Here is a 72,089-nt window from a genome sequence, read left to right as displayed (position 1 = left end):
ATGACAACAATCAAGAGAATTTTCATATACTTAAGAGGCATTGAAGATTATGGTTTACTATATAAAGAGAGGAATGATTTTGACTTAAAAGTCTATACTGATGCTGATTGGGTAGGAAATATTGATGACAGGAAAAGCACAAGCAGTGGAGCTTTCTTTTTGGGAGAAAGACTAGTGAGTTGGCTTAGCAAGAAACAAGGATGCATTTCACAATCAACAGCTGAAGCTGAATATGTCGCTGCAGCATTGAATTGTACCAATATAGCATGGATCAAACAATTGTTGGAAGGTATGAATGAGATAGTTACTGAGCTAGCAACTATATTTTTTGATAATACAAGTGCTATTAACATTTCAAAGAATCTAGTAATGCACTCTAATAAAAAGCATATCTCTATAAAGTATCATTATCTAAGAGAAGAAGTTCAAGAAAAGAAAGTTGTGCTAGAGTATGTTAGCACAAAGGAGCAAATAGCAGACATGCCAAGGGAAACATTTGAGTATCTCAGAAGTAAGTTAGGGGTCCTACCCCTATCTAGTACTCACTGACAGAGTTTAGTGAAAGCATCAATTCTATGACTCTACAGAATACTATTTACGAGTTGATGTTGATTTACACACTTTAGAACGTCGTCTAAAGTTGTACAGGAAATAATGAATGGAGAAAAGATGCCCTGACTAAGACTAAAAATAATACATTTGTATATGTTTTAACAAGCAAGGAAATTACTTCACAGGAGAAGTAATCATGGATTAGTTTTACTTTTGGCATTGTTGTCAAAGGGGGAGAAGACTAATGACAAGGGAAGAAGATCACAGGAGAAGGATAATAGCAGTCTGAATCAATTGGAATAAATCAAGTTGGTATTGCCATCAATGCCAAAGGGGGAGATTGTTGGCATTACATTAAGTTGTTGGTATGATGATATTAAGAATGTTGTTGGAGATTGATGATATAATTGATAGAGGATGATTACTGTCTTAATAATATTATTTTGTCATTGATGTCAAGCAATTGATTTTCTAATTCAATATGATGCTGCCATATCTTAAAGAGCATGTTTTGATGAGTATAAAGATGTCGGTAAGTGACATAGAAAGAATGTGAAAATGAAGGGGAGTAATAAGTTATTCAATGGGTAACAATTACTGAGTTAGACAATGATGAGATTATGTTATTTTGATTGTTTTGATATCTTATATATGTGTATTCAAAGACTAAATAAGAAGGAGAAAAGATTTCATGTAATAGAATGAGTAAGGGTTTGATGCTATTCTATTTTACCAAGAAAGGAGCTAGTCGGTAAGCACCAAGGTTATCAGTGTCGGTTAAAAAAGAAAGAATGTCTACCGAGTAAAGTTTGGTATTTATCGAGTATCAACTAAGCAGTAATAGAATGCATTGGATGAATAAATACATTATTAAATGAAGGATGCAAATGAGCTAGAGATTTATAGAAGATTGGAATAGTTTGCAAGAAGTTTGTTAAGGGTCAATGGTAATGAAAATTCAAGCATTGGATCTACAACATAGATTGAATGGTCATAACTAAGCACACATACCAAGGAAGGTATAAAAGTTCCAAGGCAGGATAAAAAAAAATTAGTTTGAAGGATTTAATGGACCTAGTCAAGTTTGAAGATTTGATGGCTAAGATTAATCATGGGAAATGTGATTAAGGAGATTAAGTGGTTAGGAATTGCTTATAAATAAGGAAAAGTTGATGAACAAAGTATGCGGGAAAATAGAAGAGAATTGATACTACAAAGGTGATTACCAAGTATAGAGGATTGAATATCTGATTGAATAACAAATTGAGAAGGCCAACAAGGAGGAACATAAGTCTTATGACAAAATTATCTTGAGCACATAGAGTATGCTTTAACATTTCAGATGTGAAGTTGCAAAAATATTTTATTATTGTTATTTTATTTTGTAAGTGACATGAAATCTCTTAACTGAGTGGACCTAACAGTCTTATTTGTAAATCCTCTAGCAAGGTAACATTTTGAATGAGTTTTTGAAATCCTTTGACAAGGTCACTTCTAACAATGTGCAAGACTCTGATAGATTTGAGGGAAATCCCTTGACCGAGTCACATCTAGCAATGTGTTTATGTAATCTATAACAGGATTGGCTTTTAACCAAGCATACTCTAGAAGAGTATATTTTATTTGTGGGTTTGAAATACCACAGTGGCACTAGTACATTTGGGCCTAATTTCTGATGGCTAATTGTCAGATTTGCTATGACCAAACGTTGGTCTTCCGACAAACTTTACCGTTGAAAACTCATTGTCAAGATTTTCGACGATGCCATTTTCGTTGGATTTCCGACGGATGTTATGATTGCTCCTCGATGAAAATCTTACATGGCAGTGACATTGTATATATAGAATCCTCATCGGATGTTCCATTAGTTGTCATCAGAATTGCGATGACGAGAGATGACATGGGTCAAACGGATTTGCTGTCGGTGAATGAAAGCATTGAACGAGTTCTATTTTTAAAAATTGCATTCAACATTTTAATTTATTTGATTCAGTGTTATTTGCAAAAAATGATTATCAATGATGTTTCCTTTCTCCAAGAATTGTCTAGGATCTTTCCATTAGATAATATGTAACATCAAATGGCTAAATTTTTTCTTTACAAATGCTTATTTAATTTAATTATTATCTGAGCGTGAATTAAAATTTATATCTGTATGGAAGCAGAACATACAAGTTGAAGAGTCATGTGCAAGCAAATTTCCTAAAAGAAAGCAAGTAGGTATTATCTTGAATGACATGGAAACAAGCTCATCAACTACCTAGAAGAGAGCAATTGGAGAATGGTAGAGGAAAGTGTTTAAGGGTGATAAATAGATAGAGAGTATGCAATACAAACAAACAATGTCTAGAGTGTCTGATGTGATGTCTCTAATTTAAATCTAGAGGAACTAACTAGTTTTGGAGTTCCTACGAAACTTATTGGGCCACGCTTTGGAGGAAATCAATGTGTTCATGCAAGGAGAACCTTTTTTCTATTATGAGAATGATGGTTTTGCACCGAAGGATATTTGGAAGTCAATATCCAAAAATTTCTATAGTGTGGAACAAGAGTTGGCGGACTCGAAGTATAATTGTCAACTTTCAGAAGACCAAGAGGTTATGTACACAATCTCCCAATAGAAGAGTGATTTCAAGAATTACCTCTCCCCGCCATGACTATTCAGGAAGAACTTCCTCAAACAAAGGACTATTGGTCTCCATGGGATCAAAGAAAAAAATTAAAGCATAGACTCTAGACGATGTGGTGGTGTCCTTCATGAAGAACTCTACACTATAATTGAAAATTCACAAGGGAAACTGCAAGATAGTGAAGAGAAATACAATCTTGAAAAGTGGGAAGAATGGATCTTGGTTTGGGTGGGGCCAAGTTAGGTGGCTCCTCTAGAGGTTGACAAGATAGAAATCATATTAGGATTTGAAAAAGATCACACTCATGGAACTTCATGCGCGAGTGATCGATTGTAGTGTTTGGGTAATGCATTCCAAATAGATACAGCTGCATGCCATCAGGATATAAGTCTTTAATCAAGACATTACCCATTTGGAATGCAACTGTATCTTTTTGGAATGCATTACCCAAACACCACAATTGATCACTCGCACATGAAGTTGCACCAGTGTGATCTTTTTCAAATCCTAATATGATTTCTATCTCGTCAACCTCTAGAGGAGCCACCTGACTTGGCCCCACCCAAGCCAAGATCCATTCTTCCCACTTTTCAAGATTGTATTTCTCTTCACTATCTTGCAGTTTCTCTCATGAATTTTCAATTATAGTGTAGAGTTCTTCACGAAGGACACCACCACATCGTCTAGAATCTATGCTTCAATTTTTTTCTTTGATCCCATGGAGGCCAATAGTCCTTTGTCTAAGGAAGTGCTTCTTGAATAGTCATGGGGGGGGAGAGGTAATGCTTGAAATTTCCCTTCTATTGGGAGATTGTGTACATAACCTCTTGGTCTTCTGAAAGCTGAAAACTACTTCGAGTCTACCAACTCTGGTTCCACACTATAGAAATTTTTGGATATTGAATTCCAAATATCCCTCGGTGCAAAAGTATCATTCTCATAATAGAAAAAGGGTGCTCCTTGCATGAACACATTGATTTCCTCCAAGCATTGCCCAATAGGTTTCGCAGGAACTCCAAAACTAGTTAGTCCCTCTAGACATAAATTAGAGATGTCACATCAGACACTCGGGATATTGTTTGTTGTATTGCATACTATATATCTATTTATCACCCTTAAACACTTTCCTCTACCATTCTCCAATTGCTCTCTTCTAGGCAGCTGATGAGCTTGTTTCCATGTCAGTCAAGATAATGCCTGCTTGCTTTCTTTTAGTAAATTTGCTTGCACATGACTCTTCAACTTGTATGTTCTGCTTTCGTACATATATAAATTTTAATTCACGCTCAGATAATAATTAAATAAAATAAGCATTTGTAATGAAAATATTTAGTCATTTGATGTTACATATTATCTGATGGAAAGATCCTAGACAATTCTTGGAGAAAGGAAACATCATTGATAATCATTTTTTGCAAATAACACTGAATCAAATAAATTAAAAAATTTTCATGTAATTTATAAAAGTAGAACTCGTTCAATGCTTTCATGCACTGACGGCAAAGTCGTCTAACCCACACCATTATGCATAATAGAAAAAATCAATATAATAGGCTATTATAAAGAATATATACAAAAATATGAAAGAACATTAAATTACCATTACAAACCCATAAACCATTAAATAGTGAAAATAGATATAAATTTGTAAATGTCTCCCTATAAACACCACAACCATAACCAAAACAAAAAAAATTCTTACCCGAAAAAACTTAGCTGGTGAGTTGCAAGTCTACAACATCTCTCAGATGATCAAACTATTTCTTAATTTTGTTCTTCTGGTTAGTTAATGGATTTAGTTGCATGTTCAAGTTTTCTATTTGAAGCCTTCTGATTCCCTATATTTGAGACATAACAAAAATTTTGTGAGTAGGAAATTGATTCAGGAGTTATGTGTGAAGAATTTGGCAAAGTAAATGATGGCAATCAAACTCAAATTTTATCTGTCTTGATAAATAATTTTATCCTGATGGCATTAGATTAAAGTTCTTTCTCTATTTTTTGGTGATCTCTAGAGTAGAGGTTGCTTTGCATCGACCTGGGATACATTTAACTTGTGTTGTATCTGCAGAAATATGTATCCTAGGATGATGCAATGCAACCTTTGCTCCACCAATACCAGATAGAAGAGAAAGTACTTTAATTTAAAGTCATCACAATAAAATGCTTTCAAGACATAGATTAGATATAAAAGGAAGCCTACCCTGTCATTTGAAGGGGTTTACCTACAATTCAAGTGATCTCTTAATTATAAAATCAATTCAATTCCAAGTGAACATGCAATCAAGCATTCATCAAGAATTGAAAGAGAAATCAACTTAATAAAGATATCATCTTTTAAATTAAGAAATGGGCAAGAGATTAAGAATACAAACCTTCCATATTGCACACTTCAAGGTATATTAAAATTAGTTTAAAGTGTATTCATTTAGGGACCTTTCATAAAATATTCTCAACTTACATATCATAAAAGGATCTTAAAATATTCATTGTTTATAATGATCAAAATTTGGTTGTTTCATACACCTTCCTTTACTAGTTTAAAAATATCATCGACCAAAATATTACGCAGCAGTAGTATGGAGTCCATTTCATCTATTTTATGTCTAAATATTTCATCATACCACTTTCTTTTCAAAGGTAACTGATCGATTGCAGTGTTTGGGTAATGCATTCCAAATAGATCCAGTTGCATACCATTTATCTATCTTGATTAAAGACTTTTATCCTGATGGCATTAAATTAAAGTTCTTTCTCTATTTTTTGGTGATCTCTGGAGTAGAAGTTGCTTTACATCAACCTGGGATACATTTAACTTGTGTTGTATCTACAAAAATATGTATCCTAGGATGATGCAATGCAACCTCTGCTCCACCAATACCAGATAGAAGAGAAAGTACTTTAATTTAAAACCATAAGGATAAAATGCTTCAAGACATATATAAGGTATAAAAGGAAGCCTATCATTTCATTTGAAGGGGTCTACCTACAATTCAAGTGATCTCTTAGTTATAAAATCAATTCAATTCCAAGTGAACAGGCAATCAAGCATTGAAGGAGAATTCAAGTTGGTGCAAGTGCATTTGGAAGACAAAAGGACTCAATGAAGCCATTAAAGAATTTTGAAGGTCTTAGGAGTGAAGAGCCAATCAATTATGATGTCTTAAGGGGGCAGCCTTAAACAACACACACTAAGCTTTGACTACTTAGGTGTTTTGTGGGCCTATTCCTTCGCTTGACGTCCCTTCCCGTCTATTTCTGTTAAAAAGACAATCATCATTAGCATTTGAATTCAAACAGTGTTATCGCATTTGACTACATAAAACAAAGAAAATGGCATAAGAAACTCTCATCTACCTCGCAGCTATCATAGAATACCTCCCCGAGGAGATATTCTCATGTCCTTTCTAGCTTTATGCTGTCGATGAAATACATAAGTGTCCTCACAATGCAGTCAATGCAACAAATAGATTTCCATTTCGATCATTTTTATTGGCCAACGTACTCTCTACCTATGCCAAAATGGGAGCTTTGGAATAGAGTATGGGCTTCCATCAAAGTAGAAGGTAAGGGCAATTAATATCAGATGCTTACGATTGGAAATGCTTTGTTTGATATGTTTGGAAAATGTGGAAGTATAGACATGAAAGCGCATGAATTGCTTAGTGAGATGCATCAAAGAAACATGATCTAATGGAATGCTATGATTGCATGATATGCACAAGATGTGTTTGAAATGGATTTAGAAACTTCCAACCAAATGTGATTAGTGAGTATAGATGTTGTAGTGCAACAGCCTAGGTACACATGCATGGAAAATATGTAAGCTTAGATAAGGCACATGAACTATTTTACATAATGCCTCAAAGATCACCCAATATCCAATGACGTTTGGGAGAAAGAAAACATCAATTTTTTGATAATCTTAAATATTTCTTTATTCATCACTATAAATCTATTATGAATTTAGTCTCAATATTGGAGAAATTTATTCTATTATGAATGCAATATTTAGGGATGTTATCTTTATATATTTTTTTAATTAGGAAAAGGTCCTAATAAAATCCCCAACTAATTAATCTAGAGAAAGATACCACTAAAGAAATAAATTCAATCCTCACCACTATGGTCTTGAAGGCTTTTAAGACACTTGGATTCCTATTTTGGCCTGCTTTTCCTTGACCCTATGTTAAGATAGTAAACTAGTTTTAGAGAATCTACTGGGTGGGAAATTGTGTATGGTTGCAATTATTTTCATGCATTGAAAGTGATTTAAAGTTTGGACCAATAGAGGATAAGTATTTCTTGAACCTTCAAGGACATGTGTAGAGCACTGCATGGATGTTTCTCCATTATTGAACCCTTTGAATATGTAGGTAAATTATTTTTGGTTAATGACACAGTAAGTGTGGTATCTATCTTTTTGATATGTTGTGGATAATATTAATCAAATATGGAATTTTTTTGATGCAATATACACTATGTTTTGGATTGAATTTAGGTAAGCGAAGAGGTAATGGAAGAATAAAAGAGGTACACAAAGGAAGAAGAGTGAAATAGGTGGTTTGGGATGGAGGTTACAAGTATATATGATAATTCATATGGATAATATGTTGTCTATAAAGAGGCAAATAAGCTATCACAACTTCAACATGAATGAATGCCTCATCTACAGAAGCAAAAGGTACCTCTAATGGTTTCAAAATTTGTCAAAATAGTTATGATATACCAAATAATCAAGTGGAATATCCTTTAGGTAACTAATATTATCTTCAAACTATTTATTTTGATTTTCATCATATCCTTTCCATGTGCATTTCCCTTGGTTTTAGTCCCATTTTTTCTTTATTTTATTCAAAACAAAATTTATAGATGCCTCTACTTGTCTCACCACTCATAATTGTTTGGGGTTTTCATTCCATTCACCATGGTTTGCATCTATTCTAAGACTTTGTGTCATGGCCAAGCTAAGTGATTTACCTCTAGTTTCTCTCCAATCTAGTCACCTAGTGGCATGTGAAATCTATCTCTTCCTAATTATTATTCTCTCCATCTTGTTAATGACCATTTCATTAATGAATCCTTCCTCATAATTTTGGATAAGTGAGATAATGTTAGCTCAAGGAATCTTTTCAATCCTCTTTCAAGATTCTTTCCCAAGTAATAATCTTGCATATTGGAAAATAAATTACGCTTCATTTTTCCAAGCTACTCTTCCTTGTAATGTTTAGATTTATTCTAAAGTGCTCATTGTGACTCATGTTTACTAATCTTCCTATTAGTCTCATTCCAATATCTCCTACAAAAATATGGAATGATTACATTTATATTTTATTTGTGTCTCCTAAATATCCACAAAATTTGGAACAATAATACAATTTTTTAATAATATTTAATTGTAAAAGAAAGGATTAAAATGGAACTAAACACTCTAAATAAATTAATCAGGGTTAAAGGGATAAACTAGGATCAATTCATGAAGGCAAGATCTATTATCTCAAAATTAATAGATTCATGCAAGAAAAGAAATATTAAATCTAGAAATAAAATTCTTGAAAAATTTAGCTAGCTAAAAGAAAAAGAATACTGTCAAGCTCTCATTTTTGCATAGACTAGCAAAGGTTGTAGAGGAGAAATCACTATTGAATTTACCGCTATCTCATATAACCCTATGTTGGCTAGGCCCCACAATAATTAGAAGATCCTAATTACTATTGTCCTAAACCTTGCATTGACCATCACAATTTCATAGTGAATTGAGTTAATTAGTCCATTAGCGAGATTGGGAAAGAGTTTGGTATTGAGTTAGGTATTGGTGGAAGGTTTAAGGAGGTACGCTATCATCATAATTAATGTTAGAGAGTGTTGTGTGAAGAATAATGGCCACGAAAGGAGTGACTATCCTAAGTGCTTGATGTTGTCACAAAAAGTGAGTGTTGCAGTAATGAATCTTCCTTTGACCTTTGTGTGTTTGGGAGGGTAAACACCCATGGTGGTATATGTTGAGTGGTTGGGAGGGTAAAGACCCACATATCAACTATCTACTTTGACATCCTAGTATGGTGTCCACCTACTCAAAACCTTGTGGGCACTCTATATCAAATACTAACATATACATAACATATGCCTCTCATATAACCCTATGTTGGCTAGGCCCCACCATAATTAGAAGATCCTACTTACTAAAAACACTAGATTCTCCCCTAAAAGGTTGTTGGATCATAGAAGGCCTAGCTTGATAGCCCTATAGTCTCTCATACCTAAAATATCCTTGTGTTTATGATGGTCAAATGTGACTACCCTATGGCCCCTACTATGCTCTACTAGACCTTTGTCACTAATATTGATACTATTGGGTTTTTCTTTGTAAATCATATAGTAAGTCTAAATTATCCTTTGAAGGATGGGGAGGCCTATGGACACTTTAGTCCCTTAATCAAGGTTAAAAACTTCTCTCATGCCTCTTGTGTCCTCCCATGTACCTCCTTTTCCATAAGAGACTTTTCCATAGCAACCCTAAAGTCATTTGGATTGGCCATGTGTAGGAAAACTAAAATTTTGGGCTTTCCACCCCTAATGAAATAATTGACAAGTAACTTGTCTTGAATGTAATCTACAAACTACAAGAACTCCAAAAACTAACTCTCATGTTGAGCCACTATGAAACCTTATTATGTAAATTGTGAAACTCATCTATGCATCTCTATCAAAAATATTTTGAAATAGAGCACACTTTGAAGCACTCCAAAATGGTATTTGGAGAGGGTTTCCAATGTGAGTTGGTGCATTTTATCCTCCCAATACCACAAGGTGGAAGCAAGTCCTCTCAAAAATTGCATTGAAAATTATGCCTTTAGGTTGCTCACATATAAATGCAACCCAAAGCATAAGTCCCAGCTAATTAGTAAGCAAGGCTTATCCTCAACCCCATTTCTGGATCTTAAAAATGTAGAGGATTAGAGATGAAACAACTCTCGGATATGATCCTTTGGCTCATGATATGTGCTTGCTATAGTCTATACCTCTTGTATTTATGCATGATGAGGCTAGGTAATGTGTATTGATCAATATTCTATCTCCTCTATTTGTATTTCCTAAATTCAAGGCGAACTCCTAATAAGCTCCCAAGATGCAAGTATATACTCCTCTACTACAAGTGGATCCTCATGGCTTGTAAGATTTGAGGTCCATACTCAGGCTACTCATCTTGGTGAAAACTCTCAAAGTGATATGACCCTTCCTTCCATTTTCTACACCCTATTTTCTAACCCACACCTCATAACCTTTACCTCACTTCCTATCATTATTACCTTCCATCTACCTTTCATATCCCCTATCTTAACCTCCTCCACTTTCCTACATCATATCCTACACCTTAACCTCATACACACTTACTTTTACTTCACCTACCTAACCCCATTCCATCCTTCACAACCTTTTATCTCCCCCCATTCACTTTCCTACCTTCCAAACCCCTAACATATCCTAACTTACTCTTTTACCATTACATCCTTCATCACTTACCTCCCTATCTTATCCTAACCCACACCTCATAATCTTATACCTCTCAGCTTCCATTTTATACCACCTTCCTAATGCTACACTTATGCTCCCCTCCAAAACACCGAGAAAAAATAGCACTCGATCACTACACATTGCTCTCACGGTTCTACAACAGGGATTTTCTATCACTACCATATATACCAACATCCATAATTAGGATATATTTTACATAATGGCACTCAATCATGCAGATTTAGGTCATCCATCCCCTTAATTAGGATATATTTTAAATATGGAAAGTAGTGTTAATATGTTTCAGGCTAACTATATTATTCATTATTTAAAATGCAGTGTTTAAATAATACATGATTGTAGGATTGTTCAATGGTTTAGGTCTTGTAAGAAATTCTTCTTTTAAATCAATCATATCATATTATAGAAAACTCTCACCATCTCTGCTATTGCCAATTAATCTGATAAATATATAATAAAATTTGAATCTAAATATTTGAATATGTATAACAATGAATTTGTTGATTATACCCTACCTTTTTCCTGCAGCGATTAAACCATTCCTACATCCTAGAGCGATTAAACCCAGAGGGAACTATGTCCACCTCCCTCCTTCATGTTCATCAGGGGCTGACCCCTACCTGCATGTTCCCTATTGTGATCCCCAATGTGATCCCCTAATATGAAACCAACTAGAAACGAAAGCGATTAAAAGTCGCCTATGATAGATAGGGAGAGCTCAAACCACTATCTGCAGTTGGCATTGGCACTGAGCAGTCGACCTCTTGATTGGCTGGAGTTGAAGTAGTGGCATCAGCATCAAGGGGTAGGGAGGTAGGGCCCTAAAACATCCTTCTTCAATTATTGTGTAGAAAGTGGCCAGCCCTGTGATCATTCTGAACCGAGTCTGATAAGTCCCAAGCATGGGTTGAAAAAGGAGGATCATCATGGTATTTGGCCCTACTATTAGAAGGGTGTCCAGCATCACTTTTCCCATCAAACCTACAGTCCCTAGGCTGCATTGCACTACCCATGCTTAGGGAATTTGCTCAGCCAGATCGCTGTTTCCCATGATCAACCAGCGAAGGGATGCTTATGCGAATAGTTGTGGTTGAAGCCAGTGAAGATGGATAGAGATTCGATAGTGAGTATCCACCTCCACTTCCACCAAATCATACTCCATCGCCACTTCTAGCCTGAGCTGCAGAACTGGCTGGTTTCACACCAATGATCTTCCCTGCCATGATTAAACCCACAGGTTCTCTATAGAGGCGGGATTTATGAAATGACTTAGTCTTTTCTTTTTTTTTAACGTAATGCACACGGTTGTCAGAATTTTGATGAACGTGGGCACTTTTCCTTAAAAAACCCAAATGTCATTGCCAATTCCTTCTCTGTTGAAACCAAATGTTGCATTATCGTTGGAATTCCAACAAAATTGGGCATTCTTTAAAAAAAAAATCAAGTTTGATCACAATATACCTTCTCTGTTGAAAACCTCCGTTGGAATTTTAGGCTAAATGTATTAGTGTGGTTTTTCCCTATTTGGGTTTCCATGTTAAATCTGGTGTTAAATGTGTTTTGATGTTTCAAGTTTATCAGTTTATGAATTTGAATGATTTACAATCATAGTTGCATATCAAGTAAGTTCTACCGAGGTTGAATCTGATGAATATATTGGATTGTGAGTTTATCTGGTTCACCCCACCTTCTCATCTATCTAATAGACATCAATGACAAAACCATGTCAACATATCCAAAATACCAACAATCTCCCTCTTTGGCATTGATGGCAACACAAGATGGAAAAACCATCAAAGTGCCAGAACAAAAATGCCAAATACCAAAAGCTAACAATCTCCCAAAAGAGATCATAACCAGAAATCAAAATTCAGATACAGAGAGTAATCAATCTCTCCCAAAGTAAAAATCTCTCCCCCTGAGAGTAAAATGTGTTTTCCTTGTGTTTTTCAATATCAATCTCTACCCCTTTGACATCAAATGCCAAAGACAATACAAAAAAAAGATTTAGATACAAAATACCAACCAATTCAATATACCAACTGCTCCCCCTGAGAAGTAGCTCTTCTCATCAAAGCCGAAGTAAAAGATTTCTCTGTTAATTCTGTCAGTTGATGACAAACATCAACTGTCAAAGTCTCTATTGGTTGGGGTATGAACCCAAGCTAACCTCTGAGATATTCAAAGGCCCCTTTAGGCAAAGGCTTAGTGAAAATATTTGCAATCTACTCTTTAGTATTCACATAAACCAGTTTTAATTCTTTTGCTTCAACATTCTTTTTTAGAAAATTCAATTTGATAGAAACATGTTTAGTTTTAGAATGTAGTAATGGATTCTTAGATATATCAATTGTTGCAGTGTTATCACAATAGATAGTTATAGGTTCCTTGCATTTCACCTTTATGTCCTTCAACATTTGCTTAAGCCATAATACCTATGTATAGTTAGTTGTTGTTGCAACATATTTTGATTTTGTTGTTGATAAAGATGTGCAACTTTGTTTCTTACTCAACCAAGAAATTAATCTGCTTCCAAGAAAAAATGCTCCGTCGGTGGTGCTTTTTCTGTCATCCACATCTCCTGCCCAATTAGCATCTATGTATGCACATAATTCAAAGTCTTCATCTCTAGGATACCATAAGCCAAGATTTTTAGTGCCTTGTACATACCGAAAAATCTTTTTTACTGTTGATTCATGATTTTCTCTAGGATTACTCTAAAATCTTGAAATAATACATACTACATTCATAATATCAGGTCTTGTTTGTGTCAAAAATAGTAGGCCTCCAATCATAGATTTGTACCTAATCGGATTAATAGGTGTAGATTCATCCCTTAGTGATAATTTTTCATTTATAGTCATAGGTGTGCTTACCAGTTTAGAGTTCTCCATCCCAAATTTCTTTAGTAACTCTTTCAAGTACTTGGATTGACTCAAGAATATACCTTTATTAGTCTATGAAATCTGTAATCCTAAAAAGAATTTTTTCTCTCCAATCACAAACATTTCAAATTCTTGTTGCATTTCAATAGAAAAGTCTTTACATAGTCCATCGTCTCCTCCAAAGATTATATCATCAACAAAAACTTCTATAACCAAGATGTCATCATTAGTCACTTTATAGTATAAGTTGTTGTCAACATTACCTTTAGAAAAACCAATCTTCAAAAGATATTTATCCAATCTAGCATACCAAGCTCTTGGAGCTTGCTTCAACGCATACAAAGCTTTCTTTAACCTGCAAACCATATCTTTGTTATCTGTCAAAGAAAATCCATTAGGCTGCTAAATGTAAACTTCTTCTTCAAGATCTCCATTCAAAAATGCACATTTAATATCCATTTGATACTTGTGTGCTGCAAAAGCCAAAAATAATCCGATTGCTTCAATTCCAGCTACCAGTGCAAAGGTTTCATTATAATCAATTCCTTCTTTCTGAGAATATCCCTTACACACTAGTGTTATTTTTCTCAATTTGTTCTAGTTCCTCTTCCATAGCTTTAATCCTCATTAATTGATGATGGGTCAATTTGAGAAATAAGACATACCTCTTCATTTGCCAGTCTTCCTCTTATCATAACTCCTTGCTACTTATTCCCAATTATCTAATTTTCAAAGTGATTCAGTCTTACATACCAGGGTGTCTTCATTTGTTGTTGTTCCTCAGGTACAGTGGAATTTTAGATGATGTCCGTGTAACTAGATCTTCATTCTATACTGGTGGGTTCAATGTAGGTTCATTTGTCAGTATCTTTGTTGCTAGTTTAGAGTCTATATACCTTGAAGTTCCTCTAAACTATTCATCAATCTTCACATTTGTACTCTAAACAATTTTCTGCAATCTCTTGTTAAAACATCTATATGCTTTGCTCTTAGATGAATAACCAAGAAATATTCCTTCATCACTTCTAGGATCAAATTTGCTAATATACTCATCTCTCCTAATATAGCATTTACTTCCAAATATTCTAAAATATTTAAGAGTAGGAGTAATGACAAACCATAGTTCACGAGGGGTCTTATCGGTTTCACCTTTGATGTAAACTTTGTTGAATGTATAGACTGCTATGCTTACTGTGGTAGATTTTCTTCTGATAACATACTTCTAGCTACATCCAAGATAGTTATGTTTTTCCTTTCTACAACTCCACTTTGTTGTGGTGTCCGGGGGCTGATAACTATCTTCTGATTCCATTTACTTCATAGAATGTATTAAATTCCTTAGATGTGAATTCAACTCCTTGATCTGATCTCAAACATTTGATTTTCTTGTCGGTTTCAGTTTCTACCATAACCTTGAATAGTTTGAACTTCCCAAGTGCTTCTGATTTTTCTCTGAGAAAAGTAACACAACACATTCTAGAATAGTCATCAATGATTAGCATGAAATATCTATCACCTTGTAAGCTTTTAGTTCTAGCTGGACCACATAAATCAGTATGAATTAAGCCAAGAGCATTATTGGATTTTTTTGGAATACTTTTAAAAGATGCTCTAACTTGTTTTCCAAATTGACATTCCTTCCTTACTAGATTTTGAGCTTTAACAATCTTAGGTAAATCTCTAACTTCCTTAGTAATATCAATTTTTACAATGCAATCAAAATTTACATGACAGAGTCTCTTATGCCATAGCCAACTTTCATCAATATGTGCAATCAAGCATGTCTTTTCATTGTTATTCAAATGAAAGATATTACCTTTAGTTTGATTACCAGTTTCAATTTCCAAACCAGTTATGTTCATAATTTTTCATTTTCCATTCTTGAATTGTAACTGAAAACCTTTCTTAACTAATTGACCAACACTCAAAAGATTATGCTTTAAACCTTCAACATAGTAAACATTGTCAGTATTATGCATACCATCAAGAGATATAGTACCTTTTCCTTTGATCAAACAAGCTTTATCATCTCCAAATCTTACAAGACCTCCATTATATTCCTCAAAGTTCAAGAATTTACTTCTGACACCAGTCATATGATGTGAACATCTTGAATCAATGATCCATTCATCCTTAACTTCAACTTTAGCTTCTAGGGCTTGCTCTACCGATTGAACAGTAGGTGTCGATTGATCTTTTGTTATAGCAACAAAGACCCATCCATTGTCTATCGAATCGTCATCAAAATCATTAGTGAATCATTCATCAGCAAGATAACAAGATTTATCTTTATTTTTCTTAAATTTGTATCTCTAATATTCAGGGTTAGGCTTGTATATTCTTCTAGCTTCTTCTCTTAGTCTAGCATGTCTATCAAGGCATCTTGAAGCTATATGACCAATCTTATTACAATTAAAACATTTAAAGGGTGCGTTACCCTCATACTTACTTCCAACTAGACCTTTAGGCATTTTCCTTGCAAATAGTGCTTCAAGTTCTTCAAGTTCTTCATTTTCTCTCCCGTTTTCTTCAATTTCTCTTGCATAAAAGTCTTTCCAATTAGATTTGTCGAATGATGGTGCACATGATGTTGATGCCTTAAAAGCTAAATCTATCTTTATAGTAGCAATAGGACCAAACTCCTCAATTTCAAAAGCTGAAAGTTTTCCAATCAATGTGTCCCTAGTTACTGATGTATTAAGCATTTTTCTTAACTCATTTATAGCAGTTACTTTCATTTTATATGCTGGTGGAAATCCTCTTAAAATTTTTGAAACAATTTCATCTTCACTTAAGGTTCCTCCACAACATTTAATACCCAAAACAATTTCATTTACTCTTTCCATAAAAGCAGAAATCTTTTCATCTTCTTCCATTTTCAGATTTTCATACCTGACCTGGAAGCTTTCAAGTTTTGCAATTTTGACTATGGAATCTCCTTCATTCAATGTTTCCAAATGGTCGCAAATAGCTTTAGCAGTAGATCTATGTGATAATCCCATGATTTGCTAATCTGATAATGCGCTCAAAAGTGCTTCTCTTGCTTTGTAATCATTTTCATCATCTTTTCCTAAGGTAGGTGGATTAGGCTGACTTTGAGTAGGAGCAATATAGCCATTCTTTGTAACATCCTAGATGTCCTTTCCAATGCAATTTAGATATGTCTCCATCCTAATCTTCCATATGACCTAGTTGGTTCTATCAAGTTTAGGACTGTCCTTCCTAAAATACTTAGTAGACATTGGATCTCCTCAAGCTGTTAAACTTCTGCAAAAAGAGGACTAAGCTCTGATAAAAATTGTTAGGTCCCGGAGACAACTGAGAGGGGAGGTGAATCATTTGGCAAATAAATTCAAACCAAATACAACTTAACCAATGTTAATTCTTAATACCAGTAAGCCAAACTTTAGGCAGGTAGACAATTTATCAATTAATTGTAGTACCAGTAAAGATTAATGCATGAAACAAAAAGACAATAACATCCACAACACATCACACCACGATGGAAACCTTGTAAGGGAAAAACTACAATTGGAAACCTTATGCACATTCAGATGATACTACTGCAGATAGTATGTGTATACAAATGGGGTCTGCACATGTAGAAAGGCCAAGCGGCTAGAGCTCACTGGTCAAACACAAATAGGAGTCACACTAACTACAATTGGATGGTTAAATCCAATAATGATGTACTACTCAAAATAGCGTCTTCATATGCTGGATTCAATACTAGTGTAGTTCTGATATGCCTTCACAAAAACCTTGCTTCACCTTCAAATGATGTTTGCGTGTATAGCTCTTCTTACTTTTGCATATACCTTCTTACAATTCCTTTTCCCAATCACATATTGATCTTACAAATAAGATCTTACATATATACCATAACCTAAGACCAATTTTTGTAGGTTGGCTCTAAAAGATATTACAATAAAATAATTTACAAGTAAATCAATAACCGATGCAATATCCTATTCAACATGTCGGCTTAATGCATTTACAATAACCACAAAATCATCTCCAAAGCATGTTGTGCTAATCTAGAATAGATAAGCCTGTCGGTGCTTATTCTGGACCTATTTGCTGGTAACAGCAAATATGCAAACACGAATATACCAATGAACAAATCTCTAAGACAAAGTGTCCAAATGATGTCTTCAACATAACCAACTATTTTCCATATCATTCCAAGTGCCGGTGTACCAGGTACCGGTGAGTATGCATAAAGTCACTTGCTTGCCAGTGAACATTGCCAATCCTCCAAAGTGCCAAAGTTGATAAGAGTTAATAGGTGTTGACATCAATGACAAAACCATATCAAAATATCCAAAATACCAACACTTATGTCAATACAATTGATTACCTCAAGATCTTAAAAATGATATTTCTGATTCTTTGTATTCTATTCTTGTAAATAAGTTGAAAGTGGTGATTGAACAGGATCAAGAAATAATTGATAGTACTTTCATTAAGTATTTTCTTGAATTGTCTAAAGATATATTAGTAGCATTGCTTGATAAATTAAAAGGAAAATTTCATTTTAAGACAAGAAGATTGATGTTAATGAATGGGAAGGTACAATCTATTGAAGTAGGAACTCAACAAATGGCCAAAATTGTTCAACGGATGCATAAGCATACAAAGTCTCATAATGATGACCAAATGGAGATTAGAGGATAACTGGAGTTAGATGGAGAAGAAATTGTTTCACCAGATACTATTAAGCAGAAGAATGACTCTCTACCAGTTCTTTTTTGTTGATGATATTCAGGACACCATTGATCTATTGGGCAATATTATTGAACTAGATAAGTAACCTCAATAGCCACTAGTTATTTCTATTACAAATGAAAAAGCAGTTCAAGTACTGGTAATTCAACCTAGTGTGGATATTCCACCTCCATCGAAAAAGGTCATCAAGTGGAAACTAAATTTCCACTAGTTACAACAGTTACTCAGGATGAACAACCAGAGAAACATGAATAAAAGAAAGATAAACCTAAGAAAAAGGTTGAAGTAGAGGAATTTGAATAGGGAAAGGAACAAGAGAAAGAGAAAATTGAAGAGAAAAATCCTGCTGACAAAGAAACGGCAATAGTCGAGCAGAAAAATGATGATGAAGATGACTCAATAAGCATCAAAGTGCCTATAGATGTATAGAATATAAGTGCATCTAAATTAATGGAGGTTGCAATTGTGATCCAATCTACATCTTAGAAGAAGACACTAAAAGATCAGAGGAAGGAAGCATAAACAATCCACACTGCTCTGGAAATTTTGTCCTGTCTTCTACTGAAGATTGATATTGGGAACTTCTCAACTCCTATTGGAAAGCTTGGCTAGTTGGTTGTGTTGGTAATTGATACTCATTGGATTCATTTTGTTTTCATTGATGGCAACAATATATGATGTAAGTCATAAACCGGCACTAGGAGGCATATACCGATAGATACTCGCTTTGGACCTTTTAGGGCTGCACCAGCACCGACACCGACATCAAATACTTCTTTGGAACCGACATCAAGGAGGATTTACTTAAATAATTTTGTAATTATTATTGTCAAGGTTGACATTTTTGTATTGTAAGCTGACATAAGGCATATCATTTGCAATAGGTCTATAGGTTAGTCTACTAGGTTATTTTTGGAATGAGGTGAGATATATGAAATGTGTGGATATAGGAGAATATAGCATAACTTTATGATGAAAAATATGTATGAAAATAATTTTGTATGCAAGTAGTATATCATGCAATGATCTATAGATAGCTTGGAAAGAATTCTTGGAGGAGAAGATATACCAGTAGCAGTTCAGAGTTTATGAACCGGTATAGAGCAGAACCAGAACTAGAACTCTATTAGGCATCGCAGATGCATTCTTGAGTTCATTTTTGGTAATTTACTTTGGCAAATATCTTGTCGTCAGCGAGGCTCTTTAGTGATGAGACCTATGCTCTAGGCAGTGTGCCTTCCTACAAGTGTAGGCCCCTATTATATGTAATATCTTTTAATATGGCTAGTGAACTGATATCTTGGGTCACAAATCCCATCATGGTTTTTCCTCATTGAGGCTTTCCACATATAAATTATGTGTATTATGGTGTTCATTTATGTGGATGGTTTATTTGCTTCTTGTTATATATTTATTTGTTTACCGGTTTATATATGCATGGTCTAGAAAGTTAAAAACTATTCATTCTCGTAGAACACCGATTCATCCTCCCTTTTAGTGTTCTTGGATCCGAATAATTGGTATCAGAGCTTGGTACCTCAAAAGAAGTTTAACCGCTTGAGGAAGATCCTGAAACTAGAATCTTTGAACATGGCTATGGAGAAGCAACTTGAGATGGGTCTTGAGGATTGTGATGCTGAAAGGATGAAGAACTTGAAATTGCAAGAAGAATTGAATTATATAAATGAATTCATTCTTATCTTGCAAGAAAGGTTATCATCTGCTCAAGCCAATAGAAAAGAACTTTTACAACAACTAGACAATGAGGAGAAAAATGCTCTTAAGGAACAATGTGAGAAACTAAGTCAAGAAAATATGCTCATGAATAATGAAATGCAAGAACTAAATATGAGGTTATCTAAAGATATTGAGGATAGAAAGAAGAATGAAGATAGTCTTGTTATATATCTGAAGAACAAATTTGATGAATGTGGTAGATTGACACATGAGAATAATTTGTTGAGAACTAATTTGGCACACTCCAAGAACAATGAGCAAGAACTTGAAAGACAAGTAACCACTCTGAGAGATGATCTGACTACTACAAGTGAGTATAAAGAAAAGTTTAGGATCCGTGTTGTATAGTTGGATGACTTGCTGAAAAGACAAAGATAGATTGATGATTCGAGAGGTCTTGGATTTGTACAAGGTGAATTCTCTGGTACTGCAAATGAAGATCAGACAACCGGTATGCAGAACTCATCAGAACAGAGGAAACCAGTAAGGCAATCTAATGCTTATAAATTCAATAGTAGATGTTTGGTTTGAAATAATTTTGGGCATATGGCTAAACAATGTATAAATAAGGCAAATAAAAACTTCAATTTTGTTCCCGGTCAATGTACAAACTGCAAGAAATATGGTCATAGATTAGAAGATTGCAGGATGAATGTTAAATGTCATGCATGTGGAAAGTTTGGACATTTTTCTAATCATTGTAGGACAAGAAATGATATTGAATACATCAAATAAATTCAAAAGAACAATGTTACATTTTATGAATGCAACAAAATAGGCCATATTGCTAGGTATTGCAGAAGCAAGACTCAACTGATTAATAATGATAATGAGAAAGGAAAGCAAAAGGTAGATGAAATACAACAAAATCACACAAAGAGATGGGTTAGAAAATATAAAGAACCAAGTGGAGATGGATCTATACCAATAACTCCACTGGTAGAACATAGTATTCCTCCACTGGCAAGAAATTCCACTGGTAACTAAGGCATAAGCCTTGGGGGTTGGCAAAGTCATTGCTAAATTTTGCATATTACCCGGGAAGAGATCTAAGGAGATCTGGAAAGAGATCTAGAGAATTATGTTCATCATCGATGAAGGTTCACCTGACATATAACTGCGAAACAAACATCTGTAGGGTTGTTGGTGAAGCATTTATTACTGGAAATTAGGGTTTTATTCATTGATAATAGAGGGTAAGTGAATTCATTTTCACTCACTGAGCATTCAAGCATTCAGAGAAAAGTAAAGGTGAGTCAAGAGGGAGCAGAAGCATTGTGAAAATCTTTCGAGAAGTTATCAATCTTCCACTGACACTCACTTTTAGGTATTTTTGACATGGCATCTGGATCTTTAGCTCCTACTTTTATTGCAAATCCCACAATTGTCGGAGTTAGGGATAGGTTAAGGCCAATATTTAAGGAGGTTCCCAAAATTGCTAAAAAGGAAGACTCAGCATGAACATTTTTTAGGGTTCCTAATGACATAATGTATGTCAAAGATGTGAGGGCATACATTCACTACACCCTTGAGGATTTGGGCACTAAAGACATCAAAAGCATGTATCAATCTATGATACTAGGAGACTCTAGAACTATCTAACTAAAATTCAAAGCAATTGAGGATCTAGGGTTAACTGATATTCTATATATATCATAATTCAAAGATGAAGTTATCAGATACATTCTGAGCATGGTTCAAAACAAATTTATTTGGCTAGATAGGCCTTACATGATCACAAAGGAGGCAATTCAAGCTGTCATTGGCTTACCCAGAGTCGGACAAGAACCTAGCAAGAAAATTTCCAATACAAAGGTCAAAAAAGTCATTGGTCCTACACCTGATAGCAGATCAATGAGGATAAGCACAATCACCAAAACAAATATAAAGTTTGCAAGCATGATCATAGGTTACAAGGTAACTCAATCCAGCTGATTAATTTTGTTGCTAGTTCATGCATTCATGTTGTATATCAAATGCTGAGGAATAATGTGAAGTATGATTTATGTGAGTGGATTAGGAGTGAGTTGATGTTAAACCTTAGAAAGATCAAAGGAATCAAGAAAGGCACTTTTAGATATGGAAACTTGATTGTTTGTTTAATGCTTTACTTCCTAAATGAGCTACCTAGTCTAGAGAAGAGGCATTAGGCTCATGACATACTAGTAGGTATGAAGATCAAGGATGCAATCATTGGTCTTGGTATCGATAGAGATGAGAAACTTTTGGGGTATTTTAAGAATTTTCAAGAAAACATGAGGCAAAGGGAGAGAATTTCAAAGAAAATTATGGAGAAGTATTCCACTCATATCTATTTCATAGTAAAAAATGATGAAACTCTTATGCAAGTAGTTGAACCTAGGCAAATCTGGATTACTAAGCTTGGATATGAGGTGGATGATAGCATTTTTGAGTTTTATGCAAAGATGTTGTTAGATACCCCATTAGATGATAAGACAAAACATTTTGGTACAATAGGAGAGAAGGCTCTTGAAGTGAAAACCAGTTTTAACAAGAAAAGAAGAGAGAAGAAAATAGAAAATATGTCTGCATATGTACAAGATATGATCTATAAGATAGACACTCAACTGGGTTCCAAATCTAAATAGGTAGTTAAACCGACAGAGGTTGGTACTGCATAAGTGAAGAAGCCACAAGTTCACATTTCCCCTATCACTTCTGAATTTGATTCTGAGGGTAATGAACCTCTCGCTTACAGAAGGGTACAAAGGAAGAATGTAGTAGAACCATCAGTAGGGAAGAAGAAGGTAGAGCCTAGGAGGAGACTTGTTAGAAAGATAACTAAGCCTATTGCACCTCCATCACCCACAAGGAAGCCTATGCAAAAGAGGAAACTAGTCATACCAGCAACCACAAGAAAAAAGAAGAAGGTTGATGATACTAGAACTAGTAAGACCACAATGACCTATGTTGAGCTTATTGATGAAATTACAAAACATGGAATATTAAAAAATATATCAAAGTATTATGAAGATTTAGAAGAGAATGAGCAAAATGAATTAGAAGAGGCTATTTTTTTGTATATAGATATTTATAAAAAATCCTTAATTGAAATTTTGAAGGAGATACCTTTATCCTTGTATAATAAACTTGAGGCTAGGAGACTTGACACTATCATGAGAGATAGGGAGATCAAAGAAGTAGCACTTTTGGAATTGTGTGGTGTTGTAAATAATGAGGAAATGAAAAGATGTTTAGACACTACAAATAGGATAGTCTTCGGTACTAAATCCTGATAGATAAGCCTTATGATGGGGAGAATAAATGAGGTGGTAAATCAGACAAGTGAGGGATGGACCAAATTATTTTAGAAAAACCAAGACTTTCTCACATCTCAAGAAGAATTTGCAAGGGAACAACTTCCACCATTCCTGACAAATCAAAAGGGAAAGTTATTTTTGGCACTTCAACTCTAGTTTTGACACAACCGACAGTAACTATAGATACTCAAACACAACTGGAAACTAAAGAAAGTGTACAGTCTATACCAGCACAAACCATTTTTGAGAAAGGCAATGTATATGACACTGAAAATTCTATGGATAATACTCCACCAATAATAACCAACACTACACCAAGTGGTGAAGCCACTGGGGCAATATAGGTTGAGATGGATAAGGTAAAAGCCATTGATTCCATACTGACAAGTAAAACTGATTCCCTAGAAAAGGTTTTGGCAATTGACATTTTTCAGGTTGAGAAGAAATCAGTCTCTAAGTTTACTGAAACTGAATTAATGATGATGGCTACTCAGAAATTACTGAAGGAAGGTACTGTAGATAATGATTAATTGATCAATGTCTTTGTGTTGCACAGATTATTACCTAACTATCAGATTGAAGATGGAGGAAGCCCTTTTGGTAAGATCAAGACTCTAACAGAACACATATCCAACAATTTTCAATCTCTGTGGCAGATTGCAGACTGACAGGCTTTGGATAATTTCACAGCAGCAAAAAGAACAACCTTTGATCAACCTATAGAAACAAGGAAGAAGAAAATTGAGGAAAAACTTATCCCTATTAAGGTTTGTTTAAAATAATGTACAAATATCTACAGATTGTTTTGTACCATAGAAAGTCTTACAACTAATGTAGATAGTAGATTGAAGGAGTTCTATGATAAGATGGCTAAAATTGCTAACTCTTTTGATGGATTGACTACACTAACAAAATCTATTGATGGACAAATTTTGTCCTTGGAGAGCCAATTTTTTTCTTTTGAGAAGGAGAGAGATAAAATCATGAGAAGAGGAAGAAATCTAAGAGGATTGGTAAGTCCTAGACTAGATTCATTGGGTGTTCACAAGAAAAAGTGCATGGATATGATAGCTAAACCCACATCGACAGATATCCAAGAGAAGGAAATACTTGCCCACTTACTAAGTGGAGTTGCATCCATTTTTGATACTTTCAAATCTGGCTGGGATACATATCTTTTGTTATTACAAAAGGCATACTCGAAAATCTTGAAAATGACTAAGCTCTAGTGAAACTAATAGTATTCTTTTATTCTTTCAATTCTTTCACCAGTCTTTGGAATTAATGTCAAAGGGGGAGTATGTTCATATGTGAAAAATATCAAGGAAACACAGGCTGTATTGCTCAAGGGGAGCATACCAGTAGGGAATCCATTTTACACATGAGTTTTGCCATCAATGCCAAAGGGGGAGATTGTTGGCAATTGACACTTATTGGATTCATTTTTTTGTCATTGATGGCAATGAGATATGATGGAAGTCATAAACCTGCACTAGGAGGCATATACTGGCAGATACCAACTTTGGAGCATTCAGGGCTACACCAACATCGACACCGAAACCGGCACTGACATCAAATACTTCTTTGGAATCTGACATCAAGGAGGATATACTTAAATCATTTTGTAATTATTATTGTCAAGGCAGACATTTTTGTATTGTAAGCCAACATAAGGCATATCATTTGTAATAGGTATGTAGGTCAGTCTGCTAGGTTATTCTTGGAATGAAGTGAGATATATGAAATGTGTGGGGAGAATATAGCAGAACTGTATGATGTGAAATATATGTATGAAGATCATTTTGTATGCGAGTATTATATCATGCAATGATCTATAGATAGATTGGAAAGAATTCTTGGAGGAGAAGAGATATCAGTAGTAGTTCAGAGTTTATCAACTGGTACAGAGTAGAACCAAAACTGTAACTCTATTTGGCATACCAGATACATTCTTGACTTCATTTTGAGTAATTTACTTTGGCAGAAAGATTGTAGTCAGTGAGGCTCTTTAGTGATGAGTAGTATTCTCTAGGTAGTGTGCCTTCCTGCAAGTGCAAGCCCCTATTATATGTAGTATCTTTTCATATGGCTAGTGAACTGATAATGTGGTTCACAAATCCCATGTGGGTTTTCCTCATTGAGGTTTTCCATGTATAAATTACGTGTGTTATGGTGTTCATTAATGTGGATGGTTTATTTGCTTCTTGTTATATGTTTATTTGTTTACCAATTTTTATAATGCATGGTCTAGAAAGTTAAAAAATGTTCATTCCAACAGAACACTGATTCATGCCCCCCTCTCAGTGTTATTGGATCCCAATAGGTTGTTGATGCCTCTGACCAACTAAAGTCCCTAGAAGAAGCTGCTCAGACTTTAGCTGAGAAAAAACACAGGAAGAAAAGAGGAGAACACATCATGAAAGATATTGATATAGGGAAGATTGCTTTATCCTTGAATAAAGATATTTTAAGATAAGTTATTGAAATAGGAGGCATAATTATAGCCTATACATCTAATGTTTCATTTTTCTATATTGATTTAATTCAAAGGCGAACAGAGATAGAACATGAAATAGAAAAGATATATACTGCATACATACCTTTATAGGATTCAGTCTTAGTTTTTGGCAAATCAGTTGATGATTTGCAAAATTGGTTAGATATCTATGATTTTGAACATGCTAAGAGACTCTGATCCCTGAAGGAGAAAAATATCTTATTGAGACTTAAAGTGGACATCCTACAACGGGCATATAAGGATGTAGAAGCGGTTTTGGCTACTCCAGTGCAGTTGATGCAATGGAGGAATTTACTGCACAGGTTATGACCACCATTGAAACCACTGAAACCCTATTGGAAACATGGGAAAATGATTTTTCTCAAATGAAGCTCACTTTCAGTAATATTTTATTGAAAATTGCAGTGAACACGCCTTGATAATGACTATTACATTTTTGTATATGTAAACTTTTGATGCAAATGTTGCTATATATATTTATTTTACTTTTCAATTTCGCATTGTTGTCAAAGGGGGAGTAGAAATATGTATGTGTTGTGAAAATTTTGTATGTATTATTAAGGGGGAGTAGAAATATGTATTGTATAATGTTTGTAAGCACGCTTAGTTGTAAAGTTGTAAAATTTTCTAAGTGTTGCCATCAATGCCAAAGGGGGAGATTGTTGGCTTGATGATGATTGTAATGGATGACTTCATGTATTTTCATTAATGGAACATGTATACACAGACATATGTTCACATTGTCATTGTTATCTTGGTTAAGACAAACTAGTATTACTTCTAAAGTTACTTGTATTGCAACCAGTATTGGATATTTAGTTTAATATGGTTTAGAGGGTGTCAAACTGGTATATGTAGACAATCAGTATATGCAGGAATAGCTTGACACCAGCTTGGAGATTCAGTGAAGACAATCAGAGAAGGAAATAAAGGACAACCGGTTTATGTGTTGAATGTGGTTAACTCTTAACCAGTATCAGTGTTCCAACTGGTATTCATAGATTATGTGATGAGTTATCACCAGTCATGATGAGTTATCCCCAATCGATATATTTGGTAGCAATCTGTGATGAGTTATGTTAGATTGTCTAGATACACTACACCTAGGAAATTATGATATGATTCCTAAGCGGACATGAAATCTAATGTCTATATAATTATATTATGATAAACTATTTTGATATATGATATGATGTGAAAATAGAAGTGTTGAGTTGTTGAAGGCACTATGGAATATGTTGGTGATGCAATTTTGAGTGAGAAGAAGAGGATCTATTCAAGCAAGTTGTGCTACTTCTAGATCACACCACCTACTATTTTCTAATCACTACAGCAGTCAAATCCCCTAACCGGGTAAGGTCTAACAAGATTCAATGTACAAATCCTTTAATAAGGTGATCCATTAGTTTGGATTCTGAAATCCTCTATCGAGGTTACTCCTAATAGGGTACTACCCCTAACAGGGTATAGCTCCTTATAGAGCTTTGGGATCTTTAACAGGATTCACTCCTAGCATAGAATTTTTGTAGACCTTAACTGGTCCCATCTCACCATATTTTTTCCCATTTGGGTTTTCCACGTATACACACTTGTTTTATGGTGGATGTTTTACTTATTGTGGATGCTTTAATATCCTTTTTGATTGCATGCATAGTGTTTGGTAAACTTGTTAAGTATCTCTATCGGTCAGTGTTTAAAGTGGTATTGTTTTTGTTGTCACTAATTAACTACCCCCTCTCAGTGCTTTATAAGTCTATCAACACCAACTACCAAGAAGACTCTTAACTCAAGTATCACACCTAGACAAACACATTGTGCAATCACAAGGCAACTACAAATAGGAACTCCCAGAGGCATAACAGGAGTCAAGACATTAGTACAATAAGGAAGGACACATGTAGGAGTGGATTGTCATCACATGATATCCTCCAAATATAGAAACACAACCCTTCAAGTCTTAACACCGATAGACATGTGAAGCCATCTCAACATATGAGAGAATCAAGGGAGATTGAAATACCACTATAGTGGCCTTCCCTAGCTTATCCTAAAACATCCTCCCTAGCATCAAGTCTTGGGGCTTATCTATTAATTATATTTATTAGGTGAGTCCTAATTACCCAATCCATCTAATTCATTATTAATATTATCACTTGTTTATAATAAGGAAAACTTCCAATGTGTCATGGTAATCTAGATGGGAGGCTTATCAACTCACTGCATATCTCTCATGATCTTGGTCATCACATGGAAGCCCAGTCCCCCTAACATGATCCAAAAAAATATCCAAAGAATCTATAAACAATATACATATGCAACCAATGCCAACAATATCAATAAAGAGCCTCAATGCATAATAAACAAGGGCAATCAAAACCTACCCTAATCATAAAATAGTCTCTCCACAACAAGGCTCATCAACTTGCTGGAGGAGCCATAAGCATATTAACAATGAAGAAGCATGAATCCAATTTGAAATGACATATCAACTTGCCAAATCATAAAACCAAATCAAATAAACAATTACAAATAATACACCATGCTGGAAACATCAAAAGACCTCAACAAAAGCCTTTAGTACAAGATCAAATTCAAAAAGAGAAAATAGAACAAATAAGAAAAACTTGGCAAATAGTAAAAAATCATATATTAGTGCATATGATATTAAGACTAGTGCATTTGACTAATTCTTCAATGTATATGACAATGAATTCAATATATTTGATGAACCTATCAGCGCATATGATCAATTATCTAGTGCATACAAATAATAGAATAGCACATACAATGTACAAATTAGCTCATATGGAAAATAGTCTAGCGCATATGACAAAATAAATAGCACATTTGATCAATTAACTAGTGCATATGAAACAAATAGAAAATTGCACGGAAAAGATCAAATTACTTCAATTTAAAAATTATAGGAAAATAATAAGTCCTGAAATCAATCCTAAAAGTGATGCCCAAATAATAGGAATTTAATGGAATAAACACAACCTCAATCCATAAGCTACAATGAAAGAATTCACAAATCAAAATAATCATGGTTCTGCAAAAACAAGTCTCAAACAGAGACACAAAAGACACTATAATTCCAATAAACTCTCCAAACAAAATCCACATTCACAATTGACTATGGAATATAAAATTATCAACTACAAAGCCATACATAGACTCATTGCAAAACTCAAAAGGATGGCTTCCAGCAATGTCCGACAAAGAAACTACTTAGAGGGAGAAACAATCGCTCCTAGATCTCATAAACACCAAATAAAGATCTCTAGACCACATCAACTAAGATTAAAGGAGATAACAACACACATAGACCCAACATTACCAGTTATAAAATCCACAATGTCAACCATTCACAACAACTCACAACCAATGAAAATAGATTATTTTTCCCCCAACTAAAGTTTAAACTATATAATATAGATCACGTAGAATAAACCAAAACCCAAACTATATAATATAAATGTATTTCCCAAACACCTAGAAAATATTCTTTTTTGGAGACATGATGCAAACAATATTCTAAAAATAAAATACAAAGGTAAGAACCTCCAACCTAAAGATTTGAAGTGATGGAAGAAAAATTTGATGAAGCACAAAACCAATCAGAGCAAGCTAAGTCAAAATTCTTCAAGCTCCAAAATCCAAAATGAAAAGAAATCTCTAGAATGGTAAACCAACACAATGCACAGGCTGCCGAATAAAAATAATTAAATTGAAAAGCCCTAACCTATAAATCAGCCAATGAAAATAATCCAAAATCGAATAAAACTTACCTACCCAACATCATATAGTTTTTTAGTTCCCTAATACATATTGAGCCAATAACAATTAATGGTAGGTAGAAAGTATAATAAAACCAATTACCAAATATCAAGAGGGATATAATAAAATAACACAAAGTATTATTTACCAATGCACAAATAATAATATCCATGCCCTATTAAATATTATGGGCTAGTAATTAAAATAAAGCCAAATAAAATGAATGAACAATTAAATACAAATTGCCAAGGAAAATAAGAAAAAGCCAAATAAATAAATATTAAATGGCCAAGGCTCAATAAATAAATCAAATCCACCAATAAATATTGACCAATGTTAAAATATAAAAGCACTAATAAAATACAAAAGTTCTAATAAATAATAAATAAAAAAATACTAAAACATTAAATATCAAATAAACAACAAACCAATAGATACCAATTAAACAATAAACCGATCAAAAAATATTTAATATGTAATAATAATCCACCTGCTAATTTAATCATGAATAAACTATATAAATCAAATATTAATTAATTAAATAAATAACCACATACTCACAACCCATCAAAAGACCACAGCTCACTAGTCAACATGGTGAATCATGCCAAGACAACTGATGGCTATGGTAGATAGATTAAGCCTTGAGTATATGAAGGGAACTCATGCCATCTCTAACAAATTTCCATTGGGATTTAAAGACATGCTCAGACATGTGACGCCAAGTGGAGTCGATGTCCGGTGCTTGCAAACCTGCATCAATGGTAAACACAACATATACGATACATATATATCATAATGAATAGGCAAGTGGTAGAGAATCACGATGACATATCATGGTTGCACTGAGTGATATGACATTGTCCCTACTCACAGAAAATGTCACACAATAAAAATACACATTATAACACCAACTCATCACATATAATCAGGAAGTAGGGTTAGCGTAATCATAATGATATCAAATCCATAATTCATATAATCCATCTAACATAGCAAGTACATATAGAGACTGTTAATATAAATCCATCATATCATGATCATCAATAACAAGTATCATCATAAGTATTTGAAATATAAATAGAGTCAACACATAGTATAATACCATCAAATATTATAGTAAAGTAAACTAAGCTATGCTAATAGGGTCTATAAATCTACAAGGAGAAGGATGAGTAAGGGTGGGCTACTACACAAAGGCCTTAAACTTTTGCATTTTTAATTCTGAAGGACTGTCTATTTCGTGACTATGAAAGGTTGTTGCAGGGATGGGAGATGTGATAACATTGTGAATTATTTATATATTTTTAGAAGGAATATACATTGTTGGCAATTATTGTTTATAATGGTTCTAAGTTTTGGTATTTCCGTGAAAAGCTTTGGTTTCTTTTCTGTGCAATGTCACATTTGATTTTGTGATCTCTAGAATTGTAATTTGAGTCTGGTTGATCAATCATATCAGTGAGTGGGTTTTTCTCCAGTGGAGTTACTTTTATTATTTCATATTGACAACAGACTCTATACCTATGTATATCTAGTTTCATGATGTTTGTTGAATTAGGGTTGTGCCGTAATTATGCTTGGATTGACTATTGAATTATTTGGTTTCTTAGGCCTTTGGGTCATATCCTTTATTATATTTTTGACTTATTTTTGAAATCATTAATGGACTTATTTATCTTCTGAGCCTAATCACATTTTTTTCTATTTTTGTTTTTTGAGTTTTTGTCTTAAATATGCTAGAATTCTATTTGTATGTGCTAATATTTCATGTGTATGCATTATTGTCTAGGATAAATATGTTGTCCTTTTGTCTATATGTGTCATTTCGGGTAGTGTATGTACTAAAATCAACTTCATATGCGCTAGATCTTGAAAGTGTTGATTCCTCTAGGTGCTATTTATATTTGTGTATGCACCATTTTCTCATGTATATGCACTAAAATACTTGTCAAAAGAACTACAATGTCTGTAGCATGCACTTAAATTATTGGCAGATGTGCTACTCTGATGTGTTTAACTTTTGATTCATTTCTAGTGTTTTTTGAGTCTTTTTTTTTTATAGTTTTGTTTGTCTAGATTCAAGTGTTGGTGTTGTAAATAAGCCACACCTAGACAAAAGCACTCCTACAACATATTGAAGGTCTTAGGTTCAAGTCCTAGTCGGTCCATGTCTCAAGTCCTAGGGGCCTCAAGCACAGGAGAGGTGTGGCTTAAGGGGGGGTGTTGGTGTTGGAAATAAGTCACACCTAGACTGATGATGGACTGGTCCAAGAGAGGCTAGTAGCTTAGTGGTAGAGCACTCCAGCAATGTATGGAAGGTCCAAGGTTTGAGTCCTATTGAGACATGGACTAGCTAGGACTCAAACCTAGGACCTTCCATAAATTGTTGGAGTTCTCTACCACTGAGCTACTAACCCCTCTTGGACTAGTCCATCATCTATCCGGGTGTGGCTTATTTCCAAAACCAACACCATGTTGGCATATGCACACTCCAATGAGACATTGTAGGTGATTGAAGGTTTTGTCATTGATGGCAACCTTACAATCCTATGGCACCGGAAAGGCATCATACCGGCAAGGCATTACACCTACAAGATAGTTCATTGACATCAATGATCACACTCTACGCCGGCACTCAAGACATCAACACCGACACAAAGAAAGAAAGTATATTAGCATAGAGGCTGACAGGATTTTGTTATATTATATTTTTTTTATTATTGTAAAAACTTTGTAAGCCAACTTGGCATGTTGTAAAATGACTCTTATATATAAAAGAGATCATTGTAGACTTTTTAAAAGAGGTTATGTAAGTGATGTAAGTGAAATATTAAGGCAGACCTATTATGTGAAATATAGGTTAAGGGGTTTATGTAAGAAGCAGAGAAGCAACCGGTACAAGATTAGGCATTATAGATGCTATTGTAAAGTAGTACAAGATATTGGATTTGTACAATCCACATTGTAAGTCAGTGAGACTTCCCATTGAGCACTGAGCTCTAGGCAGTTGGCCTTCCTGCATGTGCAGGCCCCTCTTGTAAGTAATATTCTCTTATTGGCTAGTAAGTGGATATTGTGGGTCACAAATCCAATCAAGGTTTTTCCCACATTGGGTTTCCTTGTTAAATCCTTGTGTCATGTTGTGCTTTTCATGTGGATGTTTTTAATTCTGTTTATTGCATTATTTATTGCATACCGATACACTGTTATAATATGTTCTGATGTTTTAAGTTAAGAAATTCTATATACCGGTTAGATACTGATTCACCTCCCCCTCTTAGTATGTATGGGAATCCTAACAATTGGTATCAAATCCTGGTCCTCTATTTTCAAAAGCCTAACAACTTGAGGAAGATCTCGACACTGGTAAAGATGGAAAATCTGATGAAGCAACTTGAATGAGCTCTCTCAGACTATGATACAAGAAAATTGAAAAATATGAAACTAGAAGATGATTTAAAGGTAGCTCAGGATATCATTTAGGCACTTCAAGAGAATCTTACTGTTGCAAGAAATAAGAGAAGAGAACTTTGTGAAAAGATGCAAAATAGGAATGATGAAAGGAATTACTTAATGATTAGATAAGCAAGCTAAAACTGGAGAACATGACAACAAAGAATGAGATACAGGATATGACTATGAGATTTTGTAAAGAAATTAAGGATAGGAAGAAGAATGAAGAAGAATTGACCAAAAGACTAAGTGATTTAGCAAATGAGAACACAAGACTTAGCTATGAAAATGATTTATTGAAGACAGATTTGATGCACACTCAGAATGACTCCAATGAACTGATGAGATAGAAAGAGGTCTTAGAAAGAGAACTAGAAACTGCAAATCAACATAAAGAAAAAGTCAAGAAAAGCTCAAAGGAACTTGGCACCTTGTTGAAGAATCAAAAACCTAAAGGTGACACTTCTAGAATTGGCTTTGAAGTTGGTGAAAGATCCAGTACTGCAAATACTCAAGATCACAGCAAACCGGTAAGACATCCTAATGCTTATAAATTCAATGAAAAATGCTTTAACCGTAATAAGTATGGTCATAGAGAAAATGAATGTAGATCTATAAATTATCAGAATATCAACACATCCACTGGTCAATGTTCAAAATGCAAAAACGTTGGTCACAATTCTGAAAATTGCTGAATAAATGTGAAATGTTATGTTTGTGGATGATTTGGACATTTATCTAATCAATGCAAAACACAAACTGGCATAGGTTATGGAAAATCTATTCAAAAGAATAAGTTAACTTGTTATGCATGTAACAAGATTGGACATATTGCAAAATTTTGTGGAAGTAAAGGATCACTAGTAGACAACAAAAGTTCTAGCTTGAAGGGTAAAGAAAAAGTTGAAGTGGTTAAGAAAGAATTCTCATAACAATGGATTAGAAAAGATGATCTAAATATTGGGAATACTCCTCCACCGGTAGAACTAGACAATGCTTCACTAGTAGGACAGAGTGATGCTTCGTCGGTAGGACAGAGCAATGCTCCATCGACAAGAAGTTCCTCATCTAATTGAAGAAAGTTTCCTTGAGGGTTTGGCCATCTAATGACACATTTGCTATTATTCCCTCGGTTAAAGATGAGAACTTGGAAATTTAATAATACCAGCAGACAATGTTAAGTGAATACTTAATCGGCATGCATTTAATGTGGTAGATGGCAAAAAGACACTATAAATTTGAGGTTTTGGCTCCATTTCATTTTACCGAGATTTCAAACCTACGAAGAGTGCAAAGATTCTGAGCTAAGGCATTTCAAGAAAGAGGAAAGAACACTTCAAGCAATCATCCATCCTAAAGGCAATAAAAGGTATTTTATCATGGCATCCACCTCTACAATTGAATATATAGCAAACCCTACTATTGTCAAAGTTATAAAAATACCTAGGCCTGTATTTCAATTAGTTCCCAAGGTAGCAAAGAAAGATGATACCTTAGGTTCTTTTTCTCAAATTCCTAAGGGAGTTGTTTATGCTGAAGACCACAAAATTTACATTCACTGCAACATTAAGGAACTAGGAGATGAAGAGATTAAAACCATGATTAAAACTGTCATATGTGATGAATCTGGAAATGTAAAAGATGAACATAAGATCATTGAAACCCTAGGATTTATAGAGATCCTTAGCATTCCTGAATTCCCGGATGTGAGTAGGATAGTCTTAAGCAGGGTACATGGTGAATTTTTCTGGTTAGATGCAATTCACGAAATCACCAAGGAAGCTGTGAAAGCTATCACAGGGTTACCGACCACCGGTAAAAGGCTAGACAAGACTAAAAAGGTCTCCAGTGACCTAGTTATAGACCTAACTAGTGCCACATCTAATAGAAGGTCCTTAAGAGTAAATGATGTAACAGATATTAATGTAATATTTATTAGCATGATATTAGGATATAAAGCTACTCATGAAAATAGACTCAATTCAGTTTCAAGTCTGTGCATTAAGAGTGCTTATGATATGGTCATGTATAATACAAAGATTGATGTATGTGAATGGTTGAACAATGGATTAATTGACAACTTAGGAAAGATTAAGAAGGACAAGAAAGGAACTTTTAAATTTGGAAATCTACTAGTATGTTTGATGCTACATATAACCAAATAGGTTCCCGACATAGGCTACAAAGAATTGGGATATGATATACCATTAGAGAAACAACTAATAGAACTATTCAATAACATGGGAGAAGATAAGGAAAACAATATCCATGATTTCTTTCAAGCACTTAAAGCCAAAATGAAGAAAAGAATCAGATTATCACAAAAGATTGTTGACAAATATAAGGATGAGATCTGGAAGCAGTCATCCCTAGGACAGTTTGGGTAACAGAGATGGGCTACAAAATAGATGATCATATAATTGAAACATATGCTAAAGCACTTCTATAAGCCCCTAAAGAACCTAAGGAAGAAGTATTTGGTAGTGCAGAAACTATTAAAAGCCAAATACAATCTAAGAAAAGAGTGAAAAAGGTTGAGGTAGTTGTAAGAAAAGGTTCCAGATAGGCAAAGGATATTAAAGAAAATGTGTTAAAGAAAATTGGTATAACAAAGGATGAGTTAGCAGCTCCACAACTTGAAACTCACCTATCACCGGTAGGTACTTATTCAGAGAATGATATGCCTACAACTTTCAAGAGAGTTGTAAGGAAATGAGATTCCTCACCGGCAACCACACCCTCACCTAGGAGGACAAGACAAAAACAACAAGCAGTGAGATCTCCTGTAAGAAAGGCTACACCAAAGAAGAAGAAGTTGACACCCAAAAAGAAGAAAAGGACAAACAAGGACTTGGCCCCTCTTGACATACTGTTGAATGAAATTACAGAGGAAGGGAAATTAAAGAATATAGAGAAACTATATGACACTCTGATAGTTGATGAAAAAGAACAAGTAGAAAACAGTGTTATATTGCATATGGATATGTATAAGAAATTTTTGATGGAAGTAGTAGATGAAGTACTAGATGAACTATTTAAGAGACTGGAAGCAAGAAGACAAGTAGTAATAGAACTTGACAAGAAAATCAAGATAGAAAAGCTACTTGTTGTATATCTAGTGAATTCACCCAAAGAAATTGATGACTTAATTGCCGAAGCCAACTGATGAGTATTTTCTACTGCACACCAGCACATTGCTTTAATAGTTGGAAGAGTTAATGAGGTGACTAAGGAGACAAAAAATGAATGGGACATTTTCCTAGTGGAAAAAGAAAAACAAGAAGAATACATGAGTCAAAAACCTATAAAGGTATATTAGAAAGAAAGCGACAAGGGTAAAGGTAAAGTTGGTGGACCACCCAGTATCAAGGTTAAAGACAACTTACCCCCACTCCTTTGACTACTCTACTAGTAAAAACAACAACTACAAAAGATCAATCGGTAGTTGAAAGTATGGCTGTAGAGGATGTCAATCCTAATCCTGAAGTCTTATATACAGTGGATGTGGATACTCAAAGATCAGCATTGTGGTAGATAAAGATATTGCTGATAAGACTAACATGGCTATTGAGCCTCCGGTAGCTGAGCAAATTGATAACACACAAGAGAAACCAGCAAATGAAAAAGAGAAACAAGAAGAAACTTATACTCAAAATGAGACAATACAACAAATAGAGAAACAAATAGAGCAAAAGGCTTTGGAATAGGAACAACAATAGAAACAGGAATAGGTTCATAAGGAAACAGTGCCACTAGGAACTGGAGAAGTAGAAAAACCATTGCTTAAGGAAATACAAACACAAATAGACCTACCAGAGTTCAATACAAGCTTGGTTACTTCCACTGGTGGTACTCAGAATGTAGGTTCCTCATCAAGATACAAATCAACTAATGTGACTGAAGTACTATTGGATTCAATTAAAAAGATAACAGATTGCAGCTCACAAGCTTATAAGGCAATAGATGACATAATACCAATTTTGAAGGTAATTGCTCCTAACTGTAATATAGACAATAAAGATTCTTTAGGCCAACTTGATACCTTGTGTAAATATATCACAGAGAACATTGAGAAAATAAAGGAAGAGACATTGAAGGACAAATTGGAAATTGAAAAGCAAATATTCTTTAATGAGAAGATAAAGAAGTGTACTAGAGATTTTGACACACTTCTATCGGAACTGTGTAATTTATTGAAAGAATACAAAACTTTGTACAAAGACACCTATAAGACAAACATTTTGACTATAGATATAGATAAGAAGATGAGCAAGGCAGAGGATGAAATAAATAAACTTGCAGATAATTTTGTTAACTCACCTGATACATTATCAATTTTTTAACAGAAGATAACAAATTTTGAAGAAGAATTACTTAAAATGGAAAGAGAAAAAGAGAGAATAGTGAATTAGGCAAAGCATCTTAGATTAAAACTGAGTCCAAGATTTGACTATCTAGCATCATTACGGAAGGAAATATCAGAGGCACTGATACAGGGACAGAAAACACCGGCAGAGCATTTGTAGCATCTCACTGGTACAGTTAAAAGAACAGAGACAATAAGAGATAGTAAAAAGTTTATGGAGAGTATAAACTTGATTTTGGTAGATCTATTTCAAATTGTAACTACTCAGTTACAAGGTTGAAACTACAAACTCTACTGACATCTTGACAACCTTTGTCATTGATGCCAAACGGGGAGTAGTGGGATGAGAAAATTCAAATATCACAGGAATCGTATGCTTACGGGGAGCACACATTTTGGTAACTTTTTGGACTTCACATTTTTGATACACTTTTGAAATTTCTCATGAGTGTTGCCATCAATGCCAAAGGGGGAGATTGTTGGCATATGCACACTCCAATGAGACATTGTAGGTGATTGATGGTTTTTTCATTGATGGCAACCTTAGAATCCTATGGCACTAGCAAGGCATCATACTGGCAAGGCATCATATCGGCAAGGCATTATGCCTACAAGATAGTTCACCCGCATCAACAAGCACACTCAACACTAGCACTCAGGACATCGACACTGGCACAAAGAAAGAAAGTATACCGACACAGAGGCCGATAGTATTTTGTTATATTATATTTTGTTTGTTATTGTAAAAAAATTTTAGGCCAACTTGGCATGTTGTAAAATGACTCTTATATATAAAAGAGATCATTGTATACAATTTAAAAGAGGTTATGTAAGTGATGTAAGTGAAATATTAAGGCAGACCTATTATGTGAAATATAGGTTAAGGGGTTTATGTAAGAAGCAGAGCAACAACTAGTACTAGATCAGGCATTGTAGATGCTATTGTAAAGCAGTACAAGATATTGGATTTGTACAATCGACATTGTAAGTCAGTGAGACTTCCCATTGAGTAGTGAGCTCTAGGCAGTTGGCCTTCCTACATGTGCAGGCCCCTCTTGTAAGTAATATTCTCTTATTGGCCAGTAAGTGGATATTGTGGGTCACAAATCCCACCAAGGTTTTTCGCACACTGGGTTTCCTAATTAAATCCTTTTTTCATGATGTTCTTTTCATGTGGATGTTTTTAATTATGTTTATTGCATTATTTATTGCATACCGGTACACTGTTATAATATGTTATGCATGTTTTAAGTTAAGAAATTCTATATACCAGTTAGATATTGATTCACCCCCCCTCTCAGAATCTATGGGAATCCTAACACACCCCACCTTAAGCCACATGTCTCGTGTGCTTGGGGCTCCTAGACTATGTTGGGATTCCCAAAGATACTGAGAAGGGGGGGGGGTGAATTAGTATCTAACCGGTATATGAATTTTCTTGAATTATAACTTGAAAAGCATTTCAAAACTATGTATCGGTAAACCAAAAATAATGCAGTAAATGAGAACAATATGAAGGACAAACCATAACACAATATTTTTTATGAGGAAACCCGGTGTGGGAAAAACCTCAGTGGGATTTGTGACCCACAATATTTGCCTACTAGCCAATAAGAGAATATTACTGATACAATAGGGGCCTCCACATGCAGGAAGGCCGAGTGCCTAGAGCTCATTACTTAGTTACAAAAGAAGTCACACTAACTTACAAAATGGATTATACAAATCTAATGTCATGTACAACTTCAGATTAGCATCTATAATGCCAGGTTTAGTACCAATTTAAGCTCTACAATATTCATAAACCTTTACCCAAAATCTGCTTTACAATTCGCATATTAGGTCTGCAATAATCCTTCCATATACACTCCTACTAAAATTATCTATAATATCTCATACTTATATGAGTCATATTACAATCCACCATGTCGGGTTACAAAAATATTTTACAATTAAATACAAAATACAATTAAACAAAATTCTTGTTAGCCATGGTGCTAGTAATATTTCTTTTCGGTGTCGATGAACTGTATGTCGGTGTAGAATATTCCGATGCAGTGCCTACTGATATCATATGATTGTAAGGTTGCTATCAATGTCAATACCTTAAATCACCTACAACTCATTGGAGTGTGCATTTTCCAGCAATCTCTCCCTTTGGCATTGATGGCAACACTCATGAGAAAAATCCAAAAAGTGTCCAAATAGAATTTTCCAAAATTGTCTTGCCAAAACTATGTTATCAAAATGTGTGCTCCCCCTAAGTTGATGATGTCTTTCTTCTGATCATTTTTCTTATCTCCACTACTCCCCCTTTTACATCAATGACAAAGGTTTTCAAAGTGTCAACTAAGTGCAGTTTCAGCTTGATTCTTGTAACTAGTTGGTTACAATCTTGAAAAGGTCTGCCAATATAAGATTCAGGCTCTTAGTGAACCTTTCGTTGTCCTTCAAAGTTGCCTCTATTCTTTGAATTGTACTGGTGAGGTGATGCATTTTCTCTTCCGGTGTCTTCAATCCTTGAACAAGTGCCTCTGAGATCTCTTTTCTCAAAGAGATGAGGTAGTCCAATTTGGGACTAAGTCTGCATTTAAGATCTTTTGCCTTTCCTTTTATTCTTTCCTTCTCTTTTTCCAATTTTTCAAGTTTCTCCTCAAAACCTTCTATCTCCAGCTCTATAACTAATAATGGTTTAGATGAATCAATGAATTTCTCAGCTATATCATTTATTTCTTTTTGTACCTTATTGATCTCCTTGTCTATATCTACTATCAAAATGTTAGTTTTGCATGTGTCTGTATACAATTCCTTAAATTCCTTTATTGTTTCTCTTAGTGCCGGTAAAAGGGTATCAATACATCCCATGCACTTCTTTATTTTCTCATTGAAGAATTTCAATTTTTCTTTATCCATTTTCTCTTTAAATGTCTCCTCATTAATCTGATCAACTATCACAATGTTACTGGTGATATACTTAGACAATGTGTCTAGTTGATTTAAAGAATCTTTATTTTCCACATTGCACTTGGGTGCTATTAATTTTAGAATAGGAATTGTATCATCAGTAGCCTTATATGCTTGTGCACTACACTATTAGTTTCATAATGGAAACAAATAATACCTTTGTCACATTTGTTGGTCTAAGTTTTGTCATGGAAGAACCAGATGATTGTCCAGCTACCTTAACAATCTGCATTCCACTGGTGTGAGTAACCTCTTTTCCTGTATTGACCTTTGGTAGGTCAGTTTGTGTTCACATTTCTACTAGAAAAGGCTTAGGTTTCTTAGTTGTTTCCTGTGGTACTGTCTCTGCATGAACTTGTGCCTCAACCTTTTTTTGTTCCTATTGCTCAACCTGTGCCTCAATGGGTTTCTTTGTGCTCTCTGCTGACGGTTTCTCTGATGAAGTCTCAGTATTCACTATCAGTTTCTCAGTATGCACCTCTGTATCATCCACTACTGATATTTCAACTAGTTTCTCTATGTTGTCAGTTGGTTGCTCTATCTCAGTGGATTTAGTATCAGTCACCATTCCAGTAGATAGGGGATCAACTGATTATTCAGTTTGTGTCTCAACCCCAATCTCAACATCTATAGCTGGTGGCTCAGTAGCCACATCTTTCTTCTTATCTTCAATGGTCTCTTTATCAACAACAATATTTACCTCTTGGGTGTATATGTTCATATTGTACAAAATTTCAAACTCAGAATTTGTATCCTCATGAGGAGTCTCCATACTCTTTGTTGTTGGTTGTGTGTCAAAAGTTTCTACCAGTGGAGTATCAAAAAGAGGTGGCAGCAATTTATTGGTTATCTTTAGGCTTAGAGGTCCACCTACCTTACCTTTCCCCTTATCCTTGTCCTTTTGGTAGACTCTAATAGTCTTCAGTCTTTTAAGTTCTTCTTATTTCTCCTTTTCAATAAAGAATATATCCCATTGATGTGCAGTTTCTTTAGTGATTTCATTCACTCTACCTACCATTAGTGCTACATGTCGGTGAGCGGTTGAAAATATTGTCCGATTGGCCTCACTAATTAATTCATCTCTCTTTAGTGGAGTTCACTAGGTGAACTACACGTAATTTTTCTATCTTTATCTTTTTATCTAACTCAACAATAGCTACCCTTCTAGCTTCTAGTCTTCTATATAAATCATTGGGTATATCATCAATAATCTCCATAAAAAAATTCTTGTAAATGTCCAAGTGTAAAATTACAATATTGTCTATGCTCTCTTTATCATCATCAGAAAGTGTGTTATAGAGCTTGCTAATATTTTTCAATTTTCCATCCTCAGTTATTTCATTTAGAAGTTTGTCCAGTGGAGCAATAGCCTATTTTACCTTCTTTTTCTTTTGAGTTAACTTCTTAGCTGGAGGCCTAACTGCTTGTTGCTTTTGTCTTGTTCTTCTGAGTGTAGGTGAGGGTGCCAGTGAGGGTTTTCTTTTCCTTTATACCATTTTGAAGTTAGTCGATATATCACTTTTAGAAGAAGTTGCAATCGGTGAAAGATGAGCTTCTGGTTGAAGTCCTTCCAACTCACTTTCCTTGATACCAGTTTTGTTAAGTACATCTTCTTTAATTGATTTATCTTGTCTTGTGCCTTTCCTCACTATTTGTTTAGTTTTCTTGACTCTTTTCTAAGATTGGATGCCACTCTCAATTGTTTCTGCATTGCCAAAAACTTTCTCAGATGGTTCCTTTGGTGCTTCAAGGAGGGCTTTTGCATAAGTCTCAATGATGTTATCATTTATTTCATATCCCATCTCAGTTACCCAAAGAGTTCTAGGGACAATTGCCTCCATCCAAATTTCATCTTTCTTAATTACAAAGCATATCTCCTTTTGATATTTGTCAACAATTTCTTGAGATAGTCTTATTCGTGTCTTCATTCGGGCCTTCAGTGCTTGAAAATGTTCATTTATATATTTCTCTTTGTCATCTCCCATGTTGTTCAATATGTCCAATAGTTGCTTTCCTACCGATATATCAAAACCAAAGTCTTTCCTACCAATACTGGGTACTTCCTTGGTAATATATAGCATTAAACATACAAGCAAATTTCCAAATCTGAAATTTCCCTTCTTATCATGTTTGATTTTCTTTAGGTTGTCTATCAATTCATCTTTAAGTCATTCACATACATCAATTCTTTAATTATCGTTCACCATGTCATATGCACTTTTAATACATAGGTTGGATACTGAGTTTAACCTATTTGCATGTGTAGAATTATAACCAAGAATCATACTGACAAATCAGACATTTATGTCCTTCACATTAATGACTCTTAGGGATCTTTTGTCAAATGTTGCATCTGTTAAGTTCATCACAATGTCATTTGAAACTTTCTTAGTTCTGTTAGGCCTGCTACCAGTGGAAGGTAAGCCTGTTACTACCCTAACTACTTCTTTAGTGATCTTATGGATGGAATCCAACCAAAAGAATTCACCATGGGCTCTGCTTAGGACTATTCTTATCACATCTTTAGGGAAATTAGGAATGCTAATAATATCTACAAAACCTAGGGTTTCCACTACCTTGTGTTCTAGTATGATATTACCATTTTCATCACAAATTACAGTCCTATACATGTTCTTGATTTCATCATCTCCTAATTCCTCAATATAAAAATGTATGTATATTCTAGGATCCTCTACATTAAGTACTCCCTTAGGTATTTTTGAAAATGCTCCTAAGGTATCATCCTTCTTCGCAATTTCAGGAATCAGTTTGAACACGGGTCTAAGATGCTTGATAACCTCAAACACAATAGGGTTTGCAATAAATTCAAGTGTACATAAACAAGTCATAGTTATAAATACCTCAATCTGCCTTTAGGATGAGTGCTTGGATGAACTGCTTCACTTTTCACTAAGGATGCCTTCACTCAGAAATTTTTGCACTCTCAAGGACTTGAATGCTTGGTGAATGGAAAAAGGAGCCAAAACACTTACTTTATAATGTTATTTTCTTCAACTATCACATTTACTGCCTGCCGGTTAAGTCAAACTTAACTCATCTCCAAGTAAAGAAGTAATTTAACTTCTCACCATCAACTAAGGGTATATTAGCATGTTTTTCAATTATTTTCCAAACCCCCAAAGGATTTTCCTTTAGTTAGATGAAGAGTCTCCTGCCAGTGGAGTGATACTCTATTCTGCTAGTGGAGGAGTATTCCCATCAACATTCTGATCTGACTTTTTGATCCATTGCTTTGAGAATTCTTGCTTTACCTCTTCAACATTTTCTTTACCTTCCAAGCTAGGTCCTTTGTTATTTGCCGGTGATATCTTAATTTTACATAATTTTGCAATATGTCCAATTTTAATACAAGCATAACAAGTCACATTGTTCTTCTAAATAGCTTTCCCATATCCTATGTTGGTGTGTGTTTGACATTGATTAGATAAGTGTCCAAATCTTCCACAAACATAACATCTTACATTCATTATGCAATTTTCTGAATTATGACCAATTTTGTTGCATTTAGAACATTGGCCGGTGGGTATATTAGTGTTCTGATAATTTCTAGATCTAAAATGATTTTCTCTATGACCATACTTGTTACAGTTAAAGAATTTCCCATTAAATTTGTAAGCATTAGGTTGTCTTACCAGTTTACTGTGATCATGATTGTTTGTAGTGTCGAAGCTTTCACCAAATTCAAAGCCAAGGCCATTTGTATAAGCATTAGGTTTCTGATTCTTTAGCATGTCATCAAGTTCATCTAAACTTTTCTTGAATTTCTCGTTGTGTTGATTTGTAGTAGCCAACTCATTTTCCAAGAAATCTTTGTGTCTCATGAGTTTAGTTTTGTCATGTTCTAAGTAAATTAGATCTCTCTTTAGCATATCATTCTCGTGACTGAGTCTTAGATTTTCATTTGCAGCATGATTTCTTCTTCTAGTCAAGTCATCTTCATTCTTCTTCTGATTTTTAGTCTCTTTGCAAAATCTCATAGTCATATATTGCATCTCATTCTTCATTGTACTATTTTCTTGTCTCAGTTTGTTCACCAGGTCATTAAGAGTTTCCTTTTCATCATCATCATTCTGCATCATTTCACAAAGTTCTCCTCTCTTATTCCTTGCAATAGTGATATTTTCTTGCACTCCTCAAATGATATCCTGTGTAGCCTTCAGATAATCTTCAAGTTTTATATTCTTCACTTTTTCTGCATCAAAGTCTGAAAGAGTTGTTTCCAATTGCTTTCTCAAGTTTTCGATCTCCACTAGTGTTAGAATCTTCCTCAAGTTGTTAGGCTTTTTGAAAATAGAGAACCACACTCGGATACGAATTGTTAGGATTCCCAAAGATACTAAGACGGGGGGGGTTAATCAGTATCTGACCAGTATATGAATTTTCTTGAATTATAACTTGAAAAGCATTTCAAAACTATGTACCGATAAACCAAAAATAATGTAGTAAATAAGAACAACAAGCACAACATGAAGGATGCACCATAACTTAATATTTTTAATGAGGAAACCTGGTCTGGGAAAAACCTTGGTGGGATTTGTGACCCACAATATTCTCTTACTGGCCAATAAGAGAATATTACTCATATAATAGGGGCCTGCACATGCAAGAAGGCCAAGTGCCTAGATCTCACTCCTCAGTTACAAAAGAAGTCAAACTGACTTACAAAATGGAATATACAAATCCAATGTCATGTACTGCTTCAGATCAACATCTACTATTCGAGGTTCAGTACCAGTTTAAGCTTTGTAATATTCATAAACCTTTACCCAAAATCTACTTTACAATTCGCATATTAGGTCTGCAATAATCCTTCCATATTCACTCCTACTAAAATGATCTACAAGATCTCATACTTATATGATTCATATTACAATCTGCTTTGTCAGCTTACAAAAATATTTTACAATTAAATAAAAAATACAATTAAACAAAATTCATGTCGGCCATGGTGCCAGTAATCTTTCTTTTCAGTGTCGGTGAACTGTATGCTAGTGTAGAGTCTGCCGGTGTCGGTGCCTGCTGGTATCATATGATTGTAAGGTTGCCATCAATGAAAATATCTTAAATCACCTACAATTTCTCATTGGAGTGTGCATTTTCCAATAGCTTGGACCTAGCTTTGATACCATGTTGAGACATGGACTAGCTAGGACTCGAACCTAGGACCTTCCATCATTGCTGGAGTGCTCCACCACTGAACTACTAGCCCCACTTGGACTAGTCATCATTGGTCCAAATGTGGCTTATTTCAAATACCAAAACCCCCCCTTAAGCCACACCTCTCATGTGCTTGGGGCTCCTAGCCAAGACCTAGCTCTAATATCATGTTGAGACATGGACTAGCTAGGACTCAAACCTAGCACCTTCCATATAATGCTGGAGTGCTCTACCACTGAGCTACTGGCCCCTCTTGGACCAGTCCATCAATTTGAGTGTCCTAACATGATCTAGGACCATGTTATTGATTTTATTAAACTTTGGTATTAAGAAAGATGTGCTATGGCTTGTTATAAGATTGGGGGCTCATTGGATTACATTTGGTAAGATGGATAAAGGCTCTTATATATCTGCATGATGTGGCAATGGTATTGATTTATATTAATTATTGATTATCTTGTTTTGGGGACCTTGAGTAGTTGGGTAATGCTTTGAGAGCCATTTTTCCTATTATTAATGTTTACCCTATGGCCTAGGTGCATGGTTAGGGAGAGTGGGTTTCCATGAGTCTACCAAGGTCACGAGGAATAGACTGCTATGATTCTTGGGTTATGGATTGAGAGTCTAGACCATTTTGATAGCTCATTAGAAGTTTATTGTATTAATCAAGTGATAACATAATAATGAATCTTAGGTGTGCTGGATAGTAGTAACTCATCTAAGTAAGATAATAAATGTGTTTTGGTATCCCATATCATGGCCTAGAGGCCAGAGTGACATGGTAGATCAAGTGACTAGAAAGACTAAATTCCCTTGATTTCCTCAAAGGTTCAGATTGTTTTACATGTGTATCATGGATGTCAGGATGAGTTCTAGGATATCCTTATTGGTGATAATATGTCATGACACTCTTCCCTACATGTTGGTCCTAGTTTCTTATACTTTGTATGGCGGTGCCTCTATATGTCCTGTATGGTGGACTATGTCATGGTTTGTGGTCTTGGAGTTATTTATCTCTTTGGTAGTTAGGTGTCAGCCTAAATCTAGAGTGTGATGGAGATATTGTGTTATCTCCTATCACGAGGAGTGGTTCCTTATGGTTCCACATGATCAGGTGGTTTTATGCCTTCTTCCTTTGGGATGTTCTTTGTTGGATGATCTTGCATGGATATGGATCTCTTATCTCTTCATCTATGGATGGTTCTTGTAGAAAATTCTTGTAATATGATTCATTTGGCATTTAGTTTACTAGGACTTAGGAGATGGTTGTAATCAAGGAAGGATAAGTATGTAAATGATGTTATGAGAATGTGTATTCATCATTATATTTCCTATGTATCCTGAATAGAAATTCATTAATGGAAATAATTAAATTGGCTTTATGGCTATGCATTTAGTGTTGTATATATTTCTAATGTGAGTTAATTAATGGAGTATAACATGGTAGATAATCATTTAATAGAAAATAGATAGTGTCAATGAATGGTATATGGGTACTAGGAACATCTGGTATTGGTGTATTAAAATGAATCTTAGTGGGTTTATGGGATTTTCATTATTACTAATAGGATTCATGAAAAATTAGATGTTCTAGTAAGATACTGTGTTGAAATATGAGAGTAATTATTATATCATGTCTATAATGAGATGTTCTTGGTAAGGTTATGTTATATGCTTGAACTAGGTAATGGCATTAAGATACCCTAGGGAATGGTTTTTTTTCTTTAGGAAAAAGTGGATGAACCTTGAATATGTTTATTATAATAGTAAACCAGTTCAAGAGCTCCTAGAGGAAAGAACTAGTTAAGAAAACTTCCAATCCTCACTCATGATTACAATGTATAAGAGGAATCCACCTCTCAAGATGAAACCTACATACCTAGCTATATAGAAATATAATACATCCAAAAACTATAAATAGAATACTCATAAATGGTGCTAAAAAATTACCCAAAAAACACCAAACAATCAATATATCCAAGGACTAACACAGTCCAAACATGACACTTTAAAACTTGTCATGAAATAACCAGCCCGAGTAAGCCATTTGAAGTCCATAATAAAACACCACCAAATAGTCAGTGTTTCTTGCATGAAGTACATATGCAAGTAACAACTCCCCTTTATCAGACAAAACTTCTTTGTCAGTAACAACTCCCCTTTATCAGACAAAACTTCTTTGTCAGTAACAACTCCCCTTTATCAGAAACAGAACATCGATGATTAAAATAGTTAACTTTTATACTTTCAACCAAATTACCTCCTTCAAAATTAACAAAATGAGGTTGTCGAACTAAGCCAGGAACAAAGATAGGGGACATATAGCATATTATCACAAAAATTCTATGTGAAATGAAACCAAAAATTCACTCCTCCATTGGCTCTAAGCCCGAGTAGGAACATTTTCCAACACTTAAAGCAACAAAATAAACTACTAGTCCTTCGATAGGTGATTGGTGAAGCTCATTGGCATGGCTGAGAGAAAGCCTAATAGGTGGAGAATCCTGATTACCCTTCATCACATCCTCATTAACCACTTGCACTATAGATCAAAGAGCAGAGGATCCTAGTTGGCCATGCTCATGGCCTAATATAGCTAAAATAGCGTGTAGCTTCGAAAAGATTTTGCTCTTCAAATCTAAACTCAACACTCTACCCACATTGTGGACAACTAACTGAAAGGGTCTCATATTTTGAAGAGATAGAGACCGCTTGATACTATCAAAGATTAGGGAAAATTTCTCTTGATTCAGCAAGAAATGCCTAGGAAATAGGCCTCCTACTTTATCTTGACCATTCCAGAGATCATAGTGTCGAATAGCCTCTAAAATTTGATTATTATCCAAAATATCTACCCTAACATTTTTATGGACGATATTTTTTAATGGAACTCATGAATGCAACACATCAACTATGTTGGATAGGAAAATTGAAACTAGTTGGGAGGGAAAAATAAACCTCTTTTCTTGTGGGTAAAGAATTTCCTCACCAATTATCCTTTGAATGCTACGTTTGCAATGATGGTAGGTGATATTGAAGGAAATTCCCAAATACTCATTTGTGATATGATCCTTTAATGACATCTCCCAAGAAGCAACCCTCAAGGAAATTTTGTAGTTTCACGGGCAAAACTCCATTATGGACCAATAAAAGAAAGGCAAGCGATAGGGGAGATATGCATCTGAAGAAGAGGTACTCAGGAAATAAAACAATCACTAGCTTTATACATATCAAGGAAGGCATCTATAATTATAATATTCTCCATCAAAAATCATTTCCAATCTTTTCCATATGGTGTCAAATTATTAATCTCTCTGAACTACATGCATGAACTAGATCATGTAATTATAACATGAACTGGATAGGAGTGTTGCATGTGTGAGAGAATATGAGTAAGTAACGTCAATCTTAAGGTACTCATAGGTGAGTAACTTAGGCTGCCAACATACTGCCAGCAAGGATGGAGGAATAATAAATCAAGCGACCCAAGATAATATTGCAATGTATCTTCTTGCTCACAAGAGGTGCGATGCAAAACATTCAATAAACAAGATGCAGATTGAAGATAATCAAACTATAAAATCTCTTGAAAATAAAACAAGAAGCTACTCCATCATGAAGAGACCTTTGTTAATGAGAATGAGAATCTAACAACCGACTATCAATTTATTTTTTTAGAGTTGATAATGTTTGCTAGTTGAGGAAAATTTTCTATATTAAAATATGAAAGTGAAGAATCCACTTCCAACTTGTCACAACCAATATTAGCTGAAGCGTCTACTTCTCTATTACCTTCCCTGAATACATGAGAGATGCAACATTCATCAAATGAGTCTAATAACATCAAGGCTTGATTTAAAATGTAATAAAATCTCCAATTAAATGAACATCTGGATATGCAAGCATTAACTATAATAGAAGAATCTCCATCAAGATGGATCTTAGAGAACCTTAATTTTTTTTCCAATATCAATCCAGATAATAACGTAAGATCTTCAACCAAATTATTTGTTCTAGGAGGAATAGGAGATAATTTAAATGCCAAAATATGACCTAAATGATCTCTAATACAAACTCCAATCCTTGATTTACCCGAATTTCCTCTAGATGAACCATCAAAACTTAGTTTCACAAAGCAAAGTGGAGGAGGTTGCCATTTAACTAGTTCTCTATTGATTGAATTATTTACATGACCATTTGAAGCACAAAAAGAGGGGATAGTTAAACCTTTCCAAACCTTGATAATGTGACCATCCCAAGAGGAAAAAGTAAAGTTTCTATTTGTGTTCTTGATGTAAGCATTAACCTGTTCAGAGGTATATTTCTCAATTCCCTCTAGAATCAATTGAATTTGAGAATCTACCCATCTAAAAATTATTCTATTCTTTTCCCACCAGATTGACCATATGACAGTTGTCAGGATACATTTCAAAATGCTTGCAAATAAAGAAAAAGAAAATAGAGATGACCATGATTGGAATAGCTCCCATAAAGTATAAGGCAATGGCATAGAAAGGTTAAGCTTTTCCAAAACATGAGTTCAACATTGATGAGCAAAGGGGCACCTTAAGAGTAAGTGATCCACAATCTCGGTCTTTTCCTTGCATTATACACAACTAAAAGAGTTAGCAATATGCAATCTTTCCAATTTATCACTTGTTAAGATCGTCTTTCTCAAAGCTAACCAGGCAAAGCATCATTCTTTAGGAAGAACCACACTATTCCAAAAAAATGAAAAGGCTCTAATTTTAACTTACTGGATTTCCATATGTTGAGCAACCACATAACCATCTTGAATTGAATATTTACCATCATGCGCTAGAGCCCAAATCAACTTATCTTCTTGATTAGAAATGTACACTCTTCTTTTTATCAATAGCTCCTAAAGGAAAATCCTTTGATCATCTCTAATGGGTAAATCTGAAGGATCTTTCCAAATAACTTTCCTTAAAAAAAGTTCCACTCCAGTAACATAATCTATCAAGAATGATCCCCAACAATTTTTAATAATTGGAATAGCATCTAGTAGAAGGTGTGAGAGCTTCAAAGGAGGTAGACCATTCTAGGAATCCTCCAAAAATTGAATGTTGTCACCATTGTGAACCTCCCAAGATACATATCTTGTGATAAACTATCTACAAGACATCACGAAGTTCCAAACAAGTGATCCCTTTGGGGGATCAAGAATAGTTATAAAATGAGAAGGATTTAAAGAATCCAAATACTTTTCCTACATGATTTTGCACCACTTAGTTTCTGGTTTAGTAACCATTTTCCACACAATTTTACCCCAAAAGGCTATGTTCCTTTTAGATATGTCATGTATACCTACTCCCCCTTCCCCCTTGTAATTTGCCATTTCCTTCATTGAGATAAGAGGGATCTTTTTTTCTTCTGACATATAGTCCCTCCATACGAAACCTCTAATAATTTTTTCAATCTATTGAATAAATCTAGCAGGGGCTTTAAGAATTGACATGTAGTAATTGGGAATAGAAGAAAAGATTGTTTTTATTGGGAGTAATCTACCTGACAAAGACAACCAATGGGCCTTCCATGTGGAGATGGCATTCTTAATTCTACCAATAATAGATTTCCAATAAGATGAATTATTAGCACCCACAAAAAAAGGGATGCCTAAGTATGTAGAAGGAACACATTCTTGTGAGAAACCCAAAGTGTCAACAATTTCCTTATCACAACATCATTTGTGTTAAAAACATAGATCTTTGATTTTTGAGCATTAATTCTTTGTCCCAAGACTGCCATATAAAGATCCAAATTTTGCTTAATCTATTTTGCCTCCTGAACATTTGTCTTACCAAATAAAAGTGTGTCATTAACAAATAAAGAGTGTGTAACTAATACAAATGTTCCTTCAATATGAGCTCCCATCCAAATCCTGTGTTCATGTTTAGACTTAATAATTCTGCTATTATAAATAAAGATGGCAATAAAGGATCTCCTTGTCTCACACCTTGTGAGGTAGCAAAAAAGCTAGCAGGAACACCATTAATTAATATTGAAAAGTAAGTGCCTCAAACATAGGACCTAATACACTTGCACCATTTCTCAGTAAAGACAAATTTTCACAAGAATTTAAATAGAAAAGATCAATTAAGTTTGTCGTAAGCTTTCATCAAATCTAATTTCACTACAAATGAAGAAGCATTGTTGGAATGGATAGAATGCAACACTTCATGAGACACCAATTCACCTTCCATAGTCTCTTTCCTTGGCACAAAATCACCCTATTTAGGAGATATGATTTTAATGATCAATTTCTATAGTCTCAAATAAATGCCTTTGGTAAGAATCTTATATATTGTATTGCACAATGAAATGGGCCTCAAATCTGCAAAAGGTTTAGGCTCCTTAATCTTGGGAATAATAGAAATGTTAGTGGTATTGAAGTTTATAAGGATCGATGAACTCTTTTTCAATTCCTCTGGTACTGCCAACAACTTAGAACCTAAAACATCCCAACATTTTTGGAAAAAAAGAGCAGTAAACCCATCTGGACCTAGAGCCTTATCTGGAGGGAAAGATAATACTACTTTAGGAATCTCATCAATTTTGAAAGGAGACAATGATTTTTTATTATCATGGGAACAAAAAATATGCGGGATAGCATCCATTATCTCCTATTATTGAACATCAAGTGGAAGAGCTGAAGAAGTAGGGGCAAGTAAGTTCTTAAAGTAGCTTACTCCTTCATCCTGAATTTCTTGTGCACCTCAAAGTATTTTACTTGAGGAAGCTTCCTTAATGGAAAAAATAGTATTGGCTTCTCTCTTTTGTTTAGCTGACATATGAAAAAAATTTGGGTTTTTGTCCCCTTCTCTTAACCATAGCTCATGAGATTTTTGTCTCCAATATTCCTCCTCTCTCTTACAGATATCTTCCCATCCCTCCTGAAATTGCTTCTGCTTAACAAACAAATTTGAATCTATCCCTTTAGAGGTGATCTGCTCATTAATCTTTTGTAACTAATTTTCAACAAATTCTTTTTTAGCAAATATGTTTTTCAAGAATTCCTTATTCCATAATTTAATTTGAGTGTTAACATACTGCATTTTTTTATGAAACTTAAACATTTTGGTGCCCAACACCTGAGGAGGACTTACCCACTATTGTCTAAGCAAATAATGAAAGTTAGGGTGACAAAACCACATCCTTTAAAACTTGAAACAAGGTCTATGGTTATATTTTGGCAAGGCTACCACTTTATCAATGCTTAATAGGATGGGGAAATGGTTTGAACCTAATAAAGCTAGAATCTAAGATTGTAGTGAATAATTTTGAGCCCTCCACTCATGTGAAAAGAGGAATATATCTATTCTTTCTACAATTTCTAAGATGCCAGACATCTTATTAGTCCATGTAAAAAACCATTTTGCAGAATAATATCAAACAAGTCATTATCATTTATAAATTTTAATCTTCAATAGTCCTAAAGGGGGGAAAATACCACCTTTCTTCTCCTTTAGTGAAGTAATTGCATTAAAATCCCCCCCCAAAAAAGAAAATTACATTCTTCCCTCAAACTTGTTGAATGATAGAAGTGAGTAAGGACCATAATTTTTTTTTATCCTGAGTAGATTTTGGGGCCATAAACATTTATCAAATTGAAGGACATATCAAAGTGCTTTATAATAATAAGTTGCCAATTAGTTCCTTTCTTATTAATTTTTCCAACTACCAATTTTAGATTACAAAGCACAAAGAGACCTCCTAAAGCTTGTATAGTCTAACTATGAGCCAATTTCCAATTTGGCCATTTAGCTACTGAAAACTAAAAAACCTCATCTAACATTTTGGTTTCTTGGAGCAAAACTACATCTGCCAGAGAAGAATCAAGTTGTTGCTTGATTCTCTTCCTTTTGTCAGATGCATTTATGCCCCTAACATTCCAAGACAAAACTTTCATTTGTATTGAGGAGAACTACACTTAGTCCTCCTCGTAACTCTCTTTGTAGTTGATAATTTATTGTCAATGGTAGATTGGACACCAGCCTCAATTTCCTCTTTGTCTTTGACAGATTTTGACTTTCTCCCTCTTCTTTTAGGAGTTCTCAAATCTGATTTGTTTAAAGAAGGAGTTTGGAAGATGGATAAGGTTTGAGAAAAATCAAAGCTTCCCTTAAGGGAAAATTGCAAGGGGCAAAATCTACCTTTTCTTCCTCTAATAGAAACTCTTCTCGATTTGTTTTTGATCTATTTCTTGGAAACCCAATAGGTGATAATTGGTGAATGATCTCAATGTCATCCAGACTAGAGTCAAATGGATCAACATAATGAAAATTTTCCAAAGTGGCATAATCCATAGGAAAGTCTTGATCAATTGTAATATCATGAATTTGAACCATTGTCTTTTGTTTTTTGACAATCCAGTTTTCAAATTGAAACTGTGAAGATATCTCAGGTCCATCAAACTTAGTTAAATGGGACACAATGTCAACTTTACCTCTCATAGTAGACACAACCTTATCTGCATAACCTAGTGGGTCCACATAATTAGCATAATCCCCAAACATTTCCTCTTGAGCAATTTCATCAAAATGTTGGGAAGCCACATTCAAAATCATCTCATCCAACATTCTTTGAATCTCTTCTTCTGATTTCTTCTTATATTTAGAAAGGTGCAAGGAGGGACAAATTAACTCTTTGTGAACAACATCAATTGGGTCACTTTGGAAAATGAAGTTTTGGATAGTGTTTTCCAAGTTAAAAAGAGATCAGAGTCCATATTGTGAAATAGTGAACATAGTTTGACTGGGACCCAATAATTTATATAGCCAGAAAGGTCCATCCAGAGAAAAACTAGAGTTGAAAGATTTACCAAAATTCTAGCTCTTATCAAAACCTAATAACTTATGATTCCTTTGAATAAATGGATGATAAACCTTAATAAGTGCATCAAAAAGAGTAGTACAAACCAATGTTGGCATATGTGTAGAGTTGGATGACATGATGATATTGTATGTTGTCATTGATGTCAATATGCTGAAGTATGAACCGGTATATTGAAGTAAGCAAACTGGCAAGTGAATCAATATGATGGTATGAAGTGAACTGGTATGATGATATGAACCAGTATATATGAAAAGGTGAACCGGTTAGAATGTGAACCAATATATGCAAAGTTTGTATTAGGGTTTTATTTGATATGACTATTGGTTGGTAGTCTCAGCTCAAAGGTTTCTGGTTGATGCATTCTAAGTCTATGTGATTCGATCGATGACATCCTATGATGAGTTAGCATTGAAATGAAGATTAGATCATGTTGCCTCATCAGCCTTGTGCACGTAAAGAATCTTCTTGAGGATCTTGCATGAAGAAGATTGATTCTATCTACCTCGGGAATGTGCAAAATCCTAGTAAATGGTGGAGAGTGCGTGATGGGTTATCAGCTTCCAGAAGCGGAAAAGAACGAACGATGCAGAATGTCTTGAGATTTATTCAAGATCATTTTACCCTATGTAATGTGATTAAACAGTTGGAATTGAACCAATTGTATTGTTAACCTAGATGCTTAGGGTTTTAGGTTTTGGCTACCGACCTAATTGTTGTCTATAAGGTCAATGATGGTTTTCATTTGAAGTTGTTGGTAAATGTTATGTGTTTATCCAAGTGAAGAGATAATTGATTCTTGCTAGACTGATGTAGTGAGTAGAGATCTACAAAATGTGATTGCAGATGTAAAGGAACTAAAGTGGATCTGCCTTGGCATTAAGTGATGTTATTAGATCAGTGAAATACTTGTTGACTTCTAACCATTTCAACAGTTGGAAAATCCTTTTACCGGGTAGCTTTAACAGGATTTTTGTAAATCAATTAATAGGGTGACTCAAAATCATTGAGTTCTTCAAATCCTCTTGCGAGGTAACCTTTAATGGGGTTTTAACCTTTAACCAGGTATTTAGCCATCCCTTGATTGGGTGATACCTAGCAGGATCAGTTCCTAGCAGAACTTGTTGTAAAGTCCTTAACTAGACTAAGCTCCTAACAGAGAAGACTTCAGAAGAGTTTAAGAACAACTTGTGGGTATTCATCCCCACCATGGTTTTTCCTAGTTGGGTTTCCACATGGAAAATGTCATGTGTGATGCTTTTTCATGTGATGATTAGTGTTTTCTGTTAAGCGGTAAAGCATGTTGATCCAGTGGTCATTATATTTCTGATGTATTACTTGTTTAAGCACATGGGTGAAGTGGAAATGAGATATTAGGTTTTGTGAAGATCTAAGTGTTACCGGTTTATGACTTTCATAGTCACTGTGTCTTACCGGTATTGCCTTGATTCAGATCAGTGATGCAATTTACCAGTTAGTGCAATCTTTGCTGTTTAAGTTGCTTAATAAGTTTTTGTCTATACTGATTCACCCCCCCCTCTCAGTATCTGTTGGTTATTTACTGTTCATCATTATTCATCAACCAGCTTAAAAATTAATTCATCTAGGCCCTTATGAGCAGGAGACACAAATGAACAATCTGGATGGAAAGCCTTAAAAAGTGACTGAAAAAGACATTATAAATTAACTAATCTTGTAACTTAAATGGTGGGGATGAAGGTTCACTGCCCAATTCCTCAACCTCATACTGATCTCTATAATCTTTCAAATGAAAAGAGCACTGAAAGGGATACAAAGTGTGATCTTTAAACATAGAAATCATTTTCTGATCAACACCCTGGCATTGAGTATTATAGTGGTCCAAATTATTTTTATGTTCATCTACATAGGTAGCATCTTGAATTTCTATTTTCTGATCCCAAATGCCCCAATGGGATTGAATGGAAATTGAGGAAGGGAATGGCTTTGAGAGATTAAGTAGAAGGCACACTCTAACTAGTAAATAGATATACTCAAATGGAATCAAATCATGATTTATAAAAATACCACGCTTATTTGCCAAAATTTCAATAATTTCAAGATCTTTGTATTCTAAAGGTAAGGCTGCGAATGATATCCAAAATGACATGAATTGACATAAATTTGAATCAGGCTTTAAATTTGGAACCCAAGACAAAGTAAAAACCCCCGATCCCTTACAATACAAACCCTTATGTTTATGGACTGCATCTTTATTATCTTTGGAATCAAACAAAACAATAAAAAAAATTGATTTTGAATCTATGGAAGAAATAGTGTAAACTCCTATCCACATTTTCTTTGCCCATTCTGCAATATCTGAAAGTGGAAGTGTTTGGTCCCAAAATTTACCTATGAGTGTCATCTCCCTTAAAAATTTGACCTGAGAAGAGAGTAAAATGTCTAGCAAGGCAATCTTATATTGGTAGTTAATGGATCTATTGACAACATCTCTCTCTATGGGATGAACTATGGGCCTGTCATTTCCAGTTTGTGGCACCTTCCTTCTCCATACTTTGCTAGATCTCTTTGGTATGAAGGGAGGACTATTATTTCGTATCGCCTGGTGATTTCCTCCCACTGAAGACCCCTTTTGGAGCAGAATATTGTTAAGATTGGAAAGTGTAGATGTATAAAAATGACCACTTTCCTAAGTGAATATTTAATATGCATTTTAAACTTTCTCCCCTATTTAATTATTTATTTTGTTTAATTAAATTCATTCACATTCATCTATTTAATTAAATAAATTACTCAATTTATTTAAGTAAATTCACCTAAGCCTTTCCAAAGCCTTTAATTAAATAAATCACTTTATTTAATTAATTACTCTTTCTCCCCTTTTAATTAAATTCATATTTAATTAAATTGTTCATTGCAATAAATAAATGTAATTTATTTATTTAAATCCCCCCACTTGTATTTATGCAAGTTGCATTTATTTAGTTGAAATAAAGTAATTTATTTTAATTAAAATTACCCTCCATCCACTTGCATTCTCCTACATATCCCACTTGCATTTTTAAATCCCCTTCTAGATTCTTCTAATCACTTCTAAATTAGCCTAACCCATCTCCTAAATATTGTCACATCTATAAGCAAAGAGAAGTTAGTTATCAAACCTTCAAAGTCTTTGAAAATCATTAAAGGCTTTATGTCTTCAACAAGTTAACCTTGAAAGTCTTCCAAACCATTAATGCTTAACTCAACCCTCTTGCATGATTAGAGACTTTCTCTCTAACTCAACTTTCATCTAACCCAAGGGTCTCATCACACAGTCATGGTCTTTACCCTTGGTTATCCCTATAACCCTTGCACAAGAGTTTATCCTTTGGGTAAAATATTTATCCAATGGATAACCCTAACCTAACCTTAACCCTTATGTCCTAGGGTAACCATGAGGTCTTCTCAAGAATTTAATGCTTGTTACATCTCCTCTCAAGCAGTCGTTTGTTGACAATTGTCACAATTTCATTGGTGAGAATTGTAAACATGGATTGATAACTTTCAATCCCAACCCTTGATAAGATCATCCAATCTTGACCATCCATTGCCTTGTTTTTCCTATAAATAGAGCCCTCATTCCTCCATTCTCATATTCAAGTCTTTAGTATCAAACTTATAAACATTTTACTAAGTATCTAATATAAATCATTTTAATCAAGCATTTAGCCTCTCTTTGAATAGAAATCATCTAAATAAGCATTTTTAGAAGCATTTCTAATTATCATAGAATTATCATATTAGACTAGGATAGCATGTTAGGATAGTTTTTACTAATCATTTTATCTTATAATCATATCCATGCTAGTTTAAAACATGTTAGATTTAGTATCATGCATAATTAGGAATGCATTCATACTAGATTGATCAACATCCCTCGTTCTCATGGTTGTCATCCCTAAGTCACTTTTCTCAGTGATCTGAGAGCAAAGGCATTGGCTTGAGGGGTCCTGTGAGATAGAGAACAATGGAACATCCCTTGGTAAGTTGAGTTATTCAATATAACTCCATAAATTGCACTGAGAGTCCCATTGTTGTGTGGACTTGTCTAGAAACTAAAATATCTATTTTATTGCACCACTTTTCCCGCACTCATTTCTAGTACCCACCGTGGGGCAATAACCCATTAATAACATCATTTTTTATAAAGGACAAATATTGTAGGTATGCAGTAAAGCTGAATTATCATGTTGGTACCTTCTTTTAGCAGATCTGGGTCATTTGTCAGTGCATCTTGCTTACTGTTTGGTGCATCAGACCAAAACCTTAGTGCATCCAGTAGTCAAACTAGCGCAAAACACTTCCTATGTTAACTAATAAACCTCAATGCATTGAAATATCAGTTCAGCACATCGAAGCAAAAGGTTTAGCACATCAGGCCCACTTATTAGCGCATAGGTTTTGCAGTCTAGAGCATAGCTGTAACAGATAGAAAAACATAGTTTGTAATCGTGGCAAAAAGTTAGGCTTGTATAAGCTCACGTTAAGATCTAAATCTTTCACTAACTGATATTTGGCTTCACGTTACTAATCTATATTTTTGTAGGTTGGAGTAGTTCATTTTTTTTTAAGCATTTGATTATTTTGTTTCTAACTTTTTATAAGTTCGTTATTAAAAATATTTCATTTTCTTGTTAGTAAAAAGAACAAAATCATTTTCATTTGGTGTTACTTAAAAAGAACAACAAAAGTCATTTTTTGCTTTCTTAGGAAGAACACACTTCACTTTTGGGCTATAAAAAGAACAAGGCAAAATTTACTTTCTTGCAAGAGTTTAAAATGAACCTCACCATCCATTGGTGTTTAAAAGGATCCACTTTACTTTACAAAATTAAAACAACCTCATTTTTAAATTTTGGGCAAAGTAAAGAGGGAAAATATTCCCCTATCGAATTTACATTTTTTTGACCAAATCACAATTTTCTTTGTTGACCAGGTTTGATTCAAAGAATTTATTTTAGAAATATACACTTTGTTATGAGGATTTAAAAAGAACACCATGCTTTTTGGAGCAAAATCTCCAAGTAGAAATTAGAAAATCATTGCCTTGAGGGATAAAAAGAATCTTGTTCGCTTTGCCTTGAAAGTGGAAGGTATATGCTCTCCCCTCAACTGGGTAATCAAAAAGCCAAATCACTCTTATGCTTTATTCATTTCAAGTACTTAATTCCTTTAGCAGGCCTGCCCTCCCGAGTTTCTCTTAGAGCACCATTTAAATGGTCGGTGAGAGGGAAATGACCTAAGTGGAAAACAACTTTATCACCATGTGTTCCAACCCACTATAATCAAAAGTGGAGGTTGAGAAAAGTCCCTTCAATGGTTTTTATCAAAGATTAGCCTTGCCCCAGTGTCTTTACGATACATAAAGCCTTTGTTCTAAAGGTTGGGAAGCCTCTCAGGGGAGTTTATCACTGAAGACCAAACAGGAAGCCTGAATATGAACCTTAGCAATAGTGCAAGGGTCGGTGGAATCCGCCCCCAAGATTACTCACCATATATCTCCCAAGATAACTACCCAATTGTGAAGAAATTCACTTTGGGTTAATTTATAGCAAAAGGCAAAAAAATGGGCACCCCCTAGGAAGTGACATAGTTGTTTGAGCTTATAGAGTATCGAGACTAGTGGGCTATGGTGTTGGCATATGCACACTCAAATGAGACATTGTAGGTGATTGAAGATTTTGTCATTGATGGCAACCTTGCAATCCTATGGCACTGGCAAGGCATTATACCGATAAGGCTTTACACTGGCAAGTTAGTGCACTAGCATCAGTAAATCACACTCTACACCAACACTCAGGACATCGACATTGGCTCAAAGAAATGAAGTATACCAGCACAGAGGTCGACAGGATTTTGTTATATTATATTTTGTTTATTATTGTAAAAACTTTGTAAGCTAACTCGGCATGTTTTAAAATGACTCTTATATATAAAAGAGATCATTGTAGACATTTTGTAAGTAAGGAAGTAAGAAAAGTAAGTGATGTATGTCAAATATTAAGGTAGACCTATTATGCAAAATATAGGTTGAAGGGTTTAAGAAGCAGAGCAGCAATCGGTATTGGATCAGGCAATACAAATGCTATTGTAAAGCAGTACAAGATATTGGATTTGTATAATCCACATTGTAAGTCAGTGAGACTTCCCATTTGAGCAGTGAGCTCTAAGTAGTTGGCCTTCCTGCATGTACATGCCCCTATTGTAAGTAATATTCTCTTATTGGCTAGTAAGTGAATATTGTGGGTCACAAATCCCACTGAGGTTTTTTCCACACTGGGTTTCCTCATTAAATCCTTGTGTTATGGTGCGCTTTTCATGTGGATGTTCTTAATTCTATTTAGTACATTATTTCTTACATACCGGTACACTATTATAATATGTTCTACATGTTTTAAGTTAAGAAATACTTGTTATCGGTTAGATACTGATTCACCCCCCCTCTCAATATCTATGGGATTCCTAACAATTGGTATCAGAGCTTGGTCCTCTATTTTTAGAAGCCTAACAACTTGAGGAAGATCTTGACACTAGTAAAGATGGAAAATCTGATGAAGCAACTTGAAGGAGCTCTCTTAGACTATGATGCAGAGAAATTGAAAAATATCAAACTAGAAGATGATTTAAGGGCAGCTCAGGATATCATTCAGGCACTTCAAGAGAATCTTACTATTGCAAGAAATAAGAGAAGAGAACTTTGTGAAAATTTACAAAATGAGAATGATGAAAAGGAAGCACTTAATGATCAGATAAGGAAGCTGAAACAAGAGAACATGACAACAAAGAATGAGATGCAGGATATGACTATGAGATTTTGTAAAGAGATTGAGGATAGGAAGAAGAATGAAGAAGAATTGACCAAAAGACTAAGTGATGCAGCAAATGAAAACACAAGACTTAGCTATGAAAATGACATGTTGAAGACAAATTTGATGCACACTTAGAATGACTCCAATGAACTAATGAGACAAAAAGAGGTCTTAGAAAGAGAACTAGAAACTACAAATCAGAATAAAGAAAAATTCAAGAAAAGCTCAAAGAAACTTGGCACCTTGATGAAGAATCAAAAACCTAAAGGTGACACTTCTGGAATTGGCTTTGAAATTGGTGAAAGCTCCAATATTACAAATACTTAGGATCATAGAAAACTGGTAAGACAACCTAATGCTTATAAATTCAATGGAAAATGCTTTAACTGTAATAAATATGGTCATAGAGCAAATGAATGTAGATCTAGAAATTATCAAAATATCAGCACACCCACCAGTCAATGTTCAAAATGCAACAAAGTTGGTCACAACTCTGAAAATTGCAGAATGAATGTGAGATGTTATGTTTTTGGAAGATTTGGACATTTATCTAATCAGTGTAGAACACAAACCAACATAGGTTATGGGAAAGCTATTCAGAAGAATAATGTAACTTGTTATGCATGTAACAAGATTGGGCATATTGTAAAATTCTATAGAAGCATAGGATCACCAGAACACAATAAAAGGTTTAGCTTGAAAGGTAAAGAAAAAGTTGAAGAGGTTAAGAAAGAATTCTCAAAACAATGGATTAGAAAAGCTGATCTAAATATTGGGAATACTCCTCCACCGGTACAACAAGTCAATGCTTCACTGGCAGGATAGAGCAGTGCTCCATCGACAGAAAGTTCTTCATCTAATTGAAGAAATTTTCCTTGAGGGTTTGGCAATGTAATGACACATGTTATTATTCCCTCGGTTAGAGATAAGAAGTTGGAAATTACTTGTTACTAGCAGACAATCTTAAGTGAATACTTAACCGGCATACATTTAATGTGATAGATGGCAAAAAATACTTTAAATTCGAGGTTTTGGCTCCATTTCATTTCATCAAAATTTCAAACCTATGAAGAGCACAAAGATTTTGAGCTAAGGCATTTCGAGCAAGAGGCAAGAACACTTCAAGCAATCATCCATCCTAAAGGCAGTAAAAGGTATTTTATCATGGCATCCACGTCTTCAATTGAATATATAGCAAACCCTACTATTGTCAAAGTTATAAAAAGACCTAGGCCCATATTTCAATTAGTTCCCAAGGTAGCAAAGAAAGATGATACCTTAGGTGCTTTTTCTCAAATTCCTAAGGGATTTGTTTATGCTGAAGACCCCAGAATTTACATTCACTGTAACATTGAGGTACCAGGAGATGAAGAGTTTAAAACCATGTTTAAAACTATCATGAATCCGGAAATGTAAAAGATGAACATAAGAACATTGAAACCCTAGGATTTATAGAGATCCTTAGCATTCCTTAATTCCCCAAGGATGTGATTAGGATAGTCTTAAGTAGGGTACATGGTGAATTTTTCTGGCTAGATGCAATTCACAAAATCACCAAGGAAGCTGTGAAAGCTGTCACAGGGTTACCGACCACCGATAAAAGGCTAGACAAAACTAAGAAGGTATCTAATGACCTAGTTACTTAGTTAACTGGTGCCACATCTGATAAAAGGTCCTTAAGAGTAAATGATGTAACAGACATTAATGTGAGATTTATCAGCATGACATTAGGGTATAAAGCTACTCATACAAATAGACTTAATTCAGTTTCAAGTTTATGCATTAAGAGTGCTTATGATATGGTCATAGATAATGCAAAGATTCATGTATGTGAGTGGTTAAAGGATGAATTAATTGACAACTTAGGCAAGATTAAGATGGATAAGAAAGGAACTTTCAGGTTTGGAAATCTACTAGTATGTCTGATGCTACATATAACCAAACAGGTTCCCAGTATAGGCTACAAAGAACTTGGATATGATGTATCGGTAGGCAAACAATTAACATAACTATTCAATAATATGGGAGAAGACAAGGAAAATAATATCCATGATTTCTTTCAAGCACTAAAGGTCAAAATGAAGAAAAGAATCCGACTATCACAAAAGATTGTTGACAAATATAAGGATGAAATATGCTTTGTAATCAAGAGGGATGAGATCTAGATGGAAACAGTCATCCCTAGGATAGTTTGGGTAATAGAGATGGGCTATGAAATAGATGATCATATAATTGAAACATATGCTAAAGCACTTCTGGAAGCCCCTAAAGAACCTAAGGAAGATGTATTTGGTAGTGCAAAAACTATTGAAAGCCAAATATAATCTAAGAAAAGAGTGAAAAAGGTTGAGGCAATTGTAAGAAAAGGTTCTAGATAGGCAAAGGCTATTAAAGAAGATGTGTTAAAGCAAACCGGTATAACAGAGGATGAGTTACCAGCTCCACAACCTGAAACTCACCTATCACTAGTAGGTACTTCTTTGGAGAGTGACATGCCTACAACTTTCAAAAGAGTTATAAGGAAAAGAGATCCCTCACCGACAACCACACCCTCACCTAGGAGGAAAAGACAAAAACAACAAGTAGTGAGACCTCCAATAAGAAAGGCTACACCAAAGAAGAAGAAACTAGCACCCAAGAAGAATAAGAAGAGGAAAAACAAGGGCTTGGCTCCTTTTGACATACTGTTGAATGAAAATATAGAGGAAGGCAAATTGAAGAATATAGAGAAACTATATGACACTCTATTAACTGATGAAAAAGAACAAGTAGAAAATAGTGTTATATTGCATATGGATATGTATAAGAAATTTTTTATGGTAGTAAATGAAATTCCAGATGAACTATTTTAGAGACTGGAAACAAGGAGACAAGTAGTAATAGAGCTAGACAAGAAAATAAAGAATGAAAAGCTACTTGTTGTATATCCAATGAATTCACCCAAAGAAATAGATGACTTAATTGCTCAAGACAACTGGTTAATATTTTCTACTGCACACCAGCACATTGCTTTAATGGTTGGAAGAATTAATGAGGTGACTGAGGAGACAGAAAATGCATGGGACATTTTCCTAGTGGAAAAAGAAAAACAAGAAGAATACATGAGTCACAAACCTATAAAGGTATATCAAAAAGAAAGAGACAAGGGTAAAGGTAAAGTTGGTGGACCACCTAGTATCAAGGTTGAAGACAACTTACCCCCACCTCCTTTGATTACTCCACCGGCAAAAACAATAGCTACAAAAGATCAACCGACAACTGAAAGTATGGATGTAGAAGATGGTAATCCTAATACTGAAGTCTTCTATGCTATGGCATTGTGGTAGACAAAGATACAACTGATAAGATTGACATGGCTAGTGAGCCTTTGGTAGTTGAGAAAATTGATAACACATAGGAGAAACTGGCAGATGACAAAGAAAAAAAGGTAGAGACTCAAACTGAGACAATGCAACAAACGAAGAAACAAACAGAGCAAAAGGCTCCTGAACGGGAACAACAACAAAAATAGGAACAAGCTCATAAGGAAATAGTGCCACCGACAACTGGAGAAGTAGAAAAACCATTGCTTAAGGAAATGTAGACATAAGTAGACCTACAAGAGGTCAATGCAAGATTGGTTACTTCCACTAGCGGTACTCAGAATATAGATTCATCATTAGGCTACAAATCAACTAATGTGACTGAGGTACTATTAGATTCAATTAAAAAGATAACAGACTGTAGCTCACAATCCTATAAGGCAATAGATGATACCATACCAATTTTGAAGGTAATTGCTCCTAACTGTAATATAGACAATAAAGATTCTTTTGGACAACTTGATACCTTGTGTAAATATATCACATAAAACATCGAGAAAATAAAGGAAGAGACATTGAAGGATAAAGTGGAAATTGAAAAGCATAAATTCTTTGATGAGCAAATAAAGAAGTGTAATAGAGATTTTGACACACTTCTACTGGAATTGTGTAATTTATTGAAAGAGTACAAGACTCTATACAAAGACACCTGTAAGACAAACCTTTTGACTGTAGATATAGAAAAGAAGATGAGCAAGGTACAGGATGAAATCAATAAACTTACAAATAATTTTGTCAACTCACCTGATACACTATCAGTTTTTGAATAGAAGATAACAAATTTTCAGGAAGATTTACTTAAATTGGAAAGAGAAAAAGAGAGAATAGTGAATAAGGCAAAGCATCTGAGATTAAAACTGAGTCCAAGATTGGACTATCTAATATCACTATGGAAGGAAGTATTTTAGGCATTAATATAGGGATAGAAAACACCCACAGAGCATTTGTAGTATCTCACTGGTACAGTTAAGAGAACAGAGACAGCAATAAGAGATAGCAAAAAGTTTATGGAGAGTATAAACTTGATTTTGGTGGATCTATTTCAAATTGTCTCTACCCAGTTACAAGGTTGAAACTACAAACTCTATTGCCATCTTGACAACCTTTGTCATTCATGCCAAAGGGGAAGTAGTGGGATGAGAAATTCAAACATCACAGAACCATATGATCAGGGAGAGCACACACATTTTTGGTAACATTTTTGGACTTCACATTTTTGGATAATTTTTGGACACACTTTTGAAATTTCTCATGAGTGTTGCCATCAATGCCAAAGGGGGAGATTATTGGCATATGCACAGTCCAATGAGACATTGTAGGTGATTGAAGGTTTTGTCATTGATGGCAACCTTGCAATCCTATGGCATTGGCAAGGCATTATACTGATAAGGCATTACATCAGCAAGTAAGTGCACCGGCATCAATAGATCACACTCTACACAGGCACTCAAGGCATCGACACCGGCATAAAGAAAGGAAGTATACCAGCACATAGGCTGACAAGATTTTGTTATATTATATTTTGTTTATTATTGTCAAAACTTTGTAAGCCAACTTGGCATGTTGTAAAATGACTCTTATATATAAAAGAGATCATTGTAGACATTTTGTAAGTAGGGAAGTAAGAAAAGTAAGTGATGTATGTGAAATATTAAGGTAGACCTATAATGCAAAATATAGGTTGAAGGGTTTATGTAAGAAGTAGAGCAGCAACCAGTACTGGATCAGGCATTATAGATGCTATTGTAAGGAAGTACAAGATATTGGATTTGTATAATCCACATTGTAAGTCAGTGAGACTTCCCATTTGAGCAGTGAGCTCTAGGCAGTTGGCCTTCCTGCATGTGTAGGCCCCTATTGTAAGTAATATTCTCTTATTGGCTAGTAAGTGAATATTGTGGGTCACAAATCTCACCGAGGTTTTTCCCACATCGGGTTTCCTCATTAAATCCTTGTGTTATGGTGTGCTTTTCATGTGGATGTTCTTAATTCTATTTATTACATTATTTCTTGCATACCGGTACATTGTTATAATATGTTCTGCATGTTTTAAGTTAAGAAATACATGTTACCGGTTAGATATTGATTCACCCCCCCCTCTCAATATCTATAGAATTCCTAACATATGGTATTGTTGATGACACTTGAATAAAGATTCTGTCTGATTTGTCTTCTTTGTATCCAAACCTATGAAAACTTTGGGGATTTCAACACATCCTCACAGAACATACACTATATGTTTAGCATAGGCAAAATTGGTTGTCTCTTTCATGTTGTGTTTTCAATTTATATTTTCAGAAAATCATCTATCAAAATCAAACAAGTGTTGAAAATTCCAAGAAAATCAGAAACAGATAAATCAAGGTAGCTTAGCACATAAGAGAAACTTCTTAGTACATCTGAAACATTCTTTATGGCTTATCAACCAAATATTATCTCTTTTATCGATCAAGCTAGCACATAATAGTTGTCTTCCTGGTAAACATTTCACTAGCGCTTTAGAGCATCAGCCTAGCACATTGGAGGCAAAATTTAGCGCTTCTAGTCTAAACCTTAGTGCTTATTTAGGACATATCAAGGCGTAATCATCCTAGTCAAAACAAATTTCAAAAATTTGAGTTATCACGTAACATAGGAAGCTTAGCGCATGGGGAAATTTGGGTAGCGCATCTAGATCATACCTTAGCATATCCGGTCTCTGTTTTAGCGCATGGTTAAAACAAATAAATACAGAGAGTAAACAGAGCAATTTTAGAAAATTTTATCATCAGTCCTAAATACCCTTTTGGCCCTTTTGTCGAACTCACCAATCAGAATTTGAACCAAATCATCAAAGCAAATGTTCCAAAAATCAAGCAAGCATCCTTAGAGGAAAATTGTCGAATCTAAAGCTAGGTAGAGATAAAAACTTCATCCAATCAAAATCAAGTAGTACCATCACATTGATCAAAAGGTCTACCATCTAAATGGATTCTATCAAACAAACAACATACTGAGTTTAAATCTTAAGTTTGTCAAATTGAGTTTCCATATTGGGAGACTCTTATCCATATCATTTGACACACTTCGTCATGGGGGTGAATCTAAACCTCCACTTGATAATGTAAGCTTAGGTTTTTCAAACAAAGTATCTCAATCCAAACATTGAAGGAAACCATTAATCATTCATGTATGACCACTACTCATATTTTGAGAAGAACAAGTCTTCATCACAAAACTAAGTTGAAGAAGAGGCAACCTAGTTCTATAAAACTTGCCAAATGAAATAAAGTTCTCTATATAAATCACCAACTTTTTAAATCACATCATGCATTCTCATGCCATATTTGATTATATCTTCAAGGCAAATCAAACAAGTTTGACAAAGAACCCTTAAGAAGGAGAGCTTACATTCAGAAAGTGGCATTTAGTCAACATCTAAATCGAGGAGGAAGAATCAACCCCTCTTTCTTCCCACAAGTTTGCATCACTTATAATGTAGCTTGACCCAAACCACCAACCCCTAAACAAGTAGAAGAGGAGTTTGTTCCTTCTGTCATAGAAAGCTTCTACTAGATGCCCATTGTCACTCTCTCTTAATGCAATAAGCAAAACAAATCGCAACTAGAATCAAGTATAGGTCAAAGATTATCAAACCCTTTTGATTATACTAATCTAGGAGAAACAAAGATCACTAAGGAACTTCTCCAAGAGTGTCAAGAAAACCCCTCCTTTCAAGAGCTTATGGAGAGACTCATAGGAGCTGGCAAAGAAAAATATATGCTCATGTTAACAAGAAAAGGAGTTAGACTTCTTGAAGACTTTGATACTGAAATCTTTAGGACAAGGTCTCGAAATTACACCTATCAAGAAAAATAGAGAGAAGAAGAAACACGTGATCCTGAAAACATACGTGAACAACATAACATACCTAAACAAAACCATGTCCGAACTAGGGATAATGATAGGGAGGAACCTTTCCCTCAATGAACAAGTGTACCTATGGTCTCTCTTACACAACAAATTCAAATGCTACAAAGAAAAATGTAGGACATGCAACATGGAACCACCATGTGATACTCCTTAGATGAAATTTATCCTTACCCTTTTAATAGGAGATTAAACATGATACCTTTTCCCCCAAATTCAAATATATCCAAATATGATAAATATGATGGTAAGAGTGATCCCCGTGATCATGTTCGGGAATTTTGTACCATAAGCCTTTAATTTGCTCATGATGATACTTATTTAATGAGGCTATTCCCAAGATATTTGGGAGGGGAATCAATGGAGTGGTTGTCTAAACTTACACCTCCCATCAGCTCCTTTGATGAGTTGGTAAATAAATTTATCACAAAATAGTCCTATAATATTCAACATGCAATCACCATGTTCGATGTATGTAATACCAAATAGAAAAATAATGAAACATTCATGGTGTTTCTTCAACATTGGAGACATATGGTTTCAAGGTATCCTTGAGATGTGCCTGAAAAAGAAAAGATGGAGATCTTTATTGACAATCTAAATAGTGAGATGAGTTATCTACTCAAGCTCCAATGCATACTATATTTTCCCAAGTTGATCGAAAACAAAATCCAAGTAGAGGAAGCATGCATCAAAAAAGGGACATTGAAGTTCTTTAAGGAAGGAACTAATTCGTCCAACACCCAATTTAACAACCAATACAACAACACTTTAGACAATCCAGGTTCTAGACTAGAAATAAAAACATTATTAATGAGGGAGGAACTAATGCTAATAATATGAAGTCCAAATAACTAGTATTTGCTTTATTAGGTAATCTGCAAGCTAACAAGAATAAAAAGGGTGTTAAACAAAGCACTAAGACTTATCCGCAAAGTACCAATCAGGGACCTTCAAATGAAAACATCAACAACAATACCCAAACCAACAACATACTCAAGGCAACAACACCAATCGAGGAACTAATCCAAATCAAAGGGGTAACACCAACAATTTCCCAAATAGATGCATCTACACACCATTGGGAAAATCCTTAGAATCAGTATTTTGCGAACTCCTAGCAAACAAGATTATCACATTTCCAGCCATAACAATTTCAAACCCTAGATCAAACCACCTTGGTGGAATGACTCGCATTTCTATGATTTTCATCTCAACAAAGGACATCACACAAATGATTGCATGAGGCTTAAAAACATTTCTAAAGACATGATCAATAGAGGTGATTTAATGGTTGATGGTCTCAAAATAAATGGTGATCATGATTCCTTTAAAAATCCTCTTCCAAATTACAATAAGGAAGGAGCTTCATCATCAAATGATACATGAGGAGCTCACATAAATCATCTATACAACAACACTATCAATCACATATCAATGGATGATAACCAAATAAATGTCATAAATATCAAGGACAAACAAGGCCATACATCAATCAATGTGACAACCAGAGCTCGAAAATATGTCTTGAAAGGGCATACATAAACATCAACCACTATCCCCAAGACTCAATATGATTTGGTAAATCAACTGTGGGAAACTCCTACTCAGATATCCATACTCAAGCTAATCAAACTCTCACAAAAACATATGGACATCTTGGAACAAGCACTAGTTGAAACAAATGTACCTCAAGATCTTGATATTGACAAATTTCAAGCCATGGTAGCTCATATGGCAAGGCCTCATAATCTCACCATTTTTGAACATGATAATATCTCTTTGAGTCATCCACACAATAATCCCCTTCATATTGAAGTCTTAGTATACAAACATCGAGTTAAAAAAGTATTAATAGATGGAGAAGTGGGTCTCAATATATGTACCTTAAAACCTATCCATGCATTTGGCTTCTCTGAATAGTCTATTGATCCACACAAAAAGATCACCATCAAGGCATATGATGATGAAGAAAGATCATCCAAGGGAACAGTGATACTACCTATTTAGGTAGGACTGATACAAAGGGACACTTTGTGCCAAGTCTTAGACATAGACTTAACATATAATATTTTATTGGGTCATCCGTGGATACATGAAATGCAAGTAGTGTTGTCAACCTACCATCAGTGTGTCAAATTCCCATATAATGGACAAGATATTTCCATCTCGGCTAACAATAACCCCTTTCAACATTGCAATGCTATGGGGGTAGATCAAGATAGATTGGTTCCACATAAAGGGGAAGCTCAAACTTCCTTAGCAGCCGATCATCATCCAGAAAAGCTCAAATCTTTATCCATGGAAGATGAAAATCAAAGAGCAAGGCATGGGAGAATACTCTTTCGAACCCATTTATTTATCCAAAATGCCAGCATCACCAAAATCTCATGGACAACCTTTTGCATTGACAAATCAAGCAACACAACCCATCACCAAGTTTGATGGAAAATTTAGTGAATTGTGCACACTAGCACATGAACCAGAAGAGAAAGACATCCTTAGTTGGCTGTACAAAGATGAGGGAGAAGACATAGCTACTACTATGGAGGTAGGTATACCAACACAATAGTATGGAAAAGGATTCCTAATCATGCAACGGATGGGATACAACAACAAAAGACCTATAGCCAAGCGACAAGAAGGCAATACAAAACCACTGGACCCTCCTTCATAGTTTTCTTAGGATAAAATAGGACTGGGATATGGACACAACATACCCCCAGGGAAGAAACAAAATAAATATCAAAAACCTCAATGGAAAGTAAAGAAGAAATACAATGAGGACTCATGGCAAGAGGCACTACACCAATTAGCAGAAACAATAAGAAAAGAGCAATAACACCAAGAAAAAGAGAAATGGCAAGAGGAGCTAATCATTCTAAGAGAAGAAGTCTCTTATGAGGAAGTGCACCATGTTCAGGAACCTATTCAAAACAAGGCAGAATCACCTCTTGAAGAAATCAATACTCCCCAAGGAGAAATAGTGTATCAACAAATGGAAAGAGTACAAGTAGGATCTAATTTAGAATCTGAAAAGACTACAAGACTGGTATCAATTATCAGGGATCTCTTTTCACCTTACAACATACTTGTCCACATCATTGAAAGGCTTTGGGAAAGTACTTTTGAAACTGATTCTAAAGACTATGAATGGGGTACTTGTTCAAATGTTACTGAATATGTCCCTGGAGATGCTATACATACACCCCTTTCTCAAGAAGGACAAGGCACATAGTCTATATTACTTGAATTTGGTCCACAAAATATATACGAAGCTAAGGAAAATGACTAGGAAACACTACGAGCAAGTCTACATGGAAGATGATACCATAAAAGATCTTGCAAATATCATTAAGTTAACCAATGTCATAGACAACCTTATGATACCTCTTTCATGACACTTACCATAGTTGACCTCAACCCACCAAATGACTCTTTACCACTCGTATTTCCTAATTTAATAGACTGGGATGAACTTGAACACAATGACATACCTATTTTCCTAGATGACGTGGCCATTG

This window comes from Cryptomeria japonica, chromosome 1 (genome assembly GCF_030272615.1).
Source record: "Cryptomeria japonica chromosome 1, Sugi_1.0, whole genome shotgun sequence".
In the NCBI taxonomy this organism is placed as follows: Eukaryota; Viridiplantae; Streptophyta; class Pinopsida; order Cupressales; family Cupressaceae; genus Cryptomeria; species Cryptomeria japonica.
Note: the sequence above shows the minus strand (reverse complement) of the source record.